At 38.1% G+C, this 72089-nt stretch overlaps 2 protein-coding genes and 1 pseudogene across 2 annotated transcripts in view; all 3 read left to right on the top strand.

Annotated features, from left to right (window-relative positions):
• Nucleotides 1–37820: 37820 nt before the first annotated feature.
• On the top strand, nucleotides 37821–46245 carry LOC143620853 (uncharacterized). The gene is made up of 21 exons (XM_077092449.1): nucleotides 37821–37963; nucleotides 39012–39088; nucleotides 39238–39315; nucleotides 39414–39545; nucleotides 39710–39760; nucleotides 39877–40020; nucleotides 40116–40238; nucleotides 40974–41051; nucleotides 41141–41227; nucleotides 41307–41429; nucleotides 41540–41623; nucleotides 42047–42145; nucleotides 42248–42448; nucleotides 42549–42624; nucleotides 43184–43287; nucleotides 43363–43622; nucleotides 44610–44696; nucleotides 44779–45009; nucleotides 45118–45196; nucleotides 45865–45928; nucleotides 46015–46245. Exons 1-21 carry the CDS (start codon nucleotides 37870–37872, stop codon nucleotides 46128–46130), a joined length of 2388 nt encoding a protein of 795 aa, XP_076948564.1. The 5' UTR covers nucleotides 37821–37869; the 3' UTR covers nucleotides 46131–46245.
• Nucleotides 46246–48955: 2710 nt separating this feature from the next.
• LOC143620821 (putative pentatricopeptide repeat-containing protein At1g77010, mitochondrial) lies at nucleotides 48956–63036 on the top strand (annotated as a pseudogene).
• A 1692-nt stretch (nucleotides 63037–64728) lies between these two features.
• Nucleotides 64729–72089, top strand: part of LOC143620876 (pentatricopeptide repeat-containing protein At1g76280-like) — a 15485-nt gene continuing 8124 nt past the window's right edge. The window contains exons 1-9 of the mRNA XM_077092461.1: nucleotides 64729–64763; nucleotides 64877–64922; nucleotides 65772–65847; nucleotides 66064–66242; nucleotides 67165–67272; nucleotides 67379–67561; nucleotides 68731–69180; nucleotides 70868–70954; nucleotides 71077–71250. Of these exons, the coding sequence (XP_076948576.1) occupies nucleotides 64744–64763; nucleotides 64877–64922; nucleotides 65772–65847; nucleotides 66064–66242; nucleotides 67165–67272; nucleotides 67379–67561; nucleotides 68731–69180; nucleotides 70868–70954; nucleotides 71077–71250 (1323 nt within the window). The 5' untranslated portion in view covers nucleotides 64729–64743. The remainder of the gene's footprint in view (nucleotides 64764–64876; nucleotides 64923–65771; nucleotides 65848–66063; nucleotides 66243–67164; nucleotides 67273–67378; nucleotides 67562–68730; nucleotides 69181–70867; nucleotides 70955–71076; nucleotides 71251–72089) is intronic.

The raw sequence follows: 72089 nt of genomic DNA, 5'->3' as shown, positions 1-72089 counted from the left end.
TTGCGTAATAATCGAACTCCAAAAGGAATGCTCATTTAATCAGTTGTTTACAACCTTCATTTAGTTTATTTAGTTTATAAAATCAAATCAAACCAACCTGAATTTTACTTTTTTGTCATTTACATTTATATTAGTTTAATTGTAAACTACTCAGTAACACATATTCCACAAACTCTTCGTGTTCGACACCCATTTACTACTATCTACTTAGTTGTATTTGGTTTATTTTTGCGCGAGTCTTCGACCTCGTGTCAGCGTTTAAGAGTTGTTTAGGCAATTAACATCCAACTCAGCCCCGCATGGACCCAATATGATAAAATCACAGTCAACAAGTCCACACGACGCTACACGAGTCAAATGGGTCGGTAACTCACAAGTACAACGCACCAACTATTCAATAAATGCAATTGCGCGTTGTACCGACCCGTTTGAGTAACCGACAACCAATTCAGCCCCATAACTTATAAAAATGATTTTTCAACAACCCGTACATCAAACCAAGTTCCACCGAGCTGAATTGGTCGTTAATCACTTCAACCCTTACGTTAAACGCATCAAACTACAATTCTAGTCAACCGAACACTAACATTCAAACTACAACTAGTTGACCAATCTAACGAACACCAATGGACACGATTATAAAGTATGTTATACTAGACATACCTAAGAAGATTTTGGTGCAAAAACCTCAACCAAAACAGTCCCAAAATTGCTCAATTGGACAGTCACCCGGTAAGCCTAAAAACAACCGTTTTTCGACGAATAAACGAGCCGTATGGATTAATTAAGGTGAAAAAGAATTGAAACAATATAGTACCAACCTGGAACGAGTCTCGGGAGGCTGGAGAAAGTTGGTTTGCACGCAAAACGAGAGGGGGGGCTGTTGGGCGCCGATCGGAGGTAGGGTTAGGGTTTAATTTTTTTTTATATAAAATATAATAACAATATAACATTCTAGCCCCTCTACGTTACTAATGGTTGAACTTGCACGAAAAGTTAAGTATGATAAGCTTACGAGGGTGGAAAGGAGGTCCCCGAAGAATGTCGGGTCAAGCCCGAAAGGTATACACAACACTACAAGGTTAACCCTTTTTAACGGAAATTAACGGGCATTACACTACACCGCAGCCTACTACTCCAGTGACTACTGTTACAGCTACACCGTTGCCAAGACCTGAGCATTTGTTTATGACTTTCAATCGTCCTCAGGGTCCAATGCAACTACTTCATCCCCATTTTTATGAGTTGTCTCACAGTAACCAGTGGTTTAATCTATTGAATCTGGTTCATATGCAACAAACCCATATTCAAGCTGATCGTTCATTTCAAGAATAGATGCGGGCAAAGCAGCGGAATATGTTTAGACATATTCAATTTATTCAACGAGAAAATAGGGAACTGAAAGCCCTTGTTGCTACTCAGGGGGAGAGATTGGATAAGCAGAATGAGATCATTCTTCAGTTGACATGTAAAGAAGATGAGTTAAAGAAGTTAAAGAACAATGAAGATGATCAGGATGGAGCAGGTGGTGGGGTAGATCAGCAACCGGGCGGCAGTTCTACACCGTCGGCTGGTAATAAGACTGATGCAGTGCTGGTGGTGGTTCTGGAGATAGTCAGTTGCAGATTCTGCCATACAAGGATTACACGAGAGTTAAACCGATTGATGTTATTCCAGCAAATATGATTTTATTTGTGGGAATGAATGGAATACTGTATAGTATGGTGAATGCGGACAAGATTGAAGAAGGTGAATTTGTTGATCATTCATTAACAAAAGAACAAATTGCCTTGCTTCTAGATCTAAATGAAGAAGAGGTGGATGTGTTGGGAAAGATGTAGACGTGGATGTTGAAATCATGGAAAGTACTAACACAGGCATTCCACATGGGAATGTGCCTGATTTTGATGAGGTAGAGGTTGAAGACGTTACTGCTGAGGAGTACCCTGATTCTGCACCGACAACAACAACGACTCAGGTATTCCGTTTTTCACTACTGAGTATTTTGATGCAGCAGAACGTAAATTACAAGAAGAGAAAGAAAAATGGAAAACTGCTGGAATAAGTCACGTCTCGGTAACTGAGAAAAAGCCTAAACGTGCTTTGGATGGTATGTTTGAATATAATGTAACGAAGATGAATACGATGATCGAGACCTTTCGTTATCATGAACGAGAAGAAGTCAAAGTGGAAAAGGCTCGAGTATCAGCATACCAAATGAAGAAGTACAAGCCAGCTAAAGATGTGAGAGATGATTTGGTGGCATGGCAGTTTGATTCAGAACTTAAAGTATATATTGTTAAGTGGGAGCATGGTATTTATTATTTCAAATGCCCACAGGATATACTATCTATGCCTAGATGGGATGTGAGAACGTTAGCTAACTGACCGTTCGTGAATTGTGGGAACGATCAGTGGGCTGGATGGTTCTATAAGCTATTGCATGAAACTCATTTCGGTTTCAAGTTTTTCAAGCCACAGGTGCCTACTCATAAGTAAATTGATGAGATTGATACACGCACAGGCTGGAGAAAGATGATATTGCAAGAGAAACCGCTAAAGACAATGAAGAGGGCTCCAATGAAGACATTTCCTCAGAGTCTGTTCACCTCATTTAATTATTGGTACTACGACAATCATATAGGTGAAGCGGTTATTGTATTCGGTCATGGTTCAAACACGAAGACGATAGGTGTTATTGATCCGATGTGGCTGGTTAACTTATCTAGCCTCACAACGATGCTTTGTTTACAAGTCAGATCAGGTTTGCTAAAGTATGTGACTACGAGCTTGCTATATAGTTTCAGAAGGTTGTCAGAGTCTGTTACGCATACAAGATTTATAGTTGTGTTGATTGGAAGACAAAGATGTTCCAGAGATAAAAGATAAAGAGCTCGAGACGAGGGGGAGTTTGTTGATACATGTTTCGTCCGTCTCGGTCTTTATTGGTATTGATAATGTAATAGTTTAATTGTATAGGGGTTATTAATGTAAATTTGCCTAAATGTAAGGCACATTCGTTACTCCGTAACGAATGTGTTACAATCGTCTAATGTAAGCTCATTCGTTAACCTTGTTTAACGAATGAGGGCTTTTCGTTATCATTAAAGTATTAGCGAATAAGTTTGTTTATTTGTTAAGAAATTGTAACGAATGACCTATTCGTTAAGCCTATCTTAACGAATAGGGTCATCACCTATATATACCCCCCGTAATCTATCTAAAGTAATAGTTCTGATATTTTTCCCCATTCCCTCTCGTTACTCTGTCCATTTGTCCTCTCAATACACACAGTGCACACACTAACGTATATCTAGCCTAATCGTATTGATAATCAACATGAGCATCGTAGTAATCACAAGATCTAGATCCTTCTAAGCTCTCTCAATAAGTATAATTACATATGGGTATCATTTCACTAGTTGTTCTTCTAGGCACCATTACATTTATATTTCTTAATAATTTTGGCAGTTGAACGTATTAATTAATTTAATTTTATCTGAAAGTTTAAAAGATTTAAAAAATATTTACTTTTCCCTTTAATACTTTATTTATATTTTAAAAGATCTTCACGTTTTCCAATAATTATTTTATTATGGTACTAAAAGATCTTCACGTTTTGTCTACTTTTGAAATTTTGTTTATTAAATCAATTTTCACCACACAATTTTTCAACACTATAAGAACAGGGGCAGACATATTCACCACACAATTTTCACCAAATCACAAACCTTATCAAGAAAAAATGGATTGCGAGGGTTCGTCGTCGTCTTCATCATCTTCTTCATCTTCTGTTAAAGAGTGGTTGCTAAAAAAGATAAAAGATCAGATCTACGAAGATTCAAAAAACCGTGGCGCTTTACAGGATCAGTTTATCAAAGCTGCTGGTGTTAACATGGATATGCGGGATGAAATAATAAATTTGCTGGTAAACATGCCTAGTAATACTATTAATTATCTTTGTGCTTTGTTTTTGGTTGACACGTGGAAAAAGAAGTTGATGAGCTGAAAGAGTTGTGCAAGGAAATAAAGCTTCTAAACTGCTCTATTCAATTGAAGATTGACTTTCTCAAAGCTGTCATGTAATAGATCAAGTTGTACTTGAATATTTTTTGTGCTTTATGGTAACAGTTTTTTATGTTTCATGTTTTCTTTTCTTTTGATTTTTGTCTAATGTGTTTATGTATTTTCATCTAGAACTTATTGTTATGTATTTTCATCTAGAACTTATTGTGTTTAAGCTTTTTTATCAGGTTTTATGATTAATTGTGTTTGGTTGAGCATGTTATAAGATTGAACCTTTTTTCCAATATATCTATCAAAAAAATAAAATGATTGAGCGTATTAGGCGAACGTATAAACATCTTGGTACAATAAAGAATGTAAAGGTTAGAAACGTATTTGCAGAAGATTAGAATGAAATCCCATCTAGACTTATGTGTGGAGTTTAATGATAGTGATTGAAAACAATAAAGTTAATTGTATAAACTTAGAATTTAGATGTTAGTTTAGCACCAAACAGTAAACCCTGATGACCTTAGTAACAAGATTGAAACATTAGCCTTGTCTCAAATCAATTGTTAGTAGAACGTATTAACAGAACGTGGTAGATAAACACAACCAAATTAAATCCAACTAACAAAATTCAAAAATCAAACACGTATTGGATAAAGAATGTGTAAGAATGTTAGCTGAACGTGTTTTCTGACCGTATAAACACAATCAAAATTAACAGACGTATTAAATAAACACAACCAAATTTAGCATATGAACGTGTTATCTGAACGTCTTAGTTGAGCGTATTAGATAAACTACTTAATAACATAGAACGTGCTAGATGAATGTATAAACACAATCAAGATTAAAAAGTCAAAAAACTGTTATTCTTCCTGTCTCTCTTCGATTACATTGTATATGTTCCTCATTTGAAACTTGTCATATTCTCTATCACGTTCATTATACTTTTTTGCTGACTTTATTAACTTGTCTCTAACATTGTTGATTTCCGAGAGTAACACTTTAGACAAGTATTTTACCCTCAAATCATCTAGTTGTTTTTTTTTTGTTTTGGTGACTCTTTATAAAAACCAGATGACCATGGATGCTTCCCCTTGTATGTTTCCATGTGTCTTATGACAAAGACCCCACAATCCTTCAAATTGTTTTTTGTTCTCCACTCTTTTTATAACAACAATTTTCAACCTTTGTCCAATAGGATTCTTGTTTTTATTTACGTACATGCAAAAAATATCCCTCTAAGGGTGATTAAATAATATTAGTTGCAGTCTAAGGGGGATTAAAGAATATTAATTCAGCAACATTTTTATAAGAAAATAAAAAAATTTACCAGTTTATCCGATTCGCCTTTGTATTTTGCATGAAAAGAATCTTTAATAGCTACTATTTTCTCCTCAACCGGGTCAAACTTTTTGGTTTTTGGTATTTCCCCGTTCATCATGTTGTCTATCAGCTCGATTGTTCCTATTTTCAAATTGAAAACTACCAAATAGAAATGGTAATTGTATAATATTGGCACAATAAACAAGGTAACATTCTGAAGAGACTTCTAATTATTTTTATGCATTAACTTCTCAAGGTTATTAGTGAAAATTTCCAGCACTTCAAAGTTGTTGGCAGTACTTGCTTGCCATAGTAGTGAATTGGCTACACAGATAAAAAATAATTATTAAGGTTGAAATAAAATAGTAAATAATTTTTAATAATATATAGAATTCAATAGGTAATACTTACTATAAGCGTAGATGATGCAAAAAACCATAAAGGTGATGATTTTTCATCTCTCTTCCTTTCTTCTTTAACGGTTCAGTAAAAATGTCTATTACACCAGCTGAAATGTATATATTAGGGAAAAAGCATTCAAAGACAAACTTGAAACATTCTATGAATTTGGACTTGTAAACGATTTTCATTTTCTTTTTGTCAGATATTTAAGAAAAAATGTAACGGGCAATAATCCTCTCATCAGTTGATACTTTTTCAGCAATTGCGATTTGCCTGTGTAGGTAAGGTGATTTCAATGCAGGAGCTAGTTTTTCTCTCTTGCTTCTCTTTGTACTGTAACATTCGTTAAATTTCGGACTCTAAAACCCAATCCGTTTAAAATTTTACTTTTCGTTCTATTATTTATTTCATGACACCCTTGTACTCGGTTACTTGATTAATAAAATCCCGAGTTTGTTTAGTACTTATAATTTAGTTTATTTATTTATTTTTCTTATTAATTGTTAATAATTATCAAGAATGAGCAAAAAACCACCCCCTTAACTATCTTTAATCATGTTGTGTACCCACCACTAAAGCTCAAGGGCCAAATTGCAATATCATTCAAAACATTCCTTCTTCTCCTCTTCCCTTTCCCGCTGGCCGACCACCCCATCCTCTCCTATGGTAACTCGTCTTTTTCGCCTTAAATCACGAATATGAATAACTAAATGATTTCTACACTTAATTACAACCAGACCAACACTCTACTTGTAGTATATATCAACCATACGACCGCTAATTCAATCAATGTAACCCGCAGCTAAAACAAACCTTAAAACACTATATAAAAGAGTCTATAATTCAATTAATCGTGCACACATAATCCCTACAACCTCGCGACACTAAGGCCTAATCGAATTGTAAGTTACGTTGTCGTCTGGACCTGCTCCTAACTCAAGCTCAACCGTGACCCATTGTTGCTCGTTAACCCTCAATTCGCGACCATAAACGGTAATTGAAATGTGTATTTAGTTCGTCTTTAATCCACTAACGATAACCCTAACCCAATCTGAATCAACAATTAACAATTAAACATGATTTAAGATCTAGGGTTTTATTAGATTTGGGGAAGAACATAAACATATTTATTTAGTTAATTGCTTTCACGATATTAACAAACAGCCAGCCTAGCCTGGTGGTCTGTGCACAATTTCTATGAGCTGGAACCGGTCTGAGGTGCGGGTTCAAGCCTCCCCAGGCCCGGTTTTTAAACATATATTTTTAAAATTCATTTTTAAATGTTTTTATATTATGAATATATATATATATATGAATATATATATATATATGCGATTCTAATAAACCGAGTCCCGGTTTGCTCTTTTTGTCTTGGAACTTTTATTTCTCTTTTAATCTTTAATATATATATATATATATATATTTAATATAATAAACATGTGATAAAAGATTAATGAATCAATATTTTTAGCACTCGCTTAACAAACCGAAACCTTTTCTTTCTTTCAATATGAATCTCTCGTTTAACCTTTCGTTAATATACATATTATAATATCTATTTTATTTATATAAAAACACTAACGAAAATAATAATAATAATAATAATAATAATAATAATAATAATCAAAATTATAATAACAATAAATACTGTCTATATAACAATCTAAACCCTAAACGACTCCCATATTTTTCAAACCGATTATCAACCATAATAATGATGATCAAACTAATAATATCCCATCAAATCTCAAATCATTATGTATTATTAATTTTTGTTTGTTTATTAATATTATTGTTAACAAATAGGGCATTTTGTGACGTATCTTGAGACGCGTGACAAAGCCTATATTAACTCCTTATAATCGTTTCACCCTCATTAATCCATTAGATAAGGTTAGTAATTCACATTCCTCTTTTTACCGTTTTACATTTTGGGGCGTTATGCGTTCACAACTCAATCATTTTATTTCACTACAATTCCATTATTTGCGTTATATGGTATTGCTCAATTAGTTATACCTGCAAATGTGACTATGTGTTTATTTTATGTTTTGGTGATTCCTATCTCATCCTCATCCTCATTACTATGATCATACGCTGTCGGAGTAGCTCGCTATCTACATGATTCGAGTGAAAAGACAATTTTTATATTTAGTTGTAGTAGTTCATATTTATCACAAGGAATTGTCACAATTTTTATATTTATTGTTATGCTAGTTGTAGTAGTTCATATTTGTCGAAGGAATTGTCAATTTTAATATTATATATATTCAAAAACCGTGATTACTTGCTCAGCTTTATGTTGGCAAACTATATATTTTCACGCATGGCGCGGGTAGCTATATTGGATGAAGAAAATGAGTTAAAATATAGTTGGACTTTAGGTTGCATGACGGATAAAGACTTTTAGTTGAAATTAATTATTTTTCATTTGTAATGTTTATTTCTTTTGTGACAATGTTGTGCTTTGCGTACTTGATATATGAAATGAATAATTTAGATATTGACACGTGGATTATACTTTAGTGTCTTTTGAGCTATGTTACAATTATGTCGTGCGCCGGCATATTCCGCCTTAGGCTGGAGTGTGACATGTACCACTTTCAAATTAAAGTCACGTGGTGGTGTAGGAGATGTAGCTTTAAGCGGTATAATCTTCGACTTTTATATTGGTGTTGCAAATGTTGTTGATTGATTTAAAATGGAGAATTCATTGTCACTGAATCCAAAACTTAACTGTCATAATCATAATTTTCTTCAATTTCAACATTAACAAGTCCTATAATAAATTAAGTTATATATATATATATATATATATATATATATATATATATATATATATTTGACATGAGTGTTTATACTTTTTAATGTATAAAGCTTTCAATACCTGAATTATCTTCCTTTCCAATATTCTTCTCAACAACTTTATTTAATTCTTCCATTTCTGTAACTGCATATTATTTTTTGTTAAAAAAAATAATTTTACAGTATAATATGAAATAAAAATTTTAATTTGTCTAACCCTGAATGAACTCGTTTTGATGTGTTTCAACATCATCTTTAACACTTGAATTAGTATATTTCTCATCATCATTTTCTCCAACTTCTTTATTTAACTCTTCAATCTCTGTAACTGCAAAATCATATTTTTTGTCAATATAATTTGTGTATTTTTACTTTTTTTTATTTGTATAAAAATAATATTTTAGTCAACAACATGGAATGATCTCATCGATTTGTCTCTCACCATCATCTCTTTCACCATCATATCTTTCACCTTCTTTTGAACGTATAAGCAGAACGTATAAGAGTAATATATAAGCATTGTCATTATGAACTAAATAATCAGAATGTATAAGTAAGAACTTTTTATGTTTATACCTTGCTCTTTGCTATCCACCTTTGGATCTACAACACAATCTCTTTCTTCGTCACCTTCGATTGAGACCCCTGGATTTTCAACTGCAACTTCGGCCGAACGTATAAACAGAACGTATAAGCATTGTTATTATGAACTAATTAGAAGAATATATCAGTGGAACGAATTTAGTCACCTTGAGCATTATCAATGATTTTGTTATTGAAGCCTTGATTATCATCAGATCTGTTCTCAACTGTTTCATTTGAGGTACCTTGATCAAATCTTCACCCGATATAATTATAAACAAGAAATTATTAGAAAAACATATTAGAAGAACGTATTAGAAGGAATGATTTTGTTACCTTTTTTGTTAACACATTGTTTTTCAACTCCTTTTGAGACCCCTTGATTTTCGACTACTTCTGTCGAGACCCCTTGATATTTGAACATATAAGATGTAAGGCCCCGTCACCGGTAACCCTACTTTCGTGTTGGATTTACTCATAAACGCAGTTCTAAATATCAGAGTTAATTAAAAACTTTACGCGGAATATAAAACTTTCATAAAACATTACATATCAATTCATAATCATGTCTTAAAACATTCCTCTTGTCTTTCAAAATCAAAACATAACTTATAAAACATATCAGATCTTCAGATGCCAGGCTTTAGTCTTCTGCCATGTGTCCTCCACTCAAGCCAGCTGTCTCAACCTACTCACCTGCGTGCATACTAAAAGTCAGCTACGCTGAGTGAGTTCTAGTTAATCATACAATACCATACAATACCTTATTACATACATACGTACTTAACCTCATAACTTTCTTTCATACACACATAAGTACCATACCTTCATTCTTACTTACATACTTTCTTTCTTACTTACATACTTTCTTTTCATTCATAATCATACGTTTTAAAGAGCCTTTCGCCCTATAACCTCACAGATATTATAAGGGTCTGGTCCCTAACATCACAGATATTATAAGGGTCTGGTCCCTAACATCACAGATATTATAAGGGTCTGGTCCCTAACATCACAGATATTATGAGGGTCTGGTCCCTAACATCACAGATATTATTAGGGTCTGGTCCCTAACATCACAGATATTATTAGGGTCTGGTCCCTTGTTTTCGAATATTAGTAGGGTTCAATTCCCTCTTCGTTACCATACAACCATACATCATACCTCGAGTATTATTAGGGCTCGGTACCCTTTTCGTAACCATACAACCATACAACCGTCATTTCCTTCTTTTATTAACTTTATTACGTTCATACACATAAACATACATATCATACTTGCCATATTTATAACGTTACAACCTGACAGTACATGCAATATCCGAAGATCGTTCACGAACCATCAAGCAATCATTCATACATATCACATATATCACATATGGCTTTATAACGTTACAACCTGACAGTACGTGCAATATCCGAAGATCGTTCACGAACCATCAAGCAATCATTCATACATATCACATATATCACATATGGCTTTATAACGTTACAACCTGACAGTACGTGCAATATCCGAAGATCGTTCACGAACCGTCAAGCAATCATTCATACATATCACATATATCGCATATAGCATACACTTATCACTTAGGATAAATGTATTAACAACACATCAAGTATGCACACAGCCCCGAAAACATAACAAGGAATGGGGCTAGAAACTCACCTGGATCCTGTTACGCTCGCCGTTGATCGTAATTCCTTTCTTTAACTGGGCTCGGCTAACTGTATAATATTTACACATATCAATTAACTACTACTACTCGTTTTGTATTTCTATCTATATATGACCCACAACGAACGGGGGTCCGGGGGCAGCGCCCCTGGCAGCGGGGTTCTAGGGGCGGCAGCCCCTAGCGGGGTCCAAGGGGCAGAGCCCCTGGCTGGGGTTAAGCTGCCAGGTCAGCTTGGAAAAATTTTATTTTCGATAACTGCCTTAACACATTTTCCATTAGGTTTTTAATTTATTTTATAAACGAACTTCACTTCAGGCGAAGTTAAACCTTAGGCGAACTTGGCTTCAGGCGAAGTTAAACCTTAGGCGAACTTGGCTTCAGGCGAAGTTATACCTTAGGCGAACTTGGCTTCAGGCGAAGTTAAACCTTAGGCGAACTTGGCTTCAGGCGAAGTTATACCTTAGGCGAACTTGGCTCCAGGCGAAGTTATACCTTAGGCGAACTTGGCTTCAGGCGAAGTTATACCTTAGGCGAACTTGGCTTCAGGCGAAGTTAAACCTTAGGCGAACTTGGCTTCAGGCGAAGTTATACCTTAGGCGAACTTGGCCGTAGGCGAAGTTATACCTTAGGCGAAGTTACGCTTGAAGGCGAAGTTACGCTTGAAGGCGAAGTTCATCAGGCGAACTTGATCTTGCAGGCGAAGTTATCGCGCTGCAGATCTGTTTGCCCATAAATCCTTCGTTTCTTAGCCAAATAACTCGATTTTGGTACCCACGGAATCGTATGATCGGCGCCTACAAATCCCAACCATCAAATCGGCCTAAAATCGACGTTTTAGGGGTCCGATTTGGGCAGTTTGGGTTTCGGGTCCGGTTAACCCATCAAATCCTAACCATTTTCAGTACTATAAGCTTTGGTGGATTTGTTCTTACCTTACCAACTCAGATCTATCAACAAAATCTCGGGTCTCGGCTTCGAATCTTGATCGGTTAGTATGTGTGTGTTTTGAGGAGTGTGTGGAGTGTGTGTGGGGTTTGGTGAGAAATGAGATATTTTGGGATTTTGGGGGTATTTATATCCCTGTAATCCCATTCTCATTTATCCTATCTCAATTAATCCAAGTCCATGACCCGCTCCTACTCGATATTAATAATTAAAAACGCGAAATCACTAACATAACTTTCTTTATTCAACATTATAGATTTTAGGATGTTACATAAGAAGAACGTATAAGAAAATGTATAAGATGATCTTAATAAAATGTATTATACATTGCACTTTGTTATCCACATTTGTTTCAACTCCTTGATTTTCAACTGCATCCTTTTCTAAAAGTATAAGAAGAATGTATTAGAAAAACGTATTAGGAAAACGTATAAGCATATGTTTTTTATAAAAATATTATACTTTGAGTGCTGTAGCCATCACCTCCTTTCTCAGCATATGTTGAATCTCTATTATCATGCCCTCTTTTCTCAACTAATTCAATTGATCGTATTAGAGATATTTTATACAAGTTAGAACGAATTTGTTAGATAGATGTTTACCTTGAGTATTATCAATGTCTTTGTTCACACACCATGTATCAATATCTTTTCGTTCAGATACAGATCAACTCAAATGTTGCAACTATATAACAAGGCTGTCAGTTTATTGTTTAACAGGTAAGATATTACACAAGAACGTATTATCTTACCTAATTCATTTAAACCTCCTTTAGTTTGGCTTTCATATGCTTTTTTATTGAATTTGGCTTCCCAAGCACAACACGTATCAAATAGCCATACATTTGATCCATGTTTTGTCTTCCTTTCTTTACCAATTTGTTTTTTTCAGAGACAATTTTATCAAATTCTTCTAACTTTTTATCTATTTCTTCATTCAATTTCTACAACAAATATTAATGTAACGAATTATAATTTTTTTGTTAATATATAAATGTTTTATTGCTAGAAGTGTTACCTGCTCCTCATCGGTAAACGTTGGGCAAATATGCTGACAAACCAGACAACTGTAGAGGGGTAGTATAGTAGTCTATTATTTCTTGTGTTGATGTCCCTGTAGGCATTTGGAAATTCAATGGTGAATTGTTTTCATAAGTATTATAATCTTCAAAACTGTTATCATTCTATTCATCACTTGTCAACTCTCATATATCTCTTTTCTTCTGTTTCTCCACTTCATCATCTGCTTGTTTGTTATGTTTCTACAATTCATCAGCTGCTTGTTTCTTCTGTTTCTCCACTTCATCAGTTGCTTGTTTTTTCTATTTCTCCACTTCATCAGCTGCTTGTTTGTTCTGTTTCTCCAATTCATCAGCTACTTGTTTTTTCTGTTTCTTCAATTCATCAGTTGCTTGTTTCTTCTGTTTTTTCACTCTTTTATGCTTTGCTTCTTCTTTTCTCACTCTTTCATTGTTTCTAGCATTTTCAGTTATTTCAGCATTTTCCCCGGTTTTTAGTAGCAGTAACATACAATTATTATAAAATAAATATTTTTTAAAGTATATTATAGTAACTTACTTGATTCTTCTTCGTCATCCTCGTTATCAGTTAACGGACCATTATTGTACAAGTAGCTATCCATGCTAAAAAGAGTTTTGGTTGTTATATAGCTAATTGCTGGTGTTTTCATTGGGTCCCCAAATGCCCCATGGCGTTTCTGATACACGTGTGTGTATAGTACTGCAAGCAAGGTTACGGGACCATTCAATTGTTCTTGTTTTCCATCTTCTTTTATACCTCTCCACTCCATTTTTGATTTGTTCAAATTATGAATCATGTAGGCGCACCAATTCTGTAAGGCCCCGAACCCGGTAGCCCTACTTTAGCGTCGGATTTACTCATAAACACAGTTCTTCAATCAGAGTTTATTAAAACTTTTCGCGGAATATAAAACATCAATCATTTGTTACAAAACGTTAAACTTTTTCTTTGATACCATAACACAAAACTTTATATTTAAAACATCTTTACTTCTTTCTTCAGATGCCAGCCGTTCAATCCATGCCGTGTGTCGTCCTCATGCTAACTCTATAATCAGCTCACCTGCGTGCATACTAAAAGTCAGCTACGCTGAGTGAGTTCTAGTTAATCGAACGCCATACAATACATACACATACATACATATCCGTAGATACATATCCATACTTCACTAGTTACCCTTCTGTTCTACATACACACTTACTACCATACATACACACATATTTATAACCACTAACCTCAGTCTACCGAGAGTACGTTCATAGTCCGCCGTCTATACCTGTACTCAAGGTCGTGAACACGTAAAAGGTCCGCGGTCCTTACCTATGTTCACCCTTTATGGTACGTGCAAGGTCCGCAGTCCTTCCCTATACCATCCTACATCCACAACACGTACAAGGTCCACAGTCCTCCCCTATGTTGCAACCTAAACCATAGCACGTACGAGGTCCGCAGTCCTCCCCTATGCTACCACAATACAACTACAGCACGTATAAGGTCCACAGTCCTTTCCTATGCTGATGCCTATCCATAATACGTATAAGGTCCGCAGTCCTTAACTACGTTGTCGTCTATTATCTGTAACACGTATAAGGCCCACCGTCCCTATCTACGTTTACGTCTATCATCTACTTTACGTATAAGGCCCGCAGTCCTTAACTACGTTTACATCTATCATCTACTTTACGTATAAGGCCCGCAGTCCTTAACTACGCCATCACCAGCCGAGTCTATGTCCGACAAAAGCTAGAGGGATTTGCCATCCTAACTTACTATGTCGAACGTAGAACTCACATACCATTCGTGTACCTGCATACACCTACTTCACATATACAATAATTACATCATAGCATAAGAACACCCTAGGCGTTCTTTACATCATTCATTTAACAACCATACCTCTTGTCGATACGTGCAATATCCGAAGATCGTTCACGCCCCGACAAGTATTCATTTGTAATGTTCATGCATCTTCGATGTATAATATTCGTACCTTTATTTTTGACCTGACAGTACGCGCAATATCCGAAGATCGTTCGCGTACCGACAAGCAACCATTCATATCCATCACATATATCACATATGGCATACACTTATCACTTAGGATAAATGTATTAACAACACATCGAGTATGCACACAGCCCCGAAAACATAACACATAAATGGGGCTAGAAACTCACCTGAATACTGTTACGCTCTCCGTTAATAGTTATTCCCCTCTTGAGCTGCGCACGGCTAACTGTATAATATTTACACGTATCAATTACTGCTACTACTATTACTACTACTCATTTTCGATAACCGCCTTAACACATTTTCCATTAGGTTTTTAATTTATTTCATAAACGAACTTCACTTCAAGCGAATCTTGGAAACAACTTGGTTCTGGCTTGATTCGATCGAATAGGAACACGTTCGATCGAATACAACACGTTCGATCGAATAGGAACACGTTCGATCAAACAGGAACACGTTCGATCGAATAGGAACACGTTCGATCGAATACAACACTCATTCGATCGAATACGAAACTTATTCGATCGAATGAGTTGGAGACCATTCGGTTGCTTCCCTATTCGGTCGACTGGACTTGTTCGATCTACGCATTCGATCGAATGGACTGATTCGATCGACTGGTTCGATCGAATGAGTCTGATTCGACTCCTTCAAGCTGGGCGACGGAGAAACCCACGGGTTTTCCAGATTTTCCAGATTTTTGACCCAAAATCGAAGTTTTTGACATGGAAATGCTCGGGATTGAAAGGGCTATCGATTCCTAGTACTTTTAAACACAAAAGCTTGCATTTTGACACCAAAACAAGGCGGTTTCTGACCCGAAAACTCAAGTTACGTTTTTGCTCGCTTTGAGGCCGAAATGGTTATGAAAACGGATGATTTTCGAGAGGGACTTACCAAAAACGATTAGGAACAAGATTGTGGACTCGGATTTGTGATTTGAGAACTTTCTCTCTCTAGCTTCTCTCTCTAGAAAAGAGAGTGTTTGGGTGGGTGTAAGTGAAGGAAGATGGTGAAAATGGTGGAAGTGTCAAGAACTTTCGTTTATATACTACGGGTTTGGTTAGGCTCGGGTTGGCTTCCTACGGGTCGAGGCAGGCCGAGTTCATAAAATAACTAAGCCCAAGACCCGTTCCTTACTCGACATTAATAATTAAAAAAACGCGAAATCACTAACACCACTTTCTTTATTCAACATTATAAATTTTAGGATGTTACAAGTCTTCCCTCCTTAAAGAGGTTTCGTCCCCGAAACCTAACTTATTCCCTATAAAAGGAAAACTTCTTACATTTACACGTTTTATAGAAATGCCTTCGCTTTCTGAGTTACCCTTCCTACTTCCGACTTTACAGCCATCGAATGGTGGTCATGTGTTTTAGCTATTTAAGGTAGCTTGTCCATGAGACCCTCGATGCACCAAGACTCATCTCATCCTTCTAAGGGTTTCGATTAGTACTTTTAACACTATTGTCTAAAACAACATTTCACCATAACATAATAATCATTCTTAACCAAACTCAAAATAATTACACGCCACAGATAAACATAAGTTTTAGACCTTAACACAAAACAAGTTCTTAAGCAAAAGTAATTTAATAAAACCATTGCATGAGCAATTATTCCTTCATCAGGTGTTCCTCTCTGCAGTTTCCCAAAGTCTTCATCCTTTCGCACCTACCGCCCCTGATTCCTTGCAATCCCTAGCCATGTGGTCAGCTTTTCCGCATTTGAAGCACTTTGGACGATCAGGGCATTCTCGAGAATAATGCCCACTCTTTCCACACCGATAGCACCTGTCTGTCCCAGTCTTGCATTCTCCCAGGTGCACTTGCCCACACGTCTTACATGCATCCTTGTTCCCAACCTTGGCCTTCCTCTCATCAGTTGTTGTCACCATCTCGCCAGACCGCTTAGCAGAGGTAGCCCATTTCTTCTCCTTCTTTTCCCCCACCACCACATCGTCCTCAGCCAGGTCAGCATAAACCACTTCTGCGAGTTCAACAGCAGAGTCAAAAGTAGCAGGTTTATTTGCCCTGACCAACATGCGGACTTTTTGTGGCAATCCCCTCACATAACATTTGATTCTTTTGACCTCAGTGTCAACCATATCAGGCACCAATCTAGATAGTCGGCTGAATTCAGTAGTATACTCACGATGCGTCATCATACCGGCCTTCAAATTCAGGAACTTCATCTCCGTCCTTTCAACCTCTGCATCTGCACAGAACTTCTTCATCACCAACTCTTTCAGATCGTCCCATCTCAACGCCTTGATCTCATCCCTAGTCTTTCTCTGCTCCACACCTTCCCACCAATACATAGCTTCTTCCACAAATGACTGAGTAGCATAACCCACAGCTTGGTCGGGACGGCATTCGCTAATGAGGATAACCTTGTCCATAGTGGTTATCCATTGGAGAGTAGCGATTGCGTCTCCCAACCCAGTCAGCTTCGGCGGGTCGCATCCTTTGAAGGACTTATAGCTGCACCCACCTTGTCCTCTTCTCCTATCATCGACTTTCACAGACTTATCCTCGCTCGAGGCCCCTCTTTCTCCTTCCCCAACCTCCTTACCATCACCCCCTGCCCCTTCAGCAGTTCGCTCACGGCTTCCAGCAGATCCTTCGGGATTCAGGTTCTTCACAGCAGCAACTACAGCTTGAACAATGGCTGCTTGAACTGCAGGGCTAAGTTGAACTTCTTCATTGTTGTTCTGGTCTCCTCCAGCTGCGCTTCCTTCATCTTCGGTGTGGGAAGCTTCTTCTACCGAGGGTTGCCGGACAAGACGAGGCCTGCCACGACGTCCTGTGCGACCCCCAGTTCCCACAAATTCTCCAGCTCCAGCCATCCGTATTCTAAAAGGGAAAAACACAAACATCATCACTCAAGGAACTATTTAGTACAAGGATAGTAAGGCTAACAGGTAATAACAGTGGCCAGTTGTGATTAGCTGATCACGTTACTTTCCGTGTCCTATACACTTCCCTTTATGAGTCTATTTGTGCTGGTTCTACTTAAGCAGTTTGTCAAATCAAACAATCAATTATTCCTATCCCTGACGTTCACATATCTTTCCTTTCTCATTAACATATATCATTTAATCATATACCTTACCTTTACTGATCTTGCTTGAGCGACACATGGCAGTCTTGAACTGGCATCTTCTTTCCTTTCTTACTTAAATCCCATTTTCTGTTCGAGTCTAAGCATGTAGGATGCTTAAATCTCTCGAACTTATGCTCTGATACCAACTTGTAAGGCCCCGAACCCGGTAGCCCTACTTTAGCGTCGGATTTACTCATAAACACAGTTCTTCAATCAGAGTTTATTAAAACTTTTCGCGGAATATAAAACATCAATCATTTGTTACAAAACGTTAAACTTTTTCTTTGATACCATAACACAAAACTTTATATTTAAAACATCTTTACTTCTTTCTTCAGATGCCAGCCGTTCAATCCATGCCGTGTGTCGTCCTCATGCTAACTCTATAATCAGCTCACCTGCGTGCATACTAAAAGTCAGCTACGCTGAGTGAGTTCTAGTTAATCGAACGCCATACAATACATACACATACATACATATCCGTAGATACATATCCATACTTCACTAGTTACCCTTCTGTTCTACATACACACTTACTACCATACATACACACATATTTATAACCACTAACCTCAGTCTACCGAGAGTACGTTCATAGTCCGCCGTCTATACCTGTACTCAAGGTCGTGAACACGTAAAAGGTCCGCGGTCCTTACCTATGTTCACCCTTTATGGTACGTGCAAGGTCCGCAGTCCTTCCCTATACCATCCTACATCCACAACACGTACAAGGTCCACAGTCCTCCCCTATGTTGCAACCTAAACCATAGCACGTACGAGGTCCGCAGTCCTCCCCTATGCTACCACAATACAACTACAGCACGTATAAGGTCCACAGTCCTTTCCTATGCTGATGCCTATCCATAATACGTATAAGGTCCGCAGTCCTTAACTACGTTGTCGTCTATTATCTGTAACACGTATAAGGCCCACCGTCCCTATCTACGTTTACGTCTATCATCTACTTTACGTATAAGGCCCGCAGTCCTTAACTACGTTTACATCTATCATCTACTTTACGTATAAGGCCCGCAGTCCTTAACTACGCCATCACCAGCCGAGTCTATGTCCGACAAAAGCTAGAGGGATTTGCCATCCTAACTTACTATGTCGAACGTAGAACTCACATACCATTCGTGTACCTGCATACACCTACTTCACATATACAATAATTACATCATAGCATAAGAACACCCTAGGCGTTCTTTACATCATTCATTTAACAACCATACCTCTTGTCGATACGTGCAATATCCGAAGATCGTTCACGCCCCGACAAGTATTCATTTGTAATGTTCATGCATCTTCGATGTATAATATTCGTACCTTTATTTTTGACCTGACAGTACGCGCAATATCCGAAGATCGTTCGCGTACCGACAAGCAACCATTCATATCCATCACATATATCACATATGGCATACACTTATCACTTAGGATAAATGTATTAACAACACATCGAGTATGCACACAGCCCCGAAAACATAACACATAAATGGGGCTAGAAACTCACCTGAATACTGTTACGCTCTCCGTTAATAGTTATTCCCCTCTTGAGCTGCGCACGGCTAACTGTATAATATTTACACGTATCAATTACTGCTACTACTATTACTACTACTCATTTTCGATAACCGCCTTAACACATTTTCCATTAGGTTTTTAATTTATTTCATAAACGAACTTCACTTCAAGCGAATCTTGGAAACAACTTGGTTCTGGCTTGATTCGATCGAATAGGAACACGTTCGATCGAATACAACACGTTCGATCGAATAGGAACACGTTCGATCAAACAGGAACACGTTCGATCGAATAGGAACACGTTCGATCGAATACAACACTCATTCGATCGAATACGAAACTTATTCGATCGAATGAGTTGGAGACCATTCGGTTGCTTCCCTATTCGGTCGACTGGACTTGTTCGATCTACGCATTCGATCGAATGGACTGATTCGATCGACTGGTTCGATCGAATGAGTCTGATTCGACTCCTTCAAGCTGGGCGACGGAGAAACCCACGGGTTTTCCAGATTTTCCAGATTTTTGACCCAAAATCGAAGTTTTTGACATGGAAATGCTCGGGATTGAAAGGGCTATCGATTCCTAGTACTTTTAAACACAAAAGCTTGCATTTTGACACCAAAACAAGGCGGTTTCTGACCCGAAAACTCAAGTTACGTTTTTGCTCGCTTTGAGGCCGAAATGGTTATGAAAACGGATGATTTTCGAGAGGGACTTACCAAAAACGATTAGGAACAAGATTGTGGACTCGGATTTGTGATTTGAGAACTTTCTCTCTCTAGCTTCTCTCTCTAGAAAAGAGAGTGTTTGGGTGGGTGTAAGTGAAGGAAGATGGTGAAAATGGTGGAAGTGTCAAGAACTTTCGTTTATATACTACGGGTTTGGTTAGGCTCGGGTTGGCTTCCTACGGGTCGAGGCAGGCCGAGTTCATAAAATAACTAAGCCCAAGACCCGTTCCTTACTCGACATTAATAATTAAAAAAACGCGAAATCACTAACACCACTTTCTTTATTCAACATTATAAATTTTAGGATGTTACAAATTCATTTTTGATATTTTTGAAAATTCAACAATTGAGGTGGTAAACTTATCAATCCAATGCATGTGTTGAATAACACAAGAAAATTCAATTTAAACTCTTCACATTTCCCATTATGTGTTTTCATTCGGTCCAACACATTCTGAATAGTTATCCTTGAATGGTTAAATTGCTTTCTCAATCTGTATAGATACTCGACCCTACCCTTGGTCTGTTCTTTTCTAAAACTGTTTCACCACCAACTGATATCCCAAAAACCTCATGAACTCATTAGTGTCATAATCATAGTTCACAACCAACCAATATCCTAAACGAGTGGGAATGGTGGTAATGTTCATTGTTAACAATGATCCAAATCCCATTTCTTCAACCCATTTTTTTTCTTGTTCATTCATTTCTTTTGTTGCTTCAAAGATATTTGCTGGTGCACAACTCATCCAAATTTTTGTATCTCTATATTCTTGAAATGTTTTTCTAATATGTGATTTAATAGAGGTTGATTTTAAACCTCTCTTTGCTGGTGCTTTTGAATTTTCAAAATCAACTTGAATTTCCCTTTTTTTCTTTTCGGTATGATGTTTCCGAATTATCAGTGGTGTTTCAAAGTCTGAATCTGAGTTCCTTTCCTCACCTTGATTTCTTTTACGTTTATTTTTTCCAGTCGCGAGGTCTTTTTCATATTGCTTATGTTTATCATCATTTTTTCTGAGTAGCATCTATTCAAACATATTACAACAAGGTATAAGCATCAAACTAACAAAAACAACAATATATGCTAATACGTTCTGTTTAAAAACGCAATTTCCGGTAATACTTTTTGCTTATACGTTCTTCTAATACGTTCTGCTAACACATTCTGTTTAAAAAAAATGTCTAATAAAATCTTATAAAACTCCAATTTGATTTCTTCTAATATGTTTTGCTAAAACGTTCTTCTAATACGTTCTGTTTAAAAAATCAACAATGCTGCTTTTTACATCATCTCAGTTGAACTAAAATGTTCGTCTAAAAATAGCTAAAATCAAATTGGCTTATGCAACTAAAGAATCTCCTAATACGTTCTTTTAAACATAAACATCTACCTATTACGTACGGTTATAAACATTGAAGACACAAAAATAATACAGTCCCGTCAAAAACAGAAAATTTGTTTTAATACGTTTAATTACATGTTTAAATCATATATTAACAAGTATGCTTGGAATTTTTAGAATTACCTGATTTTGTATTTTTTTGTGGTCTGTCTTGGTTCTTTTTCGACCTTCGTTCCTTGTTAATCTTAATAATCCGAAAGTTCGAAGTAGGGTTTGCTTTCGACTGTTGATTGACCTCCATTTTGTAAGCAATTGGTGGTTTGATTGCCATTTGGAATGCGGTTTTAGGATTTTTGGTACTAGTTGAGTTATTGAAGCTAAGAACGGATTTGGGGGAATTGAAAAATAGATTTGGGGAGTATAGTTGGACGGAAAATCTTTTGGACGGAAATTGATAATTGGCGTATAGTGGCGTATAGTTATATTTAAAAAATTTAACCGCGTATAATCATATGTTCAGGATACTCGCGCATGTAATGTACGATAATGTATTAGTGTACGTTAACTGCCCCTATATATATATAGGGGATGGTTCAGGCGAGAAGTCACGTTAGTGCAAGAAGTACGAGAAATAAATATGGGTTATTGATTATGTTTGATCTATAGATCATAATGATAATGGCAATCTTAATATATATAAGCAAATCATTTGTAAAGCTTTTAATATAAAAAGGGTAGTTTAGTCTTCTTATTGTATAAAAACATTTACAAAGGTATAGTCCACAATTTACAATTTAAATTGAATACGTGGCTATTGGTACCGATGGTGTGCACCACCCCTTCATATTGGGGTGGGTGAGCGGTGCAAATAATGTGGATAAAATGTCGCCCAACTCACCGATAATATTGTGGATAAATATGTTTGATTTGATAGTTTCAACAAACAAAAACTACATTTTATTTAATATAACCGTTAAGGTTTTACAATTCCAATGATTAGTTTTTTTAAGTAAATAATTTATTAAACCGTATAAATAAACCCCATTATTCTCATTTTTTTCATCAAAAAATTACAAATCTCTAAACTCAAACCTTTAATTCAATTTTGTTATGGATTTTTCATCTGATGACGAGTCATGTTCGGTCGTTGTGCCTTTTATTCACACGATCATGTCTCCCGTAGCCGCTATAGTAGCCGACGAGGGTGAAAATTCGACACTGAAAACGAGAAGAGCTGCTTTGAACAGAGATCGTGAAGCGGGTCACGAGCGCCTAGTAGCTGATTACTTTGGCGACAATCCGATATATGACGAAAAAATGTTTAAGAGGTGTTTTCGTTTGAACAAAGAGTTACTCACAGAGATAGCTAAAGATCTAGAAGCCTACCACCCATTTTCAGACAATCCATGGATGCGAGAGGACGTAGAGGTTTTACAACTTACCAAAAATGCACTGCTGCACTACGTCAAATGGGGTACGGGACGACATCCGGCACATGGGATGATTATTTGAGAATGTCCGAGAGAACCGCACGAGAAAGTATGTACAAATTTTATATGTGTGTCATCAAGATTTATAAAAAATACAATGACAAAAACACAATTGCATAAAACACAATTTTGATAAAACTAAATTTGTAAAGCATATTAAAATTACCTATTAAATTACTATATATATAAAGAGTAACTTTGGTGCCGCAAGTGGTCTATTGGGCCACTTGGCGGCACCGCAATGGTTGATCTCTTTTTTGTTTTTTTTACTTTTTTTACTATAATAAATGTAATGAAACAGACCAAACGTCAATTTTTTTTCTTTAGTTCCTGTATCATAACAAACCTGAAAAAAACTGACAAAGTTCGCGTAGACTCGCAGCCTTATTTAAAGCCCATAACCGACAACGCTCGGGTTTTACTAGTGCTCAAAGTTTACCAACCGACACCCCCTCCCCCCCCCCCCCAAAAAAAAAATATATAATAAAAGAAAGTGGTTGTTGGTCCACCTCAATTTTTATGCTTTTTTCGTTTTTAGTTATGGTATCGTAACGTAAGTAATCGAAACCGACTAAATATATGCCAAGTTACCGCCTCAATGCTCGTGACCGACAACACTTGGGTTATACCACCACTCGGGTTTACCAAGAAAATAAACATCGTCTTTAATATTTTGTTTTCTTATATATTAATATTTTTATATGTTAATTTGACGAATTAATTCTTGGGTTTTAACACTCAAATCTTACCAATGGTGTGTATATCGTGACGAACACAGCCGATACTTGTCGACTCATCGTCGTAACACTCATGTTTACCAACGCCCGTGTTTCAATGATAGGGTTTTGCCAATTGTCCCAGAGCAACGCGCCGGGTAGAAAAACTAGTTATTAATAGTTTGAGGTCTACCGATACGAGATATTATTTCTGCCATGGTTTTATTTGTGCCATGAACATATATTTGCACCATGGACGTAAACCACTAGGGCAAACATAGTAGTTTACTCTATTATTTATAATCTTTGTCGCCATTCTCATTTTGGTAGGGTGGTAAAATGGTTAGGGTGTTAAATATGAGGTCGAGGATTTAAAACCCAAATGTGTACAAATATTTAGCCATTAAAAAAAGTAATCTTTCTTGCATCTCAATCTTAACCCTTAATGATGCTATCAACAACACAAGTCGATGTCACCCCTGCCTCTCTAATATCTTGGTATCAGAGCCATACTTCGGCTCTTGTTCTCCTAATACTAAAGGTTCGGATTAGTATGCTTTGTGTATGCCGTCTTTGTATGGATCTCTGTAATGCCCGTAAATTTCGTTAATCGGCTCGATCGTTTATAAATGTTGATCAAAAAGCCGGGGTTTTATCTTTCTAATTTAGAGCCTTATAATACGTTTTAAAAGTCCGTTTGTCCATCCTTTTTTCCCAAAACATCCCCTCTTACGGCTTAAAGTATTATACTAGTATGTAGCACCCGACTTTTTCGTTTATCGGCATGCACGTTGTAGAGTTTGTATATTTATCGGGTTTGAACCGGCTTACTTCGGGGACCTCCTTGTCATACACATAAGTGGGATTACTTAAGTTTTATTCAAGTGTCACAATTTTCAACTTGGAAGGGCCAGAACGTAACATTTTATATTATAATCAAAACCTAAAACCCTAGCTCCCATGTCCTGCGATCGGCAGCAGCAGCACCCCCCTTTCCACCTCGTTTTGCGTGCAATCAGCCACCGTCTGGCCGTCCAAACGTCAATTCCAGGTCGGTATTATACGTATACAACTCTTTTTAACCTTAATTCATCCTTATGGCGCGCTTATTGGTCGTTAAGATTGAGTTTTGATGATAACAGCTTGCTGACAGATTCGTATACGTTTATTGTTGGGTCTGTAATGCGATGTTAATCCACTGTTTTTGATCGATTTTTGATTCCATGACGTTCTACTTTGAGTCTAGTTTCCAGAAAGGTATAATACGTAATTTTTGGACGAGATTTGAATAGTTTTTATGAATTTATAAAATCGAGTGTCAAAGCTGATGCTGAATGACGGATTCTGGTCTGTCTTCCCGATGTCATAACCTTTTTTCGACAAGTCTAAATTGGTTGGTTCCACTTCTGGAAGTTAGTGTTTTGAGTTAGGAACCAAACCCAATTGGAATCGTTTAATTTGGTTGGGTAATGAATTTTATAAAAATAAAACCATTTTGTTGCGCAGCTGAAATAGCTGCACATACCTTTCTGTGTTGGAAGAATTTTTATGATTTTTGTGTCCACTAGAAAAATATAATAAAAATATTTTTATAAACTTAAGATATTTATGAAACACTGGTAAAAATTTAATAATTTAATTCCATGGTTTTCCTATGTAATAAAATACATCTTTGCATGCTAAAATCTGCATGTTATATTCGTATTGATCGATAAGTTCGTTTTAGGCTTAACCGGTGGCTGCCCTTTCTTGCATCTTTCGGGGCTGTTATAATTGAAGTTCGTGCTCCGTCAACTTCCTAGGTATGTCACTTACAACATACTAAAATTTCTTGGCCAATGGAGGTGTTTAGGTCGGTCAATCGATTTTAGTTCGAAAACTAGTTTTTTTCGGGTGTAGGATTGGCAATTGTTGAGTTTGATGCGTTAAACGATCGGATGACCGACCGAATCAGTTTTTACAGCCCTAGGGGGGTTTAAGGGCTATGGGAAAATTATATTTTTGATGCACGGGGCTGTTGGGGTTAGTGCTTCGTCAATCGAGTCGGCGGTGCGTGAATTTTCGTTTAAACGTTAAAGTAAGAGTTGTAAAAAGGAACCGTCAACCCTATCAACCTGGGTGACATAATCTTGATGAATGAAAAGATTTAAAATGGAATTTGGTCCATTCGGGGCTGATTCGTTTAACAAATGCTTTTAAGGTTTATTTCGCGCGCATTCGACCCGATTTGATTATTGTTGGGCCTTGTGCCAAGTTGTTGGGCCTTGGGCCAAAGTATTGGGCCTTGGGCCAAGTGGTTGGGCCTTGGGCCAAAGTATTGGGCCTTGGGCCAAGTTGTTGGGCCTTGGGCCAAAGTTGTTGGGCCTTGGGCCAAGTGTTGGGCCTTGGGCCCAGTTGTTGGGTCTTGGGCCGGATTGTTGGGCCTGAACGGCCCATTAGGCTAGAGTGTTGTTACAGTCTAATTTAGTAACGCGTTGTGTATAATTTACAAGCCCTTGCTTGTGATTGTGCACTTAGGGATTTCCTAGCTCATTGCAGGTGTTCAGTTGATTCAGGTGAGTTCATGATGCCCTTTTTACTCTTTTACGTTTTGGGCTAGCATACACACCGAAATACAATTTTAAATGATTTTACTCGTTACAACTATTTGGATGGTATTACATAGCCTTATTCATATTTGTGCATTTATGAAACTATTTGTGAACTATATTTTATGCCTTAGGATATTGTAGACTCGTTTATGGTCTTATATTCCTTAAGGTTATTTACTTAGTTCATGTATTGGACTGATTAATATATATTACCTTATGGCCCATAGGCTTACTTGTAATTTGGAATGTCTTGGGATGATATATATATATATACATATATATGTGTATATATATGTATGAACGTATGGAGGTATGTATGTATGTATGAGTATGTGTTACCTTATAGCCTACGGTTGTGTGATGATATTTAGTTCCTCGAGAATAAGAATGATGTGAGTAGGCTTATTGATGTGTGTATGCATGATAATCACGGCCGGGTCAAATTTATTACTCGGGTTTTAAAATTACTTGTGGTCTAGGCTCGAGGTTGCTATTAGGCCTAGTATTAATTCCTATTATTAAACGATTTTTCCTAATGAAACGTTTAAACTATTTTATATAGGCTTGCTAGTATATAGTTGGCCTTGGAATGTTATAGTATGTATATATGTGTATATATATATATATAAATTATTGTTTGGCCTATATTTGGCGATGTTGTGGTCGTTTCGACTACTGATGTGTGTATGCCTACTTTCTGTTTGCATGCACTAATGTTACGTGTTTGGGTTGTACGTGTGCCCGACCCTGAGGTTATTATTTAGACGGTATTTATAGGGATATAAATATATGGATGTATATAGATGTCTATGTACGAATACTTAGTGTTGATGATGGCCTAACTGTACGTATCCCGTATTATATTTTAAACTCTTGGAATGTTTTATAATCCAGTTTTTATATTTAAACTCTTGGAATGTTTTATAATCTCGTTTTTATATTTAAACTCTTGGAATGTTTTATAATCTCGTTTTTATATTTAAACTCTTGGAATGTTTTATAATCTCGTTTTTATATTTAAACTCTTAGAATGTTTTATAATCCCGTTTTGATATTTAAACTCTTGAAATGTTTTTAAATGAATTTATATAGGCTTGCTAGCATATGGTAGGCCTTGGGATGTTAAATATATATATATATATATATATGTATACACATTATTGCTTGGCGATGTTGTAGTCATTTCGACTACTGATGTTGTGTAAGCCTACTTTGTGTTTGCATGCACTGATATTACATGTTTGGGTTGTATGTTTGCTCGACCCTGATGTTGAGCCGTGATCGGGACAAATATATTACCTGGGGAAGACCCGGGGTGAGGAGTCCCGTATCACGTGCTTGGATGTATGAGCAGGGATCGGGTCAAATATATTACTTAGGGAAGACCCGGGGTGAGGAGGCCCGTATCTCGTGCTTGGATGTATAAGCTGTGACCGAGTCAAATATATTACTCGGGTTTGACTCATGATGGAGAGGCTCGTGTCACATGCTTAGGTCTTACCGCGTCCGGGTCAAATATATTACTCGAGTCTTGACTCGTGGTGGAGAGGCCAGTGTACGTGTGTTCGACGATGATTGTATTACTTGGTGAATTATATATAATTTATTTTATTTATACCTTCTCTATTGTTTATAACTATAGCTTTGAAATAAAGTATGAATTATTGTTTATGAAAACTTGAACTCACTCAGCTCAAGCTGACTTTGTGTGTATGTTAGATTGACTTTTAGGTTAAGAAGTGGATGCTACCGCTTGGACGTGCTGGATGCTACTCGGGAGGTTGAAGGCATATCTAGTCGAAGAATTAATAATGCAAACTGTTTCTTTTAATTTATTACTATAAGCATTTAAATTTTGGTTTTGGGTACTTTTCCGGGTTTTTGGGAATTTTGATGTTATTTATTCCGCTGTTGATTACTCTGAACTGATTTTAATAAGATGAACATGTTTGGTTTTAAATTTTTGAGAATTTTTGAATATGATTACCAACTGTAGGATTCCCGGGATTCGGGGTCTTACAATCTCTCACAACATAAAACCAACCGATAGTTAAGGTCTAAAAGAATGACTGCTACTATTCCGTCCAAGATCCCTGTTAGAATTCTAAAAGAACCTGCAGTGAGTGGTAAGTCTACAAGAGGTTGTCGTCAAGTCTCATTTCGCAGTGTGAAGACTAAACAGTGTTGAAGACAGTCCGATATCCAGTCATGTCCGGCCAAACACTATCCCATTCCAGTTCTAGCCAACGTCAATCATCAACATCCAAAATAGATCAATTATATGAAATATCGTATGTTTCCGATGATTCTAAAATTCCTATTACTAGTATGCCTTTAGTAAATCCTTATAATGTCTTTTCCAAACCCTCAAATTCATTATCCAAAAAAGTCAAAAAATTAATTGGTTCTACTTCCAACCCCCATGTCAAAGAATTTGTCCAAACCTCCAAGTTAGATTCACATCAACTCAAGCCACCACCTCCGAACACCTTGTAACCCTTTCCCTACCATCAAATCTACCTAGAATCTTTCAAGCCCAAGGTTGCACACACATCCACTTTGGTGCAATCCGATTAGCCCTTACCTTTCACGGAAGAAAAGGCTTACCAACGTTCTCCCAGATATCCCTTGTTCATACAAGATTTGTTGAATACCAACATGCTTGTATAGGTACTATGCAAACCACCGGCACTGTGTTTGTCACCTTCTACCAAAACTTTAAGATGCCTATAAACAATCCATCCCTCCTCACAGCTCTACAAGCCCAGATCCAGATTGGAGGAACACCCCAAGTAAATACCTTCCAGGCAACCTTTCACTACTAGATGGCGTACAGAGTACAAAACCACTCCTTAGACATCATGGTCCCCGATCAAGATAACGCTAGAGATGCATTATTCATTGTTGTTGATTCCAACACCATGCCAACCTGCACATATGTTCCTAAACAGTTATCTAGAGAAGAGTTGATAAAACTGTTACTAGAAAAATGGATAACGAATTATGAACAAATCCACCAAACCCTTGTTCAGATAACCACTACCCCAGAGTTTATCAAGCATCAAGATGGAATGGTTGAAATCAAGTTCTCAAGCCAAGAACGAAGAAACATATTCCCAATAATAAACATGATGCAGACCATACCACCATCGACACCAACTCAACAAACAGGACACGTTTGTTACGATGTATGCCACTGTCCATATTGTGTAGAAGAAGCTTTCAAAGTTGAGTATGATGAAGACAAACCAAAAAAGAAGAAGAGCTCACAACGCTCTCTAAAGAAAAGGTATGAAGATGGAGAACGTTGTTTACTAGGTGAACCATCAGGCAAGTTTGATTACTATGTCCTTTATGGTAACCCAACGCAGAAGCCAAATTCAAAACCAGAACCCTGCAAACCATCACCTCCACCAAGCATACCTCCCAAGGAAAGGTGTTTCGTAATCACCCTTTCCACCTCATCATCAAATTACCAAACAAAATTCTCACCATTAACCTTGTTTGAGAAACCTGAACAGAAAGCCAAGCACTCATGGAAGATATAAAACTCTTCCGTCATGACACCAAGTGGTCCCTCAAACCCAAGCACTGCAGCAGAAGCAACTTTAAACTAGCAAAGTGAAAATGTTGTTGCCCAGAATAAAGTTCTCACAACCATTCTAGCTCAACAAGACAACTTCAGCAAAACCCAAGAAAACCTGGTCAACGACTTCATGGACTAGAAAACATTATCTATGAAGTTAAAACAAAGATCCTAAACCTACATCAAGAGCTAATGGAAATGGTCAAAAACACTCCTACAATGCAAACATCAATAACTCTCTCACACAAAGAGTCAGAAATAAAGTTCCTCAAGGCTTAACTAGCAGACCTTAAAAGACAACATAAGCAACAAAAGGTCTCAACAGTGGTTGATGATCTATGGAAATTACCAACCTCACCCTTTGCAAGACCTAGCTTTGACCCACAACCTTTAGCCAGGGCTCCATTCACATAATCCTCACCATCACTAAGCCTATGGTCTAACCAAAGAAGCATGCCACAAAGAAGATCACCATCCAAATCCACGGGTGCCTCTTCCAGCAACCCTTCATCATCGAAAGCCAAAGAAGTATTCAGAAAGCACACACATGATGATAACATGATGATGGCTTCATCAGTTGCTCCAGTGGATCTACCAATCTCGAAAGAAGACCCCATTACAACCCTGCTACATAAGCTAGCCACAAAAGACTCTCCAAGAGTCCTCCCATGTATTGCCTCCAACATGACTGTCACCTCAGATGATGAATCAAGGACGAGGAAATACCAAACCCAAGTGAAGCATTCGAGCACTTGTTCATGAATGAACAAGAAACCACAATTAGAAACGATATCGATTCAGATGTCGAAGATGTAGCTGCACAGACAGAAACCCTGAACAAACCAAACGTCCTAAGATCGGACTCCAACATAAAGTTCACCTTTGATGACATTCCCCCGTCACAGTGGCGTGAAAGAATTGTAGAAATGCATACATGGTGTGCAGCTGAACTTCAACAACTTAGATCGCTAGAATAACTCATACACGTGATCCATAATGAATTCATTGGGAATCCCCTTAATCATAAAGTTCACGCACGTGATGAATTCCTAAAAATGAACTGCTGTTCGTTCTACCCAAAAGATCTCGAAAAACAATATAACCGTATGTCTGGACGATATTATTGTCATAATGGCACAGATGACGCAAACCTCAAACAGATCTTCCTATGATATTTTCCAAAATCCCTCTGTAATTAAGCATTTAGAACTCTGGAAAGCAGGAAAGTAACATGTGCACAAGCATCACTAGAAGAGCTATATCAGCTTATTACAAACGCTCTAGCCAAGCTTTGTAATCAGAAAAGATTCCTAAGTGACTACGAAAAGACGAACAGTCGTCTTGGCTCAGCATGCAATGATAGTCATCTTAAAATCAAATACAAAGATGAATCATCCTGCAGCTTCTCGAAGAAATCCCACTTCCCAAAGAATCATAAAAAGCATTATTCTTCAAGAAGAAAATTTTCTAAAAAGAAGTGGAAGTTCCTAAGGAAAAAATCTTTTAGAGGAAAAAGCACATACAGGTGTTACATTTGCAATCAGAAAGGCCATTTTGCAAAGGATTGCAAAGAAAAAAACAAAACCCGGGCCTTACTCCAGATGATAAATCAGGTAGAGCAAGTTGATATCTAATGTGCTAAAAGTAGTTTAATAATTATTAACTAATTTAACTTAAAATAGAAACTAAGTAATACTCTAGACTCTCTAAAACTTGACTAAACTACTAACCGGCAAGTAAACCGATCGACTCTAGTAAAGCTAAGTAAGTCCGGATATCAAACCCACAAGACTCTTTAAATTACATTTATTAGCTAGTTAGACTCAACTACAGACACGACTTATTTATTTATTTATTTATATTTGTTTAAGAGGGGGTTTTAGGTAAAATAATAATTTAAAACTATTATTAAAAACTACTTTAAGAAAACAAGTAAATTAAACGAAACACAAGTTTGTTGATTAAATCAGATGATAATGTAAAACTACCTAGGCTAGAATCCTTTAAGTTTCAGTTTTCAATTAAGTTTATGGGCTCAAATTTCCAAAATCTTCTACGAATTTTAAGTCTATGGGCTCAGGTAATGTTTAAGGTTAAGTTTAGGGGTGTTTATATAGACTTTCAAGGCCCATAAACTTAAAATTCGTAGAAGATTCTGAAAATCTGAGCCCATAGACAGCCAAAGCAATGGCATTCATCCAATGTTTATGGCAAGAACTAGAGATTCGTCTCCAGATCCTCCAATCCCGGATCCTCTAGTAAAGTTCAATTTGCTGCTTGATCACTATGCAAAACATATCCCAGTGTTTGCATTGATAGACTCTGGATCACACAAATCAGTACTAAATCCAAGCATTCTACCCCCAAGTTATTGGCGCCCTCACAAACAATTTTTTCTAACCGCCAGTGGTCAAACTTTTTCCATTAACATGATCAGCAAACCAGTATACATCAGACTCTTCCCCACATGTGTCATCAGACACAGATTTTTAGGGTCAAGCCACCATGGAAAAGATCTTCTCCTTAGTTGGGATATTATATTCCAATTACCAAAAATGAGATTTTTTTGGCTACAATGGACTCAAGTGGAAAATATTTGTCAATCCATATACCACAATCCATCATCTTCACGTGAGTACACCCTCACCTCACCCCATAGAAGCACTCAAAAGCCAAATCATCAAAACCTCTTGTGCCTTGAACCATACTGAGTTTATGACGAAACACAGCTCACCCTTGTGGCTTAATCCTTCATTTTTTTGTGTCATTGCCATTCAAACAAAATGAAGGCATAAACCCAAAAAAAGTAAGCCATCCATGAATGAACCCAGATAATTACAAGCTTGCAACATAAGAAAGCTCAAAATTGGCCAAACAAAGTTTAATATAACCTACAAAATCCCAGTAGACTTGTGAAGCCTTTTACGTTAATAAACGAAGTGAGCAAGTTCGTGGAAAATTAAGGCTGGTTATTAATTATCAGCATTTGAATCATTTTTTAGTAGATGACAAGTTTCCACTTCCTTAGAAAAACTCCATGTTTCAGTCTTTAATAGACGCAAAGGTTCTGTCAAAATATGATCTCAAGGCTGGTTTCTAGCAGCTTGGTATCAAACCAGAGGATAGGCCAAAGACAGCCTTCTGCATTCTAGATCATCACTACCAGTGGAATCTGATGCCATTTGGGTTAAAGATTGCGCCATCCATTTTTCAGAAAGCAATGGTGACAATATTTGAGCCTATCTTAAACAATACACTAGTTTACATTGATGATATATTGTTCTCCAAAGATGAAGAGTCCCATATAGAATTACTCAAAATATTCCACTCAATTGTCCAACAGCATGGGATAATGCCGTCAGAAAAGAAAATGGAAATTGTCGTTAAAGAAATCGATTTCGTTGGAATGAAAATTGCCGATGGGAAATTCAAACACCAACCCCACATAGCCCAAGAACTCAGACATTTTCCTGACAAAATGACATCACAAAAAGAAATTCAACAATTTCTTGGTCTAGTTAATTATATGTCCGAATCTCTACCAAAGCTGTCAAGTCAAATAGTACACATGTTCCCCATGTTAAAAAAGAATCCTCCGCTATGGACTGAAAAGCAAACGCAGGCTATAAAAGTGATAAAGAAGCTAGCAGATGTGATGCCCCCTTTAAAGATTCCTACGCCAACGGAAAAAAGGATCCTTCAGACAGACGCTAGTGATGAATACTAGGCAGCGGTCTTAATTGTATAAGACGACAAAGGTATCAGATCAATATGTGGATACAAAAGCGACGCGTTTAGTGTGTCAGTAAAACACTACCACTCCACTTACAAAGAAATCTTGGCGGTCAAAAGAGGGATCGAAAAAATTCCAGTTCCATATTATCGGCCATAACTTTTTTATTGAAATGGACATGTCATCATTTTCCAAAATGCTACTGTTCAAGGAAAAAGCTCACCCAAAGGCACAGTTAATGAGATGGGCAAATTGGTTCTCATAATACTCTTTCACTGTTAAACATATCAAAGGGAAGAATAATATCCTTGCGGATTTTCTATCAAGGCCAAAGGCCTGTAAATACCAGGAGTCCAACATGGTTAGGCATCATCGAGTTCTACCCACAATTCTCACAATGGCACATCTCAAAACTTCTAAATCCCTCGGCCAACCCTCAAATCCAAAACCAACAAACCTTCCAAATGAAGTTATTGAAGTTGTTAATACCCACAACCTGGTGGAACCATCTAGCCTCAACTACAAAAGTTGATTTCAATCATTCTTAAAAAGGATGGAAAGTTTTCAAAAGGGGAAAATTTTCACCCTGATTTCCCTTTTCTTCATGTCTTCCATATAGACGTTCCATCTACCTTGACGAAAGAAATGCTAGGTTTTTTCTGGTGCTTGTTTGAAGTATTCACTATAGTCGTTTCTTTCAACACCTCAAAGTTGGTTGCGTACTTCCTTGAATTAGGAGAGTTACCTGAAGATCAAAAGTATAATCTAAAAATTTTAGAACGGTTCCTTCCTATTGAAAAATGGATACAAATAATTGGTTCCTCACCAAAAAAGTATCTAATTGCCCACTTCAAGAAACCCAATCCACAAACAGGTCAAGAAAGGGCCTACAGAGTCCCAGCCACATTCATCCATTCTTGGTCAAACATGAATCCAACAAGTTGGTTTTTCAAAGCAAATTTTTACGAAGCTTGGTTGCAAATTCAAAAAGATATGGCTTTAACAAACAATGTTGATCCCAAGAAGTTACATGCTTCTATCTTAAAAGGAAAAGTTTTATGGCTAGCGGATCATCCGTGTGTACAAGATTAGGAAAAAGCAATCAACGATCACTTTGAGACATAAGTTTTTAAGGGAATTTCAAATAATAAAGAAGGAGATTGTTGGATGATAGACTTGAATGAAATCCCAAAAATTCCAAATGATAGCGAACTACAAGAAGCAAATACCCCTCAAGTTTCAGTCAGCTTCTAGACCCTCCAAAAAATATGATGGAAACACTTCAAGCATGGAACCTCTTGCCATGGCCTCAAAACCATGGCACAAAAGAAGCAACTGGGAAATAATGATCAAAGTAGTCTTAATCCATGGAGGAAGTTGATAATAATTGTGTGTCTTGTATAATATTGTCTTAATTCTGATTAAGTGTGTTTTTTAAAGTCTAATCACTCTTAAAGTGGTTAGTTACGATTAGTCCATATGATTGGACATGATGTCATGGCTTATCTCATAAGGTATGGCCCTTATTTCACTAGTATGGGCCTTGTGTATTTTTATGAGGTTAGTTAGCTTTTCCTTTGCAATAAAAGGAAGGCTTCTCTTCAATTGTAAACCATCCCTTAAAAGAAAGAAAATTTCTTCCTTATATCTTCTCTCTAGTTCTCTCTTGAGTTCTTGAGTGTTATTGAGTTCTTTAGTTCTTCTTAAGTTCTTTTATGGTATCACTCCTACCTCACTGATATCTTTCATTTCCTACATTTATCTATCGCGTAAAAGAAAACTATTTATACTTTATTCGAAATATATACTTATATTACTAGGTTTTATCCCCCATAATACGGGGGTTGTTTTACATTTTTCATTTTTTAATATTTATTTTTTGGATTTAAATTTTCTTTATTGTAAGAAATTTATTAATATACTCAGGGTTTCATAAATAAATAATATGTTATAACCCGTTTAAAATTTATATGGGTTGACCATCTTATTTTTTTTACTATAAAATTATTTCTTCATTATAAATAATATCTTTATTTTAAAAAATCAGATTTTAATTTTTAGTATATCCCTATTTTATAGGATTTTCATATCAAATATTTGGTAAGATTAATTTTTAGTTTAATGAGATGTTATAACCCGTTTAAGAGCTATGTGGGTTTGGTGAGACCCATACTCGTGAATTCGGGTCAAATGCATGGGAATCCTCCATTTACAAATAAAACAATCTGGTGGCTTGAAAGAATTTAGAGAGCAAACAGAAAGCTTTTAAAAGTTTCATTTATATATATTACTAGGTTTTATCCCCCCGTATTATGAGGGTTGTTTTAATTTTTTCGTTTTTAGTATTTATTTTTTAGATTAAAATTTTTTTTATTTTAAAAAAGTTAATAATATACTTAGGTCATGTTTGGGATTCCTTATTTGCACCTCCTTTTGACTTATATAAGTTGTTTTAGATAAGTTATTCCCTCCAAACTTAACAAAACCTCCTTTTTCCTTCTTTAAAAACTTAAAAAAGTCACATTACCCAACACCTTTTTAACTTATAAAAGTTAATAAGTTACAAGAAGGAAAAAAAATAAGGAATCCCAAACACCCCATTAGGGTTTGATGATAAAAGGGTTTCACAAATTTATGATATGTTATAACCCGTTTAAAAGCTATCTGAATTTGGTGACCCATGACCCGCTTATTTTTTTTTACTATAAAATTGTTTCCTAATTATAAATAATATCTTTTATTTTTAAATCATATATTAATTTTTAGTATATCCCTATTTTATAGGATTTTAACATCAAATATTTGGTAAGATTAATTTTTAATTTAATGAGATGTTATAACCCGTTTAAGAGCTATCTAGGTTTGGTGAGACTCATACCCGTAAATTCGAGGTCAAATGCATAAGAAGCCTTCACTTACAAATAAAGCAATCTGGTGGCTTGAGAGAATTTAGGAGCAACCAGAGAGCTTTTAAAAGCTTTTGTTTATATATATTATAGATAGATAATCCGTATTATCTTAAATAAAACATTATTTTTAAACTTTATCTCCTTTTACTAAACTTTAAAAATTTTAACCGTCGGACAATATTAATTCATAGTGACAATTCCAACTTTCAATTTTATTAACGACAATCTCAACCTAAAAGATCGTCAACTCCGTTTTTTTATGAAGTGGCGTGTGATGTGACAAAGACTTTTACATTTTCAAGAATTAATTATACGGATGGTTACTGTTATTAGTTATTTTGCACATTTAATCCCTAACTTTAAGAAATAACATGTTAGGACCAAGTGTTTGAAAGCAGCTAAAAGCATTCTGAACCTATTCCTTATTCATATCAATATAATTACATTAAAAATATTATATTTTCTTTCTCCTATTCAATAAAATAATACTTTTGTATATTTATATCATTATCCTTTATCTCTCCTCTACTCATAACCACTTTCTGAAAATATTAAAAAATTATATTGTATGAATAGTATAACCCTAAACTTAACTTTCTCATATAACATTTTCTCTCTTTTTACTCACAACCATACCATATAATTTAAATTTTTTCTCATATATTTTTAGTGAATGAGCTAAGAATCTCTAACATATTTGGTCCTTATAATGGATGAAGGTTAACTTTGTCCATTAAGTAAATGAATGTAAATTACAAACTTTTCCTCGGTAATTAAAATCAATGAAAAAAAAACTTGTAAAAATATTCTTGTCCACTTCATTTTTTTTAATCAAACCCTAAACCATCTTCTAGACTCTTTTCTTGCAAACCCCCTCCGCCAATCAAAAACCTCTCCACCACCGAGGATTGGCGTTGCTACCATCGAAGACCACAACCAAAATCCATTGCCGCCAACTTCGCTTTAAAAGCACCCGACGCCACCCTATCGATACATGCTCTAGTGGCTTTGTTTCCTCCTGTCATTAAAACCATTACCATCTCCTTTACAACCAAATCAATGACACAACTGCAATTAATATTGGCCAATACTTAAAAGTCGATATTACTACAAACCAAATCTTGCAACCTAAAAATGAAAAGATTAATAATGACTAATAATGGGTCAAAAATCCACAAGCAGGTGATTATATATTAAATCCGGGCCAGCCTAATTAAAACAATGGGCCATAACCCAGCAGCCCATTCCATAAACACCTCAAAACAAAGATACACCCTTCTTCGTCTTAAATCCCAATTAGGGTTTATTGTGTTTCTTGAGCTGCAACAACAATGGCGGGTGGTTCTCGGTCTCAAATTAACAAATCCCATAAAACCCGTTTCGCTTCCAAGTCATCTCGCAATACCCACAGAGTATCCGTCAAAGGTTTCATCTTTTTCTCTAAAGATTCAACCTTTGTATGTATTTATATGATTTTGAGATATAATTGAAGTAATAGGTGGATAAATTATGCGTCTTTGCAGTTAAATAATAACGTATACAGGTTTTTAAATTAAGTTGTCTGATTGTATTATTGTTAGTAAGTTAAAAGCTTAGTTAATTTTGGTAGTTTGCTCTGGCATGAAACTGAAAAAACCAAACCTAAATAACCGAAATGAAACAGTAACCGACGGTTTGGTTTTATGTTTTGTAAAAACCAAACTTTCCGTTCGGTTTTGGTTTTGTGTAATTAAAATCGAAAAAACCGAACTGAACTCAACTTATAAATTTTCTTTTTTTTTTGTTTATTTTGAATTTTATGTGATTTATAAGAGTTTGATATAAAGTATTACCTGAATAATTTAGACTAACAAAAGAATTTAAGCAAAAATCCATCAGTTTTGGCTATTTTTTCGGCCCGAAATTTTAAGCACAAATGGGGAAACCAAATTGAATGCAAACCAAAAACTGAAACCTAATGGCTTCTGATAAAAACATAAAAACCGAGCTGATCCATGCACATCCGTAGTTATTAAGAATATAAAAGCTTAGTTAAGTTTGGTAGTTTTGTTAGTTGAATTTGTTTCTAGGTAGTTAGGGTTAAAATACGTAGTTGAATTTAAATTAATCACCTGATTACATCATTGCAACATTGTTAAGCGTAAAAAGGCTTAGTAAAGTTTGGTTGTTGAATTTTTTATTAGTTAATTAGGGTTACAAGGCGTAGTTAAATTTCTTAAATTAATCATTTCATTTTATCATTGTTATGAGTATAAAAGTTTAGTTAAGTCTGGTAGTTTTGTTAGTTGAGTTTGTTAGTGGTAATTAGGGTTACAAATACATAGTTAGCTGCATTGTTGCAAATTGTAAGTCTAATCACAAGTTTTTGCTTTTCAGTATTCTCTGTACATTCTATTTAGATTAGAGATAGCTTTTGGTTTATACAACGTTTATAATTATGTATTGTCTTATGTGTTTTTTTACTGGAATTTAGATAAGAGCAAGATTAGCAAACCTGATCGTAATGTAGGGAAGGGGGCTCGAGCTGCTCGACTGCAACGTAACAAAATGGTAATTTGCATTTTTCTTTGCACTTTTCATTAGTTTTGAGCTTATAACTGGTTTCAACTTATAACTTATAATCATATGAAAGTTGTTTAATTTTAGTTTGGAAAACGATTGAAAGGATAAAATTTAATGGTCGGTTTTGAACGATGCAGATGAGAGAGCAGAAGAGGGCTACACTTTTAAAAGAGAAAAGGGCTACTAGTGGAACAACTAGTGCTCCTCGTGTTATTGTAAGTAATATTTATGTTGAGTTTATATTACTGACCATATGATATGAAACATTATTAGTTAGAACCTATGAAAAATTTAATTTGTTTTCATAAATTAGGTTTTATTTGGGCTATCCGCTTCTACAAATGTAAGCTCATTAGCAGGGGATCTTTTGGCTTTACTGTCAAACGAGAATAATGGAATTTCGTTACCAGCAGTTGCTTCATCTGAGTATCGATTAAGAGCAACGGTAGGTTGACTTGTTATAAATTAAAGTTTGATTTTATACAAGGAGTTGTTGACACAAATAACAATATGAAATTTATTTTAATAGTTTTCAAATTTTGATCATTTACCTGCTTAATGAAAGCTATATTTAAGCTTAAAGTTGAAAGCTTGGTATTATTTTTGTAGGTCTTACAAGCACCACATGGTGATTTGATGGCATGTATGGAGATGGCTAAGGTACTTAAAACTTAAATGTTTTTGAAACACTATGTCTATATTTATATGTATATGTTTACATATATTACCTGTTTTTGGTTGATTCAAATTAACGCTGTTGTATATTTCTATCAAAGATTGCCGACTTGGTAGTCTTTGTGGCTTCTGCTAACTGTTCAAGCGAGCCCGGCAGTTCAAACTATTACATCGATGAATTTGGCTCTCAGTGTCTTTCCGTGTTTAGGTCTCTTGGTTTACCAAGTACTGCTGTTTTCCTTCGAGTAAGCATTACACCTAAATTCTATGCTTTTTAAATGATTGATATGCACACAAGAAGTATCTTGTTTGTATTGACAGTTGGATCATTTGTTATCAGGGTTTACCTTCTGATTTAAAAAGAAGAAATGATTTAAAGAAAACATGCGTTTCTAGTCTCTCTTCTGAATTCCCTGAAGATTGCAAGTTTTATCCGGCAGATACTAAAGATGACTTGCACAAGGTATATAGTTATTAGTCTTTAACTAGTCAGTTGAGTAATAAACAAACCCTAGCTTAAAACACAACATGTCAAAAGTCACCAAAGAGTATATTTAAGTTCTAATGCATAGAACATCCCAATTCGTTATGTTTGCTTTTTTTGTAATCATATTTGTCAGTGACACGTTGAATCAGTATTATGAAAAACTTTTAAGACAATTGGTGTGATAGGTTTCATGATCCAACATATAACAAAGCTAGGGGTGTGCATGGGTAGGTTTTCGGCTCAAAACCAATCGAAAACTGAAATTTCTGTTTTAATATTTGAAAACTGTTTGGTTTTGGCTTGTTCAGTTTAGGTTTGGTTTTGTTTTTTTCTTTTTTGGTTTTGCCATTTGGGCTTAAAATTTTTGCGTCAAAAAAGGTTTTCTCAAAATAATGAAGTTGGGCTTAAATCATTTTGTTAATTAGTAATTAGCTGCTTATTATACATTTGGATTAAAATATTTGGGTTACGTTAATTATTAAATTTTTTAGAAGTCAAATTGAAAAATGAAAATCTCCAAATCTGTTCAGTTTGATTTTTTCGGGTTTAATCACATGCAAAACCGAAACGAAAACATATAACCAAACAGTTTATTGTTTGCATTTGTTTTTTTTGGTTTCATGCACACCTCTAAGTCGAAAGTTGCGGTTTCAACTCGTGCTCGTCTTTGACCATTGTCTTGACTCTTGATTTGACATTGTTTCTATGTAGTTCATGTTTCTTTTCAAGGAACAAAGGCTCACAATACCTCATTGGCGAACCCAACGACCTTATCTGATGGCTCACAAGGTAAGTTGTTATTTATACTCTCAGTTTTGAAGTGCATATATTATATTATAAACTATTAATATCTGTGTGTGTATTTTATATCATGACAGGTGGACATGGCGGCTGATGAGTCTGGAAAATGTACACTTCGCATCACTGGTTATCTTCGAGCCCGCAATCTTTCTGTAAACCAGCTGGTACGCATTTAATAAAGTATTTTAACTATTTACCACGGTATAAAGATTTGGTTAAGGTGTTTAACCTTGTTTTCGTCAGGTTCATGTGTCAGGAGCTGGGGATTTTCAGTTGGGAAAGATTGAACTTCTCAAGGATCCGTGTTCATTAAACGTTAGAAAAGAAGGGGATTTTATGGATGCAGATGAAGTAAATGCTTTAGATGTACAACTTCTTTTAAAGCTACTGGATTTATAATGTTTATCTATGTATATCAACAAACTTGGCAACAGTGTTAGGATGCTTGCTTAATATTGCAATATGAAATTTTGCAGGTCATCAAAACTTTACTCCCAGATCCTATGAAGCAAGAACCTTTACTTGTTGAAAATATACCCGATCCTCTTCAAGGCGAACAGGTAACTTCTACAGAGGGTTTTTTTTAACTTTTTTACTGTGGTTATTTATAAAGTGCAGAAGGTTTAATGCATTTTATAAAATATTCAAATAATTATAGAAAAGTCAATTGCTTTTTTGGTCTCTGGTTAGAAAACCTCATTTGCTTTTGTTATAAGTGCATAATCTTCGGGAGTGTTTGGATTTGTGTTTTGAAACTGTCTGACTATCATGATTGGCTAAACAAATTCTGCTTCTGTGTTCTGATTATCTGATTATTAGGGGTTAAATAACCTAAGAACTTAAAGCTTTTTTATTCTATCTTGTAAAAAAATCTGTCCTTTTTTCACAAATTTGTTGTTTTTATTCATATTACTTTCTTGAACAATTAGAATTTCTCAGTCACTACAAAATTTGATTTTTGTTTAAATCTTTTATGCATATAGACATGGCCAACAGAGGCGGAAATGGAAGAAGCTGACATATTACATAAAGAAAAGAAGCAGAAAAAACGGTCTCTTCCACGTGGCACTTCTGAATACCAGGTATGTAGTTATTTTGAGTTATTTTGACAAGTGTCCACATATTGTTCATTTGATGGTTTCATGATTTATATAAAATAATTTTATTTTGATAATATATTGCAGGCTGCTTGGATTGTGGATGAATCTGATGCGTCTGGCACAGACAGTGATGATGATGGTTCAGAAAATGGCATGGTGGTTGACGAAGAACATGAGTTGACTGGTCAAAGTGATGGTGGGAAGTTTGACCGTGAGTTTGACGAGGCTTCACTCAACCTTAGGGATGATTCAGATGATGAAACTGAAGCTGATAATATGATGATGGTATCTTAACAAACCTCTTATGTTCGTTATGTGGTTTTTATTTTTATATGATTGATATCTCAGATGAATCATAAATTATTATATATTTTTCGGCATGCAGGATAGCGATAATTTGACCAAGGAGCAGATAGAAGAAGATATTCGAAAAATAAAGGAGGCGCATGCTGAAGATGAGGGTATGGACTTGACTTGTAAACGAACTGAACGAATACAAACGGAGCATGTTCGTGTTCATTCGTTTAACTTTAACCGAAAAAACGATTGCGCATGAACAATTAAAAGATTGAAGTTTCTTGTTCGTGTTCGTTCGTTAAGAAAAAGGGGTGTTTGTTTATGTTCATTCGTTGATAGTGTAAACAAACGGTTCACGCACGTAAATTTACGAACATAGATGAACTAACAGAGCGAACACTTATTAAAAGCAAACATGAACAACAATATATTGGACTGAATAATAAAACTGGCCTAAGTTGTAATCGGTGATATTTTAATCTCATAAAAAATGAGCGTTCGCAAACATAAATGAGCAATCGAGACGTGTCTTCTCATTCAGTCATAAAACCAAATAAACATTTACTGGCCACTACAAACTTCTTTATTCACCTTTTTCAATCTTTTTGTTTAATACATTTGACTGGATACTCAGACGCTAAACATATTCTCAATCTTAGCCATTTGTATATAAATGCGTAAAATTACCAATTATATTTTTGTTTTGATTTTATTGTGTCTCAGAGTTCCCTGATGAAGTGGATGCTCCAGTAGACATTCCTGCTAGGAAACGCTTTGCCAAATACCGAGGCTTAAAGTCGTTTAGAACATCTTCATGGGACCCGAAAGTAAGCTCTATATAATAAGAAACTATAATTCTCATAGTTTTTAGATTCCTTTTAACCTTATTCTTGTTCTTTCAGGAATCTTTACCTCAAGAATATGCAAGAATCTTTGCATTTGATAATTTTACAAGAACACAAAAGCACGTTTTATCTAAAGCTCGGGACATGGAACAAGGAAGTTCAGATGAATGCGTACTTGCAAATTCTTATGTGGCACTCTACATTAATGAAGTACCGGTTCATATTGCTTCAAAATTATGCGTTTTGGCGAAGACGATGCTGGTTGTTGCATGTGGTCTTTTGCAACATGAATCAAAGATTTCTGTTCTTCACTTTAGGTATCTTATTATATTTGCATTTTCTGTTTCTGTATCTTTTCTATGTTATGTATGTAACATAGAGCTCGTAACAAGCCAAGCTCGAGCTCTTTGTAAGATTAAACGAAGCGAGCTTGAGCCTAGTTGACCTCTAGTCGGCTCAAGAGGCTAAACGAGCTTATTATTTGTATAATTTTTACTTAATAATTAAAATATTAACATGGAGCTCCGAAACGAGCCGAGCTTAAGATTCATCTAATTTTGATTTCATGTATTTTACTTAGAGCTTGAGGCAAGCCGGGCTCAAGCTTGGGCTTGGGCTTGGGCTTGAATCGGCTTGTTTCTGCTGGTAATTATATGTGTCAAAATTGGTAGGTTGGGTAATAGGTTAGAGTAGGTGAAAAAGCTAGTTTAAAATCATGGTTTTTGTTTTGTAATAAATAGTTAGCATATATGATATTGTTAAAAAGAACTTATGTAGTTTTTGTGATGATTTTGCTTTTGAAAGGACATGATTTTAGGCTTGTAAACGAACCAAATGAACACGGACGGAGCATGTTCGTGTTTGTTTGTTTAACTTTAAATGAACAAATGATGAATCACAAACAATTAAACGAACAGGGTTCTTGTTCTTGTTCGTGTTCGTTACTTTGTTACAAAACGAACATGCTTGTTTTTGTTTATGTTTGTTTGTTTATAGTATAAACGAACGGACATAACTGGACATAGATGAACTAATATAAATGAGCTAAAAGTAATGCGAAAAACAACATGTTGGGCCTAAAAGGTTATAAAACTAGACTAAATTGCAAAAATCCAAAAAGACTTAAATGAATATGCATTAATTAAACGTTAACATAAATGAACGTAGAAAAACGAACGGTGACGAACATTAATCGTCTAACAAGACATTTGTTCATGTTCGTTCGTTTATAAAATAAACGAAGATAAACGAACTTCTTTCCGAACTGTTCATGATTTATGTGGTTTTATGTTTTGTTTTGACAGGTTAAAGAAACACGAGACATACACTGAGCCAATAAAAGCCAAAGAAGAATTAATATTTCACGTTGGTTTCCGACAGTTTATCACAAGGTATGAATTATTCTCATTATAGTTTTTTTACATCCGCTATTATTCACACTTTGACCACTTTGACTTTTGGAAAAACTTGCAGACCTACTTTTGCATCCGACAATTTCAATTCAGACAAACATAAGATGGAAAGATTTTTACATGCAGGACGGTTTTCAATAGCTTCAGTATACGCACCAATTTCATTTCCTCCTCTTCCTTTAATTGTTTTAAAGAATCGAGGTGATTCTGTTGCACCCGCACTGGCTGCTGTTGGCTCGTTAAAAAGCATTGACCCTGATAAGATTATTTTGAAAAAGATTATTTTAACTGGGTAAGAATCGGTTTTTGTTTTCATTAACTTTTTATATACTTATTTTGGTACTTTAGCATCCGAGATAAGAGATTTGACTTTCTTCTTTTGTTTATTCTTTGATTTTAGTTATCCTCAGCGTGTTTCAAAATCGAAAGCTGCAGTTAGATATATGTTTCATAATCCAGAGGATGTGAAGTGGTTCAAGGTATGCGCTTCTTTTTTTTTGTGGTTAATACTAGGGATGTAAACACGTATATTATTTAGTTATATACATATATAGTTTTTTTTCGCATATATATAAATAATTATTTTATGTATCAACAAAATATACACTTTTTATTTATTTTTATCATAATTTTACATATAATGATACTTGTGTGTTTATTTATTATTTTATATATTTCTATGTAATCATAGTATGATTTATGTTTTTATATAAAAAGAAAAGGGTATTGAGCTAAATATCGTATTAGGCTCAAGTTCGCCCTGAGCCGCTCACAAGTGGCTCGATTCATTTACACCCTAATTGGTACATCTGTTTGTATGGTTTGTCATTAGGGGTGTAAACGAGCTGACCAGAGCTCGAGTTTGCCTAAGCTTGGCTTGTTTTTATTTATTAGTTACTTGGTAATTATTGTTCTAATTTTTTAAATATATAACAAATTATAATTATAATAAATAATATACAAGTAATATACTCGCTTAAGCTCATATAGGCTCGGAATCTTAGTCAATCTCGATATGTGTTACTTGGGCTCGAGCTTGTTTATTAAAAAGAGCCGCACTCGTGCTCGTTAAGCTCTTGCTTAAGCTCGGCTCGGTTTCTATACACCACCATTTGTTACTCTTGTTGACTTGTTTGTTATAATACAGCCCGTGGAAGTTTGGACAAAACTGGGTCGCCGTGGTCGTATTAAAGAGCCCGTTGGTACACACGGTATGGTTCTTTTTTTATTTCTCAAATTCCAAATTAAAAAGAAAAGGTTAAATTTTTATTTTGATATTTTCTGTTGTATTTTGTAGGTGCGATGAAGTGCATATTAAACGGTGTTCTCCAACAGAATGACACGGTATGCATGAGTTTATTCAAGCGATCATATCCCAAGTGGCCCGAACATTGGTTCCCGTTGTCCGCTTGACCTGTCGTCCGCCATTAATCGTGTTGGACATGGTGCTGGAATGAAGCTTTGGTTCAGATTGATTACTTGGTTGCAGCCATTGTAATCTTTTCTTCATTATTCACCACCTACTTGCCTGCTTGGTTGGTGGATGATGAAAAAGTTTTGGTTGTATATTATTTGTTCTCCTTAAGGTATTAGTATTATTGTATTTGATTGTTACGGTATATGATTCTTTTGAGTGAAGTGTTCTAATGTTAAAATTGATTATTATGCTATTTATATTTTGTTCTGCCTTAGCTCTGCTTGCGGTGCGCACATATGATGTATATATGTGTGAACCCTCGGGTGGGCAAAAGTGAAATTGCACTAATTTTGACGTTATTTTACTAATCTCGTGAAAATAACGTTAAAAGTGACGGACGGTTAATCAGGCATCATGTAGTGGCGTTGATAGCTGAAAGATAAGGGTACATGCACCGATCAGCTGGTGTCCCGATGATTGAGTGCTATGTGCCTTATGTCCAAGGCTTGATGCAAAACTACTATCGAGCCGGGGGTCTCACCGGAAGCAGCCTCTCTATCCCTATGGGGTAGAGGTAAGGCTGCCTACATCTTACCCTCCTCAGACCCTACCATAGCTTTGCTATTGGTGGGATATACTGAGTACGATGATGATGATGATATTTTGTTCTGCCTGTTTTTCTTATGTGTGAGTTTGGTTTGTGTTTTGAGTAATTTATTTTATGTTAATAAAAGAGTTTTTGCAATTTGTATGTTAATTGTATTTAGTTACATAAAAATAAGTTTGTAAATTTTTTGTAAGTCATTTTATTTTATTTCTGTGAACTAATTTTTGAAAAAAATGCCTCTAGGAGACGGCTGTTTTCAGCTTTGAAGACATCTTTTAATACTTTTTATATTATTTTAATTTATAACCATGGTGGTTGTAGTTATTATCAAGATTCCTTGTTTCATATTGTGTCATATGGTGTTAACTGCACCTAAATCTTCACACCTTTGCTCATTGCGCCATCCTTCACCCCTATCCCTTCGCTTAATTGCTTATTGCGGCCGCTAGCTGGCTCATGCTTGATCATCTTGTGCCATTGTTTTGCTGGACCTTAACGGACAATCTAAGTATAATATTTGTTTAGTTCATGAAAAGTTATTAACCTGCCCTAATAACTGGTCACCAAAAGTATGATATGTGGTTTGAACTCATGTAATTCGAGCACATGGAGTGGGAGTTGATACCTAGTCAAACACTGTCTTCATTCGAGAATACCACTTTCGGATCTGCAGTGGCGAAGCTTGGGTTTCATTACGGGGGTAAACGAAGTCACAGACCCAAAAAATTTTGGGCCAACAATTCGGTTTGTGTGTGATTCGGTTCGGGTCGGCTCAAATAATGCATCAATATATCTATTTTTGTTCGTTACGTCAAACGATTGTTCTTACAATAAAAAAAAGAAGAAAAAACCTAGATAATTTTTTAACCAACAAATGCCTAAAATATTCATAATAATGTGAGGGGAAGAGTGAGTACCTAGAAGAAGAATTACAAAGCAGCTCGACAACCTTTAAGACCTTGAATTACTCAATTTTGAATTTCAAATCAAATGTTTCAGCAATTTCTTTTTCTATGTAAACCACCAAATACTCTTATGGAATCTTACCTAATTAAGAAGATTCAATAAGATGAGTTAAACTAAAAGTTCATCATATAATACCAATTACAAGCTTAGTTGATCAATTTCCTCAAATCCCCAATTCCACAGTTACAAACCCTGATTTTATGACCTTGAAAATTAATCAATATAAATGCAATACAATGTTTAACAACACAAAGATGAATTATTACCTTGCTGACAGGGCTGAGCAACGAGCAGTAGGCGGCTTGGATTAAAAAAGCGTGAGGCGAACAAAAGCGAAGAGGTACTCAGCTGAGGCGAAAAGCACAAAAGCAAATGCCTTTTGAACGTGAGGCGACCTTATTTTAAAAAAATATTTAATTATGTATAAGCCACATATTACATACAAACCACATTATAATATATATTAAAAGTCTAAGATATCAAACATATATATATCCCAAAATTCCAAAAGTAGTATAGAACATTTTTTCGAGTACCATATTACTCGCCCAAAATATCAAAGTAGCATAAAAATAAGTTATCAAGTACCAAATTACTTGAAAGTGTTTCCAAAATAACATTATTCAAACTTGTTTCAACTTTCAAAAGTTTATTACCAAATGTGAAAAGTCCAGAAATTGCTAATTATAAAGATTAAGTTGAAAGTGGGTTAACTGGTCGCTTTGTGTACATAAAGCCTTCGCTTCCTCGCTTTTTCGCTTCACACAAAAGCGCAAAAAGTGTTCGCTTTTTGAACAGACTTCGCCTTGGGTAGGCAAAAGTGTTGAGGTGCTTGCCTTGGGTCGCTTCTCGGCTCACCTTGCCTTAAGCGCTCTTTTTTAAACCAAGGTAAGTGGTGGACGGCGGATGGCAATGGCTGGTGGTCTCCGGTGGGAACAGGGGCGCAAGTGAGTTTTATAAAATCCAAACCTTAATCAATCCCTATTTTTTTATGTTGTTTAAATAAGTTTTTATTTTTACAAACATTTCCTCCAATTTTGAGTTTTATAAAAGCAAAAACTATTCAATTACTATTTTGTAACTTTTGTTTATAAAAAATACGAAGTTTTATAAAGAAAAAATCAAACGACGAGGCATTATATATATATAAAAAATCAGTGGTGACCGTAACTTTTTAGAAAAATAAGTGGTCTTTTTCTTGCATACTTGGTCCACAGAACTCGATAAAAACCCTGAACTCAAAACCCCATGGATCTTGATTGGCACTCATGCACACGTTTACTACAAACCATCACATCCAACCTTTCACTCAACCAAGGCAAACAACTCCACCCCTTATTACTCAAACGAGGCATACTCCATTCCTCAGTAACATTAACCAACCGTTTAATTCAACTCTACTCTAAATGTGGCCACTTAACCAATGCCCACCAACTGTTCGACGAAATGCCCAAACGAAACCCCTTCACATGGAACTCGCTGATCGAAGGCTACGTAATGTGGGCTAAGTAATGTTTCCCTCAAAGGTTAGGTCCAGCAGAGTAAGTTGTACTTCAGGGAACCTGCAAAACAGACACCGTGAGCTCGTCACTGAGAAGGGGGGGGTTCCTCCTTGTGACCACCCTCCGGCGTGAGAATCAGTCTATATTGCTCTTTAAATATAAAAGTATATGAATACTATTAGAGCAATTATCAAGTAAGTTATACGAGATAGTAGATGATGAAATGATAATACCATTTGCTGTCTTTTATAGCCGAAGGTGGGTTTCCAAGGGGTTTAGCCGGCCCAACACGCTACCAACTGTAACCTATGCACGTGCCCTACCTGTGAGTGGTGGATAGGTAGCGGCTGACACAGAGCAGGCGTGCCGTGCACTCTTCGTCTTCTACCAACTGCAGGCTAGGCACGTGGTCTGGCAGGAGTTGGTGGGCAGGCGGCGGCTATTGGTCACAGTGCTGTGGCGTGCTGTCTGCCACGCTGCTGTCAGTGAGCTGTCGCATTCTTGGTCAGATCTTTTGTCTTTACCTCGTCAGGTATCACGCAAAAGATCCTCCATCATACGGACTGGCCCATTTTGGCGGGAGTTTTCCCCCTCCCGCCTTTGCTCATTCTTTCAGGTGACACTGAATATTTGTAAGTGTTAAGCCTTATGCGTGTAGCTATGCTGTGCGGGTAGCCTTCCCTGATGGCTTGTATCCGCAACTGCGGGAACAGGCGGGTTACTTTACCATTGGGAGGCTTTTCCCTGCGTATGCAGCTTGCATACTGCGCGTAGGCTTCTCTGAGCATGGTGGGTCCTGCGGGAGTAGATGGTCTTTGCGCAGACATCCCTGTTCAAGGTGAGTCATGCGGGACCAACTGAGCCCTGCTGGGACCTACCTCTTCAAGTCCCCCCAGTCCAATGTTCTTCTCACGAATGTCTAATAAAGTGAGGTGAACTTTTGGACTTAAGCAAAGGGTTTTGAAAAGGGGTTTTTGTAAGGTTTTCCATGGGGGTTCTTCCCGCGGAAGTCCTTGTCACTTGCAGAAATTCCCGAGTTTCCTGCTTGGTCTTTGGGTATGATGCGGGTAGGTCTGTAACCTCCTCGCAAGTCAGGAGCATTGAGTCTTAGTTGTGCGGATTCTCCCTGTGGTTCTGGTAGTTTTTGAACATAGTGATCAATTATGTTTAAACCACCAATTCCATCTTGGAGCCTCAAACAACGTAGTACTCGATGTTCCCGCTATGCGGGGATATTATTTCCGTTTTCACAAGCATTGCCCAGAAGATCCTTCCTGGTTTCAATTCTCAGCGGGTGCTAGGTATGTGAAGGGTTTTGCCTTTACACTGTACCTGCATCCGTCTTACGGTTACTTTACTTCCAAGGTATTCCTGGCGTCCATTCCCTGCGGGTGCTAGGTATGTGAAGGGTTTTGCCTTTACACTGTACCCGCACCCGTCTTATGGTTACTTGGTTGCCAAATATTTTGGCTTCAATTCCCTGCGGGTGTTAGGTATGTGAAGGGTTTTGCCTTTACACTGTACCCACACCCGGCTTATGGTTACTTGTTTGCCAAGGTAAGGGGTATTTTCCCGCTTACTTTTTTGAACCTTAGTCTTCAAATTTTTAAATTTTGAAATTTGAAGAGTTGGTGGATGGATAACAACCCAATACCTCAAACGTCGTGCGACGGTTTCTTCTGACTGTGTCAGGACGTGCCAGAAGTTATGGCGACATGACATTATGTGGTCATTCCAGTTGCTTTTTCAGGCGCGTGGGCACGGGATTTTGGGCGCGTAGCCGCGAAATCTCTGGCACACGTCCTTTTGACAGCTGTTGCCAGCTTGCCTTTGCCACGCGTCATAGTTTCATTGCACCTTTGATTTCTCTCTCTTCCGTATTAAATTCATCGCATTAATTGCGATTACTATATAAAGGGGGAGAGGGTTATTTGCAATTCACACTTTCCACTTTCATCTCTTCTTCTCCAGTAATTTCCGGCGAATTTCTCTTTTTCGGTAAAGCATTACTCTGAAATCTCTTCTTTCTTCCACCATGTCTTCTCACGATGCTGATGATCAGAAGACTGCTGGCGAATGCCAGTGTTCTCTTCCTGTCGAGCTGTACCAGTATATCGTCAGGAAGTTCATGCTCGAGTCTCTCGAGCCTGAGTTTCCTGAGCCCCACCATACTGTGTACGATGCCCCTAGTGGCAAGATCGGGGTTTATGCTGCATTCTTTGTCTACGGGAACCTTAGGTTTCCGTTGACAAAGTTTGTGTACCGTGTCCTAGAGAGGCACGGTGTGCACCTGACAGAGGTGCACCCCATGGCCATTGCCAAGGTCCGGCACTTTGAGTGGGTGTGCCGGATACTGGGCCTTGAGCCCCTCGTTGACCGCCTGATGACCTTCTATACTTGGAGGTGCATCCAAGGGTGGTACACTCTTACAACCCGTATCAAGGGTTTAAAGATTTGTACCACCGAGCGGAGTCTTCGCTCATGGAGAAGAGAGTTCTTCTTCATATCCGCTCGAGCCATCCCCATTGCCATGAAGTTCAAGAATGGCCAGACGCTTCCGAACCTTCCCGCCATCAACTATGAGGAGGCGGAATGGTTCGCGAAGATATCCCGGGTCCAGTCCCCGGTTTTCCGTTTTCCGGAGTCGGCGATGGTGATGCTGGGGATGAGCCGGGTGTGGAAGGCGGCGAATGCGGATAAGGTTCCGATCGTCCTCGAATATGGTTCGAACTCTGTCCCTTATGGTATGTCTTGTTTCTTTTTGCTGACTTCGATTTTTTCTAACTTTCTTGTTGATTTCAGAGGGTAACGATCTTCAGTCGCTCCTGAATCCGCGGGAGGAAGATGGTCCTGCGCGGATGGGTACTCGTGCTCTGGACGAGAACGAGTTGCCCATCTTAGAGCAGACCGCGGGTCGGTTCGTGGAGGTTTACCCGCCGGGCCAAGAGATCTTGAGCCACCGACGGCCAGGTAAGCCTATCTTCTATCCTGAACCCCTCAATGCTGTGCCTGCTGCTGGAGTTAACATGTCTTCTTCTGAGGAATCCGCAGAAGGTCCTCCGCTGGTGCGGAAGAAGAAGGCTGCCGTCGGGAAAGGCAAGGAGAAGGTCGCCTCTACGGCCGACCCGGTAGTCCTATCTGACTCAGAATCAGATAGTGCAGAAGTGGCGGGGAAACCCGGTGGTGAGGAGACCACCGCTCCGGAGGCTATAGCTGTTACCTCCGGGGAGGAAACGACGACGACGGTTACCGGTGTCAAGAGGCCGGTTCCCTCGGGTTCGCCCCCGCTCGTCCGTACGTTCAAGCTCAAGAGACCCCGTAAGTACCATCATGATTCTTGTCTAAATTTATTTCAAATAAATTTTTCTAACACTTTTGTTTGTGCAGGTGTGGATGTTAACGCATTCCAGGGTGGATTTGGAGCGAGTATTCCCCCGCCAATGACGGTAGGCTTGGTCAGCCTTCCCGAGGCGTCGACCCAGGCGCCTGCGCCTGCTTCCGCTGGTTCCAGCCTTCCTGAGGCTGTTCCGGCTGAGAAGATGTCTCCGCCGGCTGTGAGTGCAATTTTTACAGCATCTCTCACGGAGCCGGCGGTTACTGCTGCTGAGGAGGCGGCGCCAACAATGGCAACCACAGCGGCTGCCACTATGCCTGCGCCCCCGGCACCGACGGCCGAACCATCAGGTATGCGCCGGGCTTCCCGCCGATCTATGCCACCTTCCCGTCTGCCTGACCTGTTGGATGGATTTCCTTTAGGTTCAGGTGATGGGTCTGGCGGCTATCGGCCTGTTATTGACCCTACAGGTACGTAGGGTTCTTTTTCCCTTATATATTTTTATCATCTTTTCCTAACTGCCTTTGTTTCTTTTGCAGTGTCGGATTCCAATGAAGTGTATGTTCCAAGATGGAACATACGCCGAGGAACAACCCTTCGCACCCCTGTGGAGTGCGTGGACTGGGCTCGCCACGCTGCTCCTCATGGTGCGTTGGGGGAAGCCATGGCTAGCTACCAAGAGGGTAGGCTAACCAATGAGCTTCGGGTTCTCCAGGCCCGGACGCAGCCCCGCGTCGAGCTGCTTTGTCGTGAAAACGACAAGTTAAAAGCAGCGCGCGCCAAAGATGTATCTGAAGCGCGGGCTCTTCGGGAGGAGAACCGGCAGTTGGCCGCTGCCGCAGCCGAGAAGGAGAAGGCATTCAAGGCCCTCGAGGTTGAAGTCCAGGCGCGACTCGAGGCCCGCTCCAAGGCTGCCCAAGCTGTGAATGAACAGCTTCGGCTGGCCAAGGAGACTGCGCGAAACTCAACTGAGAGGGCTGCCAAGGCTGAAGCTGTTGCTGAGCCACTTCGCGAAGAGAATGAGCAGCTTAAATGTAAATTAAAGGCTCTTCAGCATGCTCATGACGCCTTGGCAATGGAAGATGCCAAGAAGCTGCAGGAGATCCTTGACCAGAGGGGGGTGCTTGACCGCACTGAAAGGAAACTCAAAAGCGTCGAAGAAGCTGCCGCCAAGGAAGTTCAACTTGCCAACCTTGATAAAAGCGGAGCCGAACGTGCTTACAAAGAAAGTCAAGCTACCCTCCAATGGCTGCTTCGAGAAGCGTTGCCTCAGGTATCCTCTTTTTTTTCTTCTCTTTCTACTTGTAATTAGAAAATGTTCTAACTTGTAATTTTCTTTTGTAGGTTGTGCGTCGGGTCCTTTCAGAGACCTCTTACGACGATGCAATGAGCGCAGCCCTCAACGCTTCTCATGAGGATGGGGAGAAGACTGGCTTCCTGCTTGGTCTAGGGTTTGCTGAGAGAGGCTTTCCGCCCTCCAACTTCCCTTTATTCAATGTTAACACTGCAGCTGCTTATGACCAAGCAGTGAACCAGTACGCTGCCTTCCCGCATCCGGTAGTGGAGAAGGTGAATGAAGCTGCTGCTGCTGATGATGGGCTAAACATCCTTAAGACTTTCCTTGGACAGCCGCGCTCTGACGGTGCTGGTCCAAGCGGAGGTGGTCCTGAAGCCTGATCCTGAAGATCCCTTCCCACTGCTAGGATAGACTTAGCTTTGTATAGATTTCTTTTAGGCGGGTAGTTACCCGGACACTGTTGTAATATATCATTGAAATATACGATTGTTATTCCTTTCATTGGATTCTTTGCTTTATAAACTTATGACTTGCATACTTAGTTTAAATTAGCAATTTTCCAAGTGTTTAGAATAAGTTAACCTGTGAACGTGGTTGATGATGGGTTAGAGTTTTGCTTCCTCCTTCGTGATTGTGCGGGTATAACCGTCACTTGCACTTGGTAGGATGGCTGAACTTTTGCCTTCATCTGACCGCGTGTAGGTTTTTCTTATCCTTTTTTAAGTGTTCATAAGTTAACCTTTTAACGTGGTAGATGGTAAGTTAAGTTTGGCTTCCTTGTTTGTGATTGTGCGGGTAAGACCGTCACTTGCACTTACAAGGATGGCTAAACTTTACCTACATCTGACCTGCGTGTAGGTTTTCCTTAGAACTTTTTAACATTTTGGCGTTGTGTTTATGCGGGTATTGCCGCCTTCCACACGCAACTACTTCTTCCCGTAAGGGAAGTTCATAGGTTACAAGCTATCAATACATCATGAAAGGAGAATCATTTCCATTAGAAGTGGCTCTAGGCCTTTTCTTTACAAGTTGGAATTGATCTACATATAACATTTGCGTAATTGAGCTCCATTCCATGTTCTAGGGATGGGAGTGCCATCGAGCCTTTCGAGCCGGTATGCGCCCTTTCCCAGAACTTCTTTGATAACGTATGGCCCTTCCCAAATCGGGGCCAACTTTCCTGGGCGTTGTTGGTTCGAAGCCTCGTTGTTACGCAGTATGTAGTCTCCTTCATTGAAATTGCAGAGTTTTACCCGCGTGTTGTAGTATTTTTGCATTTGTCGTTTGTAGTTTTCTTCACGCACGGCGGCTAAGTCTCTGCGCTCTTCGGTTAGCATAAGGTCTAACCGTCTTTCCGCATCATTGTCTTCTGGTTGGATTAAGACCCTTGGTGAGGGTAAACCGATTTCGACTGGGATCATGGCTTCAGTGCCATAAGTGAGACTGAACGGGGTTTCTCCCGTACTGGTCTTCTTCAGCGTTCTGTTTGCCCAAAGGACGTGTGGAAGCTCGTCCACCCAACCGGATCTATGTTCCAAGAGTCTTCTCTTTATGCCTTCGACGATGCTCTTATTTGCTCTTTCCACCTCACCGTTACCTTGCGGGTGTGCCACTGAGGTAAAGGTGTGGGTGATTTGAAGTTCTTTCAGCCACTGCTGCAGCTTCTTGTCAGCAAAGTTGGTGCCATTATCGCTTACCAAATTCTGTGGAAGTCCAAAACGACAAATAATAAATTCCCAAATGAATTTTTTGATATGCTTTGCGGTTGTTTGGGCTAAAGGTTTCGCTTCTATCCATTTGGTGAAGTAGTCAATGGCTACCACTAGGAACTGAACATTCCCAGCTGCTGTAGGAAATGGGCCTGTCACGTCAATGGCCCACTTCTGAAATGGCCACGAGGAAGTGACAGGAACAAGTTCATTTTTCGGGCGATGCGTGTTGGGTGCGTAAAGCTTGCAAGATCTGCATTTTCTGATGTATGCCAACGCGTCCATATGCATCCCCGGCCAGAAGTATCCCGCGTTGTTTAGCTTGGCTACCACAGCGCGGGGGCCTGCGTGTACTCCACAGATGCCTTCGTGAACCTCCCTTAGGAGGTAGTCAGCATCTTGGTTGTCCACGCATCTTAACAATGGGCCAAGAAAGTTACGTCTGTAAAGGGTGTCATTGACCAGCTGATAATTCAGTGCTTTACAGCGTAGTTTTCTTGCCTGTGACTTTGACTCTGGTAACGTTCCTGCTTCAAGGTATTTTATTATTGGGGTCATCCATGTTTCTGTACCGGTTTGGATGACACAAATTTCCTTGTGCGGGACTGATGGTGTTTCGAGGAGTTCAACGCGGATGTCCTTTCCCAAGTGGGTGAAGGCCAGTGATGCAAGCTTGCTTAACGCATCCGCAGATTTGTTTTCGCTGCGCTTGACGTGTATCACTTTACAATCATTAAAATCGCGCATGATGGCTTTGGCCTGGGCAAGGTACAGGGCCATTGTGTCGTTCACAGCCGTGTACGTCCCGTTTATTTGGTTTGCCACTAGCATGGAATCTACATGGGCTTCCAAATTTTTTACACCCATTTTACGCGCAATCCTCAATCCGGCCAGGAATGCTTCATATTCAGCTTCGTTATTCGTACTTGGAAAATCCAGCCGAATAGCATAAGTATATTCCTGGCCTGCTGGATTTGTTAATTTTAACCCTGCGCCTGAACCCTCGTTACTAGCTGCTCCATCAGTGTAGAGTCGCCAGACCTCATTGATTTCGTGTGCTGGGGAGGGTTGAACCTCCTCCTGACACTCTTTCTCCCGTGAAACGGGGACTTCTGCAATAAAATCAGCCAGGACCTGGCCTTTAATGGCTGGTCTCGGCTTGTATTGAATCGCATATTCTCCCAATTCAATTGCCCATTTGGCTAGACGTCCCGATAACTCGGGTTTGCCTAGAACATTTGAGAGTTTGAAGTTGGTGAGAATAGTGATTGGGTGACCCTGGAAATATCGTCTCAACCTGCGTGAAGCGTGTATAAGTGCCAAGACTAGTTTTTCCAGGGTAGAGTACCGGGTTTCCGCGTCTGCCAGCACGCGGCTAACATAATAGATTGGCATCTGGATGCCTTTTCGTTCTACAAGCAGGACTGCCCCGGTTGCTCTATCTGTTGCGGAGAGGTATAGGATTAACTCCTCCCCCGCTTGTGGTGCTGTGAGTGTTGGGAGTTCGATCAGGCGTGATCGAATCTCCTGAAAAGCTGCTTCCGCTTCTGGTGTCCAGCGGAAGTGCGTTTTCTTTAAACAATTTCTTAGCGTTGACACAAAAGGGAACGACCTATCCGCATGGTTTGCCAAAAAGCGGTTAAGCGCGACTAGTCGTCCATTCAGTGTTTGAGCCTGTTTTATGGTGGTAGGTGATTCCATTTTGACAATGGCTTCGACCTTTTCAGGGTTCGCTCTGAAGCCATCTTTAGTAATAATGACTCCCAAGAACTTCCCTTCTTCCACCCCAAATGAACACTTGCTCGGGTTGAGCTTCATGTTTATCTTTCTGAGCGTGTTGAAAGTTTCGTCAATGTCTTTCAACATCGCCTCTGGCTCGGGGCTTTTGATGACCAAATCATCCATATAGACTTCCAAGTTTCTCCCAATTTGGGCGTGAAACTCTTTATCCATTAGTCGTTGGTACGTGGACCCCGCGTTCTTAAGTCCGAATGGCATCATTTTATAACAAAATGTGCCATCGGGCGTCCGAAAGGCGGTTTTGTCCTGGTCATCTACAGCCATGTGGATTTGATGGTACCCCTTATACGCATCCAAGAAGCATTTAAGGCGAAATGGTGCCACCGAATCCACCTTGAGATCAATTTCTGGCAACGGATAACAATCTTTGGGGCATGCTTTATTCAAATCTTTGAAATCTATGCACATGCGCCATTGTTTGTTATTCTTCGGTACCATTACGGGATTTGCAACCCATGTTTGATATTTGCTAACGCGCACGATGCCCGCGTCAAGGAGTTCCTTGACTTGGGTTCTGCACGCGTTGGTTTGCTCGGGCCCCATTACTCTGCGCTTTTGTACGATCGGCGTAACGGCCGGATCGCATTTGAGCTTATGCTCTGCCTTACTCCGGGGTACACCAGTCATGTCGGCTGGTGTCCACGCGAAGATGTCTGCGTTTCGCTGCAGTAAGCGCTTGAGTAAGGTGCGTGTTGGATCAACAATTGTCGGGCCAATGGTAACGGCCTGATCGGGATATTTCCCATTGAATGCCCACTTTTCAGGTTCAGTGATGGTTTGTTTGGCCATCTTCGGTTTGGGTTTAGAGGAGACAAATGCGATGCATACCTGGGGAATGCCCGTGATCATCGCTACGCCTTCAGTTGTTGGCCATCCCATCATGCCGTGGACTGAGGATACCACGGCGTTGAATCTTGCCATCCCGTCTCTCCCGAATAGGATGTCATACGTATGATGTGGTTTTTTCATTACAACAAAATCCACATCCTCCGTGCGTGAATAATTCCCATCGGTGAGAGTGACGGGGAAAGATAGGGTGCCCAAGGGAGTGTTCATGCTGCCGTCAAACCCTTCCATTGAAGCGTAGACCGTCTCCAGGCGTTCCTTGTCTTCATCGTCTAGCTTGTCGAAGAACTGCCTGTACATCACTGTCGACGATGCGCCATTGTCAACGAGGGTGCGGGAGGTGATGTAGTGCCCCAGCTGGCTTTTAATGACAATGGGGCCTTCTTTGTTTGGGCCTCCCGGCACTCGCGGGAAGCGCACTTCTGCTTCCTTCCATGCGCATGGTTCGGTCATCGGTCTCTTTCTTCCTCTGACCTTACCATGGACCATGTTGATGCTGATGTCGACGGGCTTTCGTCCGTTACCCCTGTACCTGTTGTCGTTCCTTCCTCCCTTCTTGATAGATGCCACGAGGTGTGCGAGCCTCCCATCCTTGACGAATGTCTCGACGATGTCCCTCAAGGATGTGCACTCCTCAGTGCTATGGCCCTTTGTCCCATGGAAGTCACAAGACTTGCTTTGATCCGCATTGGGTTTCTGTCGGATCGCTGGGGCTTTTGGCCATGGCAGTTTTTCCGTGGCAAATATCTCCGTGACGCTCTTGGTGAGTGGCGTCCAACGGTTTTTCCGGTTCGAAGGGTGCGTGTTGTCCCTTCCGCCAACCAGAGGGCGAGAGCTTGAGGGGGTGTCAAAGTTTATCCTTGACTGCCAAATACCTTGCCGCCTCTTTTTGTTTAGCCGGGCGGTTCTCACATTGTTCTCCCTTGTCCTCTGTGTGTAGAGGTTTGTATTCTGGGGGAGATCTCTTCCCAGCTGTTTCTCCGTTTCGGCAAAACGTTTGGCTGCCGTCATTATGGCATCCCATGTGGATGGCATGCCGTCTTTACCTGTCAGAGTGCGGATAAGTTCTGGGTACTCAGCGCCCTGAATGAAAGCGGCGCGAACGAGGTCTTCGCTGATGTTGCCCAGACTCAGCTTCTTGGAGTTGAAGCGGGTGATGAAGTCCAGTAAGGATTCATCCTCTTCTCTCACACAGTTGAGGATCGTCCACTGCTCCTCAGTGTGCTTCCTCTGTTGACTAAACTGTTGACTGAACTTGTTCTGGAAGTCTGCCCAGTCATAAATGTGGTGGACCGGTAAACGGTCGAACCATGCTCTGGCTGCTCCTACCAGAGTCATCTGGAACATGTAGCACCACGTGGGTTCCGTCCAGTTACTGACGGTTGCCCCCGCAATGAACCTGTTCAGATGGTCATCTGGGTCGGATAGACCATCGTATGTGCCAATGTTGGACATTTGTTTGGCACTCCTCGGGGCGATTGCTTCTGCAATGTCCCTTGCAAATTTTGACCTTCCTGCGTTTGTGGCAGTAGGTCTAAAGGCCTTGGAGAAGTCACGCGAGCTTTTTTCCGTGACTGGTTGGAATGCTTCCCCAAAATTCCTTTTTGGCTGGGGATCCGTTTCCTTACGCTTCCCTTTCGCCCTATGGCGAGGGTTCGCGTCCGTGTCGGAGTCTTCCCTCTCGTCGTCTGAGTACTCGTACTCACTACTCATGTTGAGGTGCTGGCGAGTACTACCGAATTCCTCAGCTTGTTGGACTGAACGCAAGCGTTCGTCCAACTCAGCCTGAAATTCTCTTTGACGTGCCTCGGCCCATGCCTTCACTTGATCAAGTGTTTGGCGAGGGGCTCGAGTTCGTTTTTCCAGCTGGGCATCAGTGAATCCCAGTGGAATATTTACTCCACTTGCCCCTACATGAGTGACTGGGGTAGTGTTCGTAAAATGTACTTCACTTGCCCCAGCTTGGGTGGCTGGGGTAGTGTTTGTAAACATTGTGTTGCCGGTGTTTACCCCAGTGGCTGGGGTTGTGGTTACCGGAATTTCTCTAGTCATCTTGGAAGTTTTGAAAAACTGGAGAAAGATGTAGTTCTAGCTTTTATGCACGGATGGCGCCAATGAAGAAACACTAAGTGACCCCGGGCAGATTATGGGTAATCTGGGGGCTAAGTAATGTTTCCCTCAAAGGTTAGGTCCAGCAGAGTAAGTTGTACTTCAGGGAACCTGCAAAACAGACACCGTGAGCTCGTCACTGAGAAGGGGGGGGGGGTTCCTCCTTGTGACCACCCTCCGGCGTGAGAATCAGTCTATATTGCTCTTTAAATATAAAAGTATATGAATACTATTAGAGCAATTATCAAGTAAGTTATACGAGATAGTAGATGATGAAATGATAATACCATTTGCTGTCTTTTATAGCCGAAGGTGGGTTTCCAAGGGGTTTAGCCGGCCCAACACGCTACCAACTGTAACCTATGCACGTGCCCTACCTGTGAGTGGTGGATAGGTAGCGGCTGACACAGAGCAGGCGTGCCGTGCACTCTTCGTCTTCTACCAACTGCAGGCTAGGCACGTGGTCTGGCAGGAGTTGGTGGGCAGGCGGCGGCTATTGGTCACAGTGCTGTGGCGTGCTGTCTGCCACGCTGCTGTCAGTGAGCTGTCGCATTCTTGGTCAGATCTTTTGTCTTTACCTCGTCAGGTATCACGCAAAAGATCCTCCATCATACGGACTGGCCCATTTTGGCGGGAGTTTTCCCCCTCCCGCCTTTGCTCATTCTTTCAGGTGACACTGAATATTTGTAAGTGTTAAGCCTTATGCGTGTAGCTATGCTGTGCGGGTAGCCTTCCCTGATGGCTTGTATCCGCAACTGCGGGAACAGGCGGGTTACTTTACCATTGGGAGGCTTTTCCCTGCGTATGCAGCTTGCATACTGCGCGTAGGCTTCTCTGAGCATGGTGGGTCCTGCGGGAGTAGATGGTCTTTGCGCAGACATCCCTGTTCAAGGTGAGTCATGCGGGACCAACTGAGCCCTGCTGGGACCTACCTCTTCACTCACGCAACGAAAACGAGACTTTACGCTTGTTTCGCACTATGCCCGACAAGAATAGTTTTACGTGGAATGTGGTTATATCCGGGTTCGTTAAGGCGGGAAAGCTGAGGCTTGCAAGAATGGTTTTTGATCAAATGGTGGTCAAGAACGCGGTGGTGTGGAACGCAATGATTCATGGGTATGCTCGGAACGGGCAGGCGATGGAAGCGCTTGGTTTGTTTCAAGCTATGAAATCTGGGACGTGTGGGTTGGACGCATATGTTTTAGCTACGGTGTTTGGTGCGTGTGTGGATTTGTTAGATCTTAAGTTAGGGAAAATAATACATGCGTATTTAGTCGTTGACCGGGTCAACGTTGACCCGGTTTTGGGAAGCGCGTTAGTCAAATGTATGGGAAATGCGGCGATTTGGATTATGCGAACCGAGTGTTGCAAACGCTTCCGTACGTTGATGATTTTTCTCTATCGTCGTTGATCTCTGCGTACTTGAATAACAGAAATGTTACCGATGCGAAACAAGTTTTTGATATGAAAAACGACCCTAGCGTTGGTTTATGGAACTCGTTGATATCGGGTTATATTGTTAATAATATGGAAAAGAAGCCGTTTTGTTGTTTAATGAAATGAGAAGAAGCGGGACTCGTGAAGATGCTTCGACTATCGCGAGTGTTTTAAACGCGTGTGATTGTTTAGGGTTTGTTGATTATGCAACACAAATGCATGCACATGCGTGTAAATTTGGAGTGACGAGTGATCTTATAGTTGCATCCGTGCTTGTTGACATTTATTTTAAATGTGGTAGGTTAGATAGCGCGTGTGAGTTGTTTAACGAGTTAGATACACACGACATGGTTTTGTTGAACTCGATGATTAAGGTTTATTGTAACCGTGGAAGAGTTGAAGATGCTAAAGAGGTTTTTAACAGTATTTCATCTAAAACATTGATTTCATGGAACTCAATGATATCAGGGTTGAGTCAAAACGGTTATTCAGCCGAAGCAATTGCTTGTTTCGGTGAGTTAAACACAATGGGGTTGAGAATTGACGAATTTACCCTTGCGAGTGTGATTAGCGTGTGTGGTGCGATTTCGTCACTTGAATTTGGTGAATCATTGTTTGCTAAAGCTATTGTTATCGGTCTTGAATATGATATAATCGTTTCAACTTCGGTTATCGACTTGTATTGCAAATGTGGGATGATTGATAATGGTAGAAAGATATTTGGTCAAATGGTCAACTTTGACCAGTTTGACCAAGCTTTATGGAACTCCATGTTAATGGGCTATGCTACAAATGGGTACGGAATTGAGGCGTTGGAATTGTTTAATAATATGAGAAAATTAAACGTTACGCCTAATAATATCACGTTTACTGCAGTTTTATCTGCATGTGATCACTGCGGTTTATTTGAAGAGGGGTTAAAGTGGTTTCATGTAATGAAACACGAGTATTTTATTGAACCGGGAATCGAGCATTACTCGTGTATGGTGGATCTTTTATCAAGGTTTGGTCGGCTTGATGAGGCGTTAAAGTTAGTTGCACACATGCCGTTTGATGCCGATGTAAGCATGTGGTCATCGGTTTTGAGAGGGTGTGTAGCTCATGGGAATGCAATTTTGGGAAGGAAAGTTGCAGAGAAAATAATAAAGATTGACCCGAAGAACGCGGATGCACATGTGCAGTTGTCGAGCGTCTTTGCGGTTTCTGGGGAGTGGGCCCGATCGGAGCAGGTTAGAAAGTTGATAATAGATGAGAGAATACAAAAGGTTCCTGGTAGAAGTTGGGTTGATTCTTGAAGAAACTATAGTGGTTATGTAATATGTTATAGGATATATGTAAAGTGCATATATGTAGTTAGCTTAATTACTCACATATTTATTTTTTTACATTTTATTTGTATAAAGAAACAAAAAATGACTGTCATCGCCGACAGCCACCAGATCGCCCCATCACGACCAGCCATTATCTTATCGCTGATATGTTTTGACCAGCAGAACCTTGGTTGTTCGATCAGCCGTTTAGCCATCAATCAGATTTCGGGTTTGTTTTGCTCAATTAATATTTTGTACTACTCGTTGTTAACCGATACTCGCCTAACAACACAAGCCTTTTTTAGGTGTTTGGATGTGTATTTGTAGATGAATATAGCAACTTGAAGAATCACAAAGAGAATCAGATAATAAGATAATGAGTTTATTAAGTTAGGGTCTTAGGGATGATAAGTTAATGAGTTGTCCTGAGTATTTGTGAACAACTTGGAGCTGTATTGCTCAACCACACCAAGCTCCGGTGCGTCGTCGTTGAAGAGAAATCAAACCCATCCCCGGCCGTGGGTTTGGAAGTGGCTATTGCGGAGATCACAGTTATCAAATGCGTTAGATACAGTCAAGGGCATACGCATCTTACGGAGCCTATGCCGAGGAGCAAGGTGCAAAAAATCAACTTTTATACCCATGAGTTATAGAGTTCTAAGATATCCCATTTTATTAAATTCTAAAAATCAACTTTTATACATTATAAAATGAGAAATTAAGATTTAATAACATAAATTTGAGGTTGGGTGCTCAAGCCCCTTAAAGGTTACATGTAAACAGTATTTGACTGTTAAAAGAAAAGTAATAAATAAATAATATAAAAGTAGAAGTAACTTAACCACTCAAGTTATTTCATTTTGTCAGGCAAGAGTCTTCTTCATGTCAATATTTATTCTACTTTAAGTCGGATTTGTATAAGTATTAGGAGATTCTTTTCCGAGTCCACCATAGGTTTTCAATTACGTTATTTGTCATTTTTGTATAAGTATTAGGAGACTCTTTCTCGCTTACCCATCGCAACACACAAATTGAGATTACTATTACTAATTTTATTAAATTACAAAATAATAAAACAAATACGTGTCAGTCGACATGATCACATGACCATACCTATTTTGTACGTGTAAAAAATCACTGTATGCATTTTTGATCAAGAAGTAGACCTAGGCTTGTAAATGAACCGAATGAACGCGAACACTTAATTGAACACATATTTGGTGTTTATGTTCGTCTGTTTAAAAAATGAACATGTTCGTGTTCGCTTACATAAACGAACATAATTGAATAAAGATAAACAAACATAATTGAACATACTTACATGAACACAAATAAACATAAATGAATATAGAGAAACATAAACGAACATAAATATATATACAAACATAAACGAACATATACAAACATTCACGAAAATAAATGAACAAACAAATATATGTTCATATTCTTTCGTTTAATTAAACTACCACAAACATTTGTTTATCATATAAACTAAAAACTAACATAAACAAACTTTGGACCGAACTATTCACAAACTTTACACTCTCAATCAATTCTACGAACCTATTATCCGAATCATCCATCGGAGCCGCCGGCGACCACCAGCATCTCCGGCAAGCTCTCCGGCCACCGTCACTTATGCCGTCGGCAACCACCGTCTATTTCCGGTAATCATTTCCGTAGTGATCTGTCATGTGTGCTAGGGTTTCAGTGTAAGTATCCAATTCAAATATTCAATACCGGCACATTATTGATTATTATTTAACCTAATATGAAATTGAATGCTTATTTTATCTTATTTGAATCTGTTTGGTTTGAATTGTAGTAAGCTGTTGGCGCCATCGATTCGGAAGTCGTACTCTACAGGATTGGTACTGATATTTGTTCTCAATTTATTATTATTATTATTATTATTTTTAAAATTCAAAGTGTTTTAGCTACCATTTCATTAAGAAGCTATACTTCGACTTTGAAGTCTAATAAACGAGCAGCTCAGCTCGTGAGCTACTCGAGATCGGCGCGTTAAAAACAAGCTCGAGCTTTTGTAGAGGGTCATATAATAAACGAGCTCGATCCTGAATTTGTTATGCTTTCAACTAGGGGTGTAAACAAGCCGATCCTGAGCCTGAGCCTGAGCCTGAGCCTGTGCTCGAGCTTTTATTGAGGTTCATTTAATAAACAAGCTCGAGCCGGTTTGTGAGCATAAACGAGCGTTTTATTTATTATGTATATATTTATGATAAAAGTAATTAAGTAATGTATATTATATCATATACAAGAAAATATAATTATAAATGTATATGCAAATATTTATAATAATGTATAATAAAATAAATAATAAATAATAAACTAGCTGAGGCCGACTCGAGCTAGGGTGTAAAAAACTTACTCATGACCCAAGCTCAAGCTTTAGAGATAGAGCTCTAAACGAGTCAAGGTCGAGCTCGAGCCCTCTTGAGTTAAAACGAGCCGAGCTGGGCTCGGCTCATTTACACCCCTGCTTTCAACTGCCAAATTTGTTTGAATTTTAAGCTTTGTTTAGGGATATTTGTAGGTTGCATTGAACTTGACATCTTTTTTTTACTAATGGTTTATGGCTATTAAATTTGAAACATAATTGATATGGATATTGCATATGAAGCTCATAGTTGTAATAAAGATACCAAAAGGAGGCACAGATGTTCAAACATTATTGACTTGTGCATACTGTTTTTGTATAGGTAAGAAACAGGAGTTCTAAATTTAATTCAAGAAAAGAGATACCAGAGGAATGGAGAACTTCTACAACATTCTATGGTATGATAATTGATCATATCTCGTAGCATTATTACCCTTTCTTTTTCAAATTTCATTCCTGAAGTAGTTAGATATTTACATCAACTTTGACATGAAATGATCACCGTGGCCAAAAACAAGAAACAAGACTAAATTTTTAGGGTTTTTTTTATAGATTTATTTGATAATTCTTTTGGCTAAAAAGTATTGTGTGTTTGACATGCAATTTTGGTTCAGGCGATCCAGTGAATCAAGTTATACGATCAGTGCAGAAGCAAATTGTGAATGCACTTCACCTGGGTGATAGAGAAAGGGCTTCCAGTCTGTTATCCAATATTGGCCAAAACAAGCATATGTTGATAGCTAACCATTTTGCTGATATTCTTAAATACTGCGCGTTGACACCTGATCCACTGGTAAACCTTTATATGATATTATTTTTTGATTAGTATGGAGTTTATATTCATTAGGAAATTGGTATTGTACATGAGTAAATTTGTGCATTGGGAAGTTGTGCTTATAGCTTTTTAGGTTGTACATCTTATTTATACATTAAATCATATATAGAGGTTATTTGCATCTACATTTTAGGGGCCTGATGATAGAAGTCTATCAGAAATACAAACAAGTTTATATAAATAGCTCGCGCCTCGTGTACGTGACCTTGGTTTTAAATGCACACATCAGGAGGAAATAATGCGCGCCTCACGTGATGTGGTGATGAGATCGCATTGTGCGATGCGATGCCATGATGCGCACATTATATGATACAGTTTGATGTGATCTTATGTGTGATGTGGCGCCTTATGCAGTTGATCAGTATTTGAACAAAATTGGACAGTCATTTGCAAATTTGCAATGGGTCTGAGTTTTTCAAATCTATTTGAACAAATCTGACCATCGATTGTGCAATGCGTTTGAGTATTTGAACAAGCTAAGACCATTTAGTGACCAAATTTGACCAGAGATGATGAGAACATTCTATTTTTAGTGTTTAGAAGTTAACAAATTCAAACAATATCCATAAATAACTTTTTTGTTTTTTTATAACGAACGCCACGCATACGTGATGCACGTTTTACGCATTGCACATCACTCTGATCGCAACGCTCTTTAAAACCAAGCTCGCTGCTCGCATCTCAGCTTTGGGTACCCCATTGCCTCGGTGTGCCTTGCGCTCTTTAAAGCCTAGATTTTTGCTCATGTTTATTATCACAAGTCTATTAAGCAAAAACATTCGCTCCATGTGTGGTTCTCCTTTTGACTATATTACTTGTTAACATTCATAAATGACTACTATGCTATTAAGGTGTAACATGAATTAATTCTTTTGTATAGTTTGTCATGGAGATTTGGAAAACTATGGAGGAAAAAGGAATAGAATTGAACAATAAATGTCACACTCTTATGATTCGAGCTCTCTGCAAAGCAGGGTACTTAGAGGAGGTATAAACATTTTGTACATCCCGTTCTTATATCATTTTATATAATTATCCTGAAAAATGAATAATCGACTTATGCCTATTTTAATTTAGATATTATTTATTTGTAGGCATTTAACTTGTTGAGTAATTGTGGGGAAACTTCAAATCTTTATCCTACTTTGCAAAAATATAACATTCTTCTAGGAGCTTCTGCTGAAATGAACAGTGTTGTTCATGTCAGTAAATGTTTAGACCTAATGGAGAATGACATGTTGGGGAAGGATGAGATTACATACATTGAACTTCTCAAGGTATGTATCATCGGCTCAAACGTTAGTCAAATATAGTATGAATAATATGTAATGTAAGTATGTTGTGACAATTTCAATAATTTATTATGAATTTGTCAATTTGGTTGTGTTTTCTCTCTTAAAGTTTAATAAAAGTTAAGCTAAAAGGGTAACCTATTTATACAGGTTGAAATTTGAAAGTCTTTTTTAATCCATACAACGTCAATTTTCAGGGATTATGTTTTTTTATGGTAATTATATTGTTTTCTGATTATAATTGACACATTAATTATCATAATATTAAAAGGTGCTAGCATGGCCCTTTTCAGTGTGAACTCTTTTTGACCCTTTACGGCTTTACCCAACCTAAGGGTGTAAATTTCTGTGTTGACACATACACGAAATTTGCGGGTTTGGGTTTTCTATAAGCGGGTTCAGTTTAGTTTCAGGTAGAACTCATCAACTCGTTTAGCTAAACGTGTTGTGTTCGTTTCAACCCGTCCAGTTGACCCGTTTAGCCCATTTATGCTTTAAAATATAGTTTATATCATAATAAAATTTGTTGGGTATTATATACCAAAATGTAAAACTTAAAAGAGAAAATGATGTAAGACTTAATAGTTAAAATGCAATTGTTTTGTAAACATTTTTTATTTTTTGCTGTAAAGATGTAAATTTAGAGTATTACTATGCAAAGGGAAAAAAACAAACAAAATTGGGTTAAACGAGTCATGTATGTGTCAACCCATGAATATCCGTGTTGTGTTCGGGTTTATATGTTTATGTAAAACTTAAAAGAGAAAATGATGTAAGATTTCATGGTTTAAATGCGATTGTTTTGTATACATTTTTAAAATGTAATTGTCGGGTTGGAGCCGCCAACCCGACCCGTTTAACACCTCTAATGTTAATGATGCTTTCTCTGTTCTTATATTTAAAGAAACATTTTGCATAGGGAGTCCTGAAACAATACATTGGGTTAGAAACTCAACAAGGGGGTAAAAGGGTCATTTCACTTTTCTACATGGTTAAAAGTTTTCAAATTCACATTCTGCAGGAAGTCTCAGGATCCAATGAATTATAAATTTAAAATTTGACAAGTAGCATAGGTTTCATATGATTTTTTAGTAAAATTGTTGTAGATTTTAGTGTTGTTACTGAGTGAGTGTATTCTAAGTTTATTCTTTCAGCTTGCAGTTTTGCAGAAAAACATGTCAGCGGTTTATAACATCTGGAACGAGTATTCCAAATATTATAATTTCAACCTTATTTCTCTAAGAAAATTCATTTGGTCCTTTACAAGATTAAAAGATTTAACAACCGCATGTGAAGCTTTACAACATCTGGTGGCTTTAGTTTTCCGGGGTGATTCTACCATCAGAATAAGTGATGAAGGAAAAATGGTTATTCCACAATTGGATGTACCGATACCTATATTAAGTAATCAGGATAATAACAATAATATGGTCAACTCAAAAGTTGCCGGCTTTGACTTGAATAAAGTCAACACTGTTGGAACAGTGGTGGGAAATCCGAAAAGTATTCTTGCTACTAAGATCTTGAGGTTGTCTTTTACTGATGTTATTCGTGCCTGTGTGCCATTTAAGAACGATGAGCTGGCAGAACAGTTATTCTATCAGGTAATATTTCATTTCGCATGTTTAGTTAGAAAATGATTTATATGTGATAATTTAGAACAATACTTCTACATGTTTAGGGGTCAAATAATCAGCTTTGGATAATCATTTTCATACCCGCTAACACAAAATAAGAGTTTTTTTTATCCAAGAGAAGTATCTTGACCGGCTTTTACTCCCACTTAACGATCTGCCTATACTATTCACAAAGGGAGAATTCAATACAAAAACTACCATACCCAGTAAATCCCACAAATAGTCAAAATTATTAGTAGGATCTGGGGAGGGTGGGATGCAGGCAAACCTTTCCTCTACCCCTAGGGATAGAGAGGCTGCTTCCAGGGGTCGGACCCCTGGCTCCAAAGCAAACAACATAAAAGTAAAACAAGCATACTATAAAGTAGAAATTTAAAAATGTATAATAGTTATAGCTAAAAAAGAATAAAATAATAAATAATTGAAAATAAAAATAAAAACAAACAAATAAATAGATACGAATATATAACAATAAAAATAAATAAATAAATAAATAAATAATACATACTAAATAAAAATAAATAGCATATTTCTAACCATAAAAAAAAACCTATACCTTACCCCCACAAGTCTAACCTTAATCCTATGTCTCCAAGAAATCCTATCATCAACCATATCCTTGGAGAGGTGCAGGTTTATCAAATCATGCCTAATAATCTCATCCCTACCTTTACTCCTCCTCCTCCCCTCTGTAGTAATGTTTTCTACTAATCTAACAGGATCTGCTGTTTGTCTCTCTTTACGTGCCAAAACCATCTCAATCTTCCTTCCCTTAACTTATATGTTACCCCTAATCTTTCTCGGAAAGCGTCATTTCTTATTCGGTCGCCCCGTGTATTCCCACACATCCACCTCAACATTCTCATCTCTACTACCTCCATTTTTTACGTGAGTGTGCCTTCTTGGTGGCCCAACAATCTGTTCCATACAACATCGTAGCTCTAAAGGGAGAATTCAATATATACCCTTAAATTTTTTTTAAGTATATTATACACCCAAACCAAAATCAAAGTATTATATAGGCCTGTAAACGATCCGATCGATCACGAACATGGGCATGTTCGTGTTCGTTCGTTTAACTTTAGACGAACTCGAACCGAACTCGAACACTTAAATGAACATAAAATATATGTCCGTGTTCGTTTGTTTAAAATGTGGGCCTGTTCGTGTTCGTTCATTTAAAACCTCAACGAATAGTTTGTGAACGTAAACGAACATAAACGAGCACTTATACGAACATAAACGAACATTTAAACGAACATATATGAACACTAAATGAACACAAACGAACACTAAATGAACACAAAACTTACTTTACAGCGCCGGAATTGGAGAATCGGACATGCGAGAGCGGAGCCGGATCTGGAGAATCAGTTGAGATACATGGGAGATGATGGCGATTGGCGAAGGAACAGAGCCGGAAATCAGAGACTCGGTGATGATAGATATGAACTTGTGAGTTGTGGCTTGTAATTTGTGAGAGAAAGTTGGAGATGGAGAGGCAGAGTCGCAGAGAGCAGAAGCAAAGCGGCGCAGGTTTTAGACTTTTAGGGTTTACTAGTTTAGTTATGTTATTTAGAGATTAAAAAAATTCAGAAACTAGAGGATAGAAACTAGAGGACTCAAACCGTCACTTTGCTTCTGCTTGTTTTAGATGCAAAATCTTGGCATCAAACCGTCATTTGATGGTCTCATTAGAGTGCTTGTTATAGAGAGAGGCTTCCATGATGGCGTAGAAGTGGTATTTGTTAACTACAGTTATCTTTATTATGCAATGTACAGTGTTGTCTTTAAATTAACCACTTCATTTGGTTTGACATAATCTTTTTTTATTTATTTTTATTTTTTTATTTTTTATGGCAGCTAAATTTGATGAGGCAAAGGAATTTGAAGCCACATGATTCAACTTTTGCAGCAATATCAGTTGGTTGCAGTGAAAGCTTGGAATTGGATTTGGCTGAGGCATTTTTGGATCAGATGGCTCAATCTAAAAGTGCATATCCTTATAATAAGCTGCTTGAAGCATGTGACACGCTGGTTAGTAAACAAGTTTTATCTGAATATTGTTGTATATCATTTTCGATCAAATGAATGACGTTTTAAATTCATTTTTCTAAATAACAACCCTCCATATGTTTGCTGAAGTTTTAACAAACGACTGATAAAATGTACGAGAGCTCTAGTTCGGCTAGTTTAACTTACGTTGGCCCGTGAGTAATCTATTTATTCTTGAGCTCGTTTCGGTTTTGTCTGGTTTATTAAATTTTTATATACATCTGAGAGCTCTTGAGATTGAGCTCGGCTCGTGAGTAGTTTTTTATGCTTGAGCTCAGATTGTTTATTTTATTTATTTATTTATATACGTTTTACCTATTTTTATTTATATTACTTATAATTTATCTATATAACATAATATATACTGTTTAATTATTTTTACATTATTTTGTGTAGAATAGTAATTTTATTAAAAGTAATTGTTTCTATATAAATATTTTTTTAATATCTTTAATAATAGTATGTAAATAACAGGCTCATGTAGGCTCTCGAGCTCAATAAGTGAAGCTCGGGATTGGGTTCGTTTAATAAACAAGCTTTATTTTTAGTCTCAAGCTTGTTGAAACTTGGTTCAGTTTGAGCTTCTAGCCAACTGATCTTGGGTAGCTAACGAGTGGCTTAGCTCTAAAGCCACCAATTTCACGTTATTTACATTAAAATGGAAATAAACTAAAAAACTCACAAAAAACTTGATATTTGTGGGGGATTCGAAATCAAGGCACATGAATCTTTTTCGAAAAACAGAAAAACTTGGGTTTTTTTACTATAAAAGTGACTGGTATTTGATTGATAACTTGTGTATTTCATTACAAGAGATAAGC

Source organism: Bidens hawaiensis, unplaced genomic scaffold, assembly GCF_021521415.1.
Source record: "Bidens hawaiensis isolate Kalapana, Puna unplaced genomic scaffold, B.hawaiensis_p1.1 tig00002717_1, whole genome shotgun sequence".
In the NCBI taxonomy this organism is placed as follows: Eukaryota; Viridiplantae; Streptophyta; class Magnoliopsida; order Asterales; family Asteraceae; genus Bidens; species Bidens hawaiensis.
The sequence above is the reverse complement of the archived record's forward strand: the minus strand, read 5'-3'. Positions and strand labels throughout refer to the sequence as shown.

Excerpts from the sequence above, each read along its gene's own strand:
- LOC143620853 (XM_077092449.1), top strand. The coding sequence starts at position 37,870 with ATGGCGGGTGGTTCTCGGTCTCAAATTAACAAATCCCATAAAACCCGT. Across the intron at positions 39,089-39,237 it reads GACTGCAACGTAACAAAATG|ATGAGAGAGCAGAAGAGGGC; the intron begins GTAATTTGCATT and ends TGAACGATGCAG. Across the intron at positions 40,239-40,973 it reads CTAAAGATGACTTGCACAAG|TTCATGTTTCTTTTCAAGGA; the intron begins GTATATAGTTAT and ends GTTTCTATGTAG.